At 60.4% G+C, this 59,679-nt stretch overlaps 2 protein-coding genes across 3 annotated transcripts; one reads left to right on the top strand and one right to left on the bottom strand.

The window, feature by feature from the left end:
- Window positions 1–6,231: 6,231 nt before the first annotated feature.
- On the top strand, window positions 6,232–44,246 carry PRRX2 (paired related homeobox 2). 2 transcript variants are annotated; one of them, XM_036329381.1, is made up of 4 exons: window positions 6,232–6,748; window positions 41,649–41,836; window positions 42,465–42,643; window positions 43,811–44,246. In XM_036329381.1, exons 1-4 carry the CDS (start codon window positions 6,496–6,498, stop codon window positions 44,004–44,006), a joined length of 816 nt encoding a protein of 271 aa, XP_036185274.1. In that variant the 5' UTR covers window positions 6,232–6,495; the 3' UTR covers window positions 44,007–44,246. The 2 variants fall into 2 exon arrangements, with proteins under 2 accessions (XP_036185274.1, XP_036185276.1); XM_036329383.1 differs by having other exon boundaries at window positions 6,244–6,748; window positions 43,806–44,246.
- Window positions 44,247–50,419: 6,173 nt separating this feature from the next.
- On the bottom strand, window positions 50,420–59,151 carry PTGES (prostaglandin E synthase). Its single transcript, XM_036329380.1, has 3 exons — window positions 58,955–59,151; window positions 57,063–57,145; window positions 50,420–51,017 (listed from the first exon to the last, which is right to left on the bottom strand). The coding sequence occupies exons 1-3, from the start codon at window positions 59,078–59,080 to the stop codon at window positions 50,768–50,770; spliced, it is 459 nt and encodes a 152-aa protein (XP_036185273.1). The 5' UTR covers window positions 59,081–59,151; the 3' UTR covers window positions 50,420–50,767.
- Between the last annotated feature and the right edge of the window lie 528 nt (window positions 59,152–59,679).

The raw sequence follows: 59,679 nt of genomic DNA, 5'->3' as shown, positions 1-59,679 counted from the left end.
CGCACCCCCCCCCTTTTTTTTTCTTTCCGTTTCTTTCCTTTGGAGCTCTGATCTCTTTGATCGTAAAAATGGTCATATTTCACCCCCAAAATATCAGCCATCAGCGAGCGGAGGAAGTGGGAGCCCAGGGGGAGTTTCGCCGCCGATTAGGACCGCGCCTTAATTACTTAACGCCGGCCTGGGGCGGGCAGGCTGCGAACACACGCTCCTGGCGCGGGTTCAAGAGCGCGTTACAGATAATCGGAACGATTACATCCCCCATTAAGCCGGTGAGCTGAAAGCCTCGCCCCGCCCCTCAGCCCTGCCTGGTCCCCAGCCCGAGGGCCCCCCCATGCTGTGTGCAGGGGGGCCTCGGAGAGCCCGGGCGCCCAGCCCACTCCCTGCGGAAGAACCCGGGAAGATGTTTCAGGCCCTGGGGGGGGGGGGGGTGAGGGCAGCGCCTGGGAGCTCCCCCAGGTCTGACCTCCCCCAGGTCTGACCTGTGCCCTCACCCAGCATCCTTCCTGACTCCCAGGGGAGGCGGAGCGGGAGTGGGGAGGGCAATTCCCCAGGAGAAAATTCTGGAGAGCTGTGGGGTGGGGTGGGGTGGGTCCCAGGCCTGGGCCCCTTTCCCCTGAGCCTCAGTGTCTTCACCTGCAATAGGAGGCCCGGGAGCCCACAGCTCGGAAGATGTCTTTGATGCAGCGAAGTGACCAGCCCTTTAGTCTCTGGGGCTCGGGCCGCCATGGCTGGACGGCAGCGCCTCCTGGAGAATCCTATCAGGGTTATGGTCAGGTGCTCACCCAGGATGGCTCCGTATACAGTAGGTGCTCAGTAAATTGCGTGGAATGAGTTGTTCAGGACCACCTATCTCCCTGTGAATCCTGAAGTCCCCTGGGTCAGCCGGGGTGTGTGTGTGGAGGGGGTGGTCGGGGTGTCACATGTCTAGGCCTGCACACAGTAGGTATTCAACGGGAGCTTGTTGTTTGACCCAGACCTAGGGCCGGCCCTCCAGGTTCTCAGGACCCCAAACTCGCCTTAATGCCACCCTGGCACCGGCCCAGGCCCAGGTCACACTGGCTAGGCGTTTCCTGGCTAAAGGGGGATCTGATCACCAGCCATTCAACCAGCCATCCACTCTCGGAACAACCATGTATGCAGCCCTACTGTGTGCCGGGTCAGGCCCTGCCTCCCCGCTCCTTTCTTCTGTGCAGACTCTGGGACCCAGGAGGGGAAGGACAGAGCGGGCAGCTTTCAGATGGGATGCTGAGGCTCAGAGAGGGAAGCTCGTGGCCCAACGTCACACAGTAGGTCCACAGCCGGGCCAGCCTCAGATCCAGCCAAGTCCTCCCTTTGGGGACGGGTTCTCTGCTCTGGCTTTATCAACGCCTTTTCCACACCCATAGCTGATGTTCATTGAATGTGTCCAACGTTCCGAGCTTGTGCTTGGCTTTTGTTCACACAGGTTACTTCGCTTGATTCTCAAAACAACCCCGCGAGGTGGGTGCCCTTGTTACCTCCCATTTGCCGATGAGGAAACCCAGAGAGGTGAAGCGACCCAGTCGATGTCGTGCTGCGGGAAAGTGTCAAACGCAGAGCCAGCGCATCAAAAGGATTTAAAACAAAAACCGGGAAAACAAAAAGGTCACGTGATAGGAGACGAAAAGAGAAGCTAAGACCAGACTTGCCACCTGGACTGACAGAGTTGCTGTGATTCCGTGCCTTCACGTGAGCGAAGGCTTTCCTGGTGGCCCCGGCAAGAAGGGGAATGCAATGGGTTGCTCAGGTTTCATTATTTCGTTTTTCTTTGTTTTTTCCCCAAGAGAAACAAATGCCTTGCCAGCCCTAAGTTCTCCTGGAACAACTTGGTGTGACGGGTAGGAGCCTGACAAGCTCACCGGGGCACAGAGCTGAAGCTCTCCGAGCCTGGGTCCCCTCCTCGCACGTCACCGGGAGGATGTTGTGAGGTCACGCGGTTCGGGGCGATGCCTGGCTTACGGCAAGGCTCATGAAAGAAGAGTCCCTGCTACTACTAGTAAACATGTTTCAAAGGCGAATAATATTCCACGCCTCCCCAAGGGCTGAGAACCAGTCACTGCAGCGGGAGACCCCCAGGAGGGAAACTGAGGCTGGGAGATGCTTGGGCAGAGAGCTGAGGAGGCAGCCAGCTGTCCCATCCCGTTGAGCTCGTCTCCGCTTCCCACAGGGTGGACCGGGGTCTGGGATGAGCAGGGAGCCCCGCTGTGATCGCAGCCTGACACAATATTTACAGAACCCCGTGCTCTGCCGCGGTCCTGCCTGGTCACGTCTGAGCCCCCTCGGCCTCTGTGCTTAGAACTCCCCAGAACACGATTTGGCCTGTGTGCCTCCGCGTGCTGCTCCCGCTAACCCGTCTCCTTCAGCCGAGGCTCTTGGGTGGTGACCAGGGAGCCAGAGGGACTGCAGGATTCCACACTGGGGTTGGCCTCTGTTTTCCCATCTGTGAAACGGGCCTGGTCGATGAGTGATTGACAGTCAAGTGTCTTGTAGGGGTTGTTGTGGTAAAGAATGACACTAATATAACTCCACAAAAAATAGAGAGAACCCCCTGGCTGAGTGGCTCAGTTGGTTGGAGTGTTGTCCTGTACCCCAGAAGGTTGTGTGTTCGATTCCCAGTCAAGGTACATGGCTAGGTTTTGGGTTTGATCCCTGGTCAGGGTGCATACAGGAGGCAACTGATCAATGTTTCTCTCTCTCTCTCTCTCTCTCTCTCCCCCCCCTTCCTTCCTCTCTCTCTTTAAAAAAAAAAAATCAATAAAAACATATTCTTGGGTGAGGATCAAAAATAAATAAAGAGAACCATTTCAGTAGAAAATGGGTAGTGGATATACATAGGCTATTACAAATAAGAAATGCAAGTGGCTATTAAATACCAAAAAAAACTTTACCTTCAGCCCTGGCCAGTGCTGGTCAGTGGTTAGAAGGGTTGCAGGTTGGATTCCTGGTCAAGGGCATGTACCTGGGGCGCATTCAGGAGGCAACCAATCGATGTGTCTCTCACACCGATGTTTCTTTCTCTCTCTCTCCCCACTTCCTTCTACTCTCTCTAAAAATCAATATCCTCAGGTGAGGATTAACAACAACAACAAGAATCACCTTCAGAAATGATTCCAGGTTTGCAGATTAAAACACGGAAATGCCTTTTGAAATTAAACATCAACTGTTCTGACCGCTCCTCCTGGGCGCTGCCTACGGAGATGCCAGCCCGCTCCTCCTGGCATCGCGCGCCCTCAGGCGCCGTGACCACTCAGGTCATCGCGAAGAGAACCGCGTTCAGAATGGAGCGTAACTGGCAGAAGCTGAGGCACGGACAGCAGGATGCGGCAGATCCAGGCTGTTCGCCCTCCTGACGGCAGTGACGGGAGCAGCAAGAAAACGAACGCATGCTGCCCCGGCTTCCGGGAGCCCCGTGCGCAGTGCCAGGAGCAGGGAGTAGCCACGCCGCGGTGGGCAGCACACCGCGCTCGGGGGCTGTTTCCACGACGCTGCCTCTGAGAGCCGCAAAGCTGTGGCGGGAGGAGCAGCCAGCCAGCAGCGTCGCCTGCCTACCACGCCCAAATACCCTATTTCTAGGTATTTATTATAAAGAAAACAATGATGGGTGTACAGCAATCGCGAGCAATGTGTCGCCAGGCCTTCACTGAGAGCAGGGGGTGGCCCTGGCCCCTGTGGCTGTCACTTGAGCGTCACCCCACGTGCACTGAAAGGCCGCCAGTTCCATTCCCGGCCAGGGCACACGCCCGGGGGGCGGGCTCGATCCCCACTAGGGGGCGTGTGGGAGGCAGCCGATCAGTGATCCTCTCTCGTCATGGATATTTCTCTCTCTCCCTCTCCCTTCCTCGCTCTCTAAAAACCAATTTTAAAATCTAAAAAAACAAACCAAAAGAAAAAAACACCCAAACCAACCAACCGAACAAACAAAACACAGTGGCGGACACGAGTAATGACGCAGTAAGCAATCATTAGAAGCTGGCAGCCCATGGCTCGGCTTCCCTAATCACGTGGCTCTCTCTCCATCCAGCTAGAATATAGATACAAGCTAGAAAGATATACTCTAAAGTTGAAAGGAACAGCCTAAAAGTCCCTTTTCTTGTGTTACTGCTTTTTCTAGGTCTCCAATTCGATACTGAATAAATAAATGATTATCTCCAATCTCTGTCATTAACCAGCTTTAAAAAAATGGGTGGAGCTCTGGCCAGTGTGCTCAGTGGTTAAGGCATGGTCAGCCTGTGCAGGGATGCTTTTCTCTCTCTCCCCCCTCCCTCTTCCTTCTACACTCTCATTGAAAGCCCATGGAAAAACTACCCTCACTCCTAGGGTGAGGATAAAAAATGTATGGAATGCTTATTGCGTGTCAGAGGTCCCTGGGAGTAGGATATATGGGATTTTCATTTTCATAATTTTACTATAGTTTCTAAAATATCCACAATAAGGTCCACTTTTTATTTTATGTTTTAGCACGTGATCGTTTGAGACCGGGGCACATATGCACCTTCACTCCTGGTCCGCCCAGGACCCAGTCTCTCCGGAGCCACCATCAGGGGCCCGCTCTGTTCCCTCGTCCCCCCTCGTCCCCCCTCGTCCCCCCTCGTCCCCCCTCGTCCCCCCGCCTGGCGCAGAGCTTGGTTCAATAAACAACTGTTGGACTGAGAGGTTCCAAACTGGGATCCTATTTTCCCTTCACCCAGACGTGGGGCTAGCATCGCGGGGTTTATCTGGTCACCAAGAACGGCGTGTGTTTTGTAGCCGGCTCCCTTTGGGGCGATGTGTCGTGAGCTCGCTGGGGTGACGGCATTCCCTTGGGTGCATTTCCAGGCAGCGACAGCCTGGCTCTGGCTCAAGGGCTGAGCTTCGGTACAGTAGTCGGGCCTCGTGTCCCCCTCTGCCTTCCCTCTACCACCCCGCCCCCCGCTGGGATTGGTAAGGGTAACAGCAACTCAACCGCAGCAGCAATAATGCCAGATTCACCTGAACCCCTTGGGTCGGTCCCTTTGCTCTCCCCTCGCACAGCTCCAAGGCCTCACGGCTAGTAAACGGCAGTGAACGCATTCAAAGCTGTCTCACCAGCTCCGAAGTCCAAATTTGCCATCACTGCCCTGCACGGCTTCTTGGAAATAGATGTTAAAAAGTAATAATAATTAACACGCATTGAGTGTTAAGTTCCACGGGGCCACATGTAGCAACTTACTTACTCCTCTGCCAGCCCGCTGAGCAGAGGCACCCAGAGAAGCAGCGGCTAAGGCGACTGCTGAGGCCCACAGCCAGGGGGTGCACGGTCTGATCCGACCCCAGGAGGAAAACCAGCTTGTGCAGAACCCGGGCCGCTGCCTGCAGATCGCGGGGTGCGTGCAGAGTGGGCTCTGGGTGCGGGAGCCCAGAGGGGACACTCTGAGGCCTTCTCCCGCGGCCTTGTTCTTGTCGCTGTGACATCATGGCTCTGCCGCGATGGCAGGACAGCAGGGAGGACGGGCTGGCCAGCAATCGCCACCCCCCCACTCCCCCACCCCCCCAGGACCTGTGGCATCGGAGGGCTGAGAGTCCGCCCGCCACCAGCGGCCTCTTTTCTGTGCTTCCCTTTCAAAACAAAAACAGGAGTGGAGACTGGGCCTGCCTCTCTCTCGCCCTGTCACCCATCTGTCAGTCTGGCTGTCGTCTGGCTGTCTATCCGCTAGGAATTCTGGAGGGGACACTCTCGTCCCGGCTTGGTTTCCCTTGGGGAGGGCCTGGAGCGCCTGCAGGTGGGCGCCAGGGGTGTGTGTATGCGCCAGGGGTGTGGGGGGTGCGTGTGTGGAGGTGTGTGGGGTGTGGGGTGTGGGGGTGCATGTGTGTGTGGGGGGGTTGCATACATCCCATAAGCTTGAGACCGTGGGGCTCTCTGGGGAAGACCGCGGGCCAGTGGAACAGACGAGGCGACCTCCGAGTCTCTCTGTCAAGGCTCAGGGGGAGCGAGGGGGGAGCTGGCGGGTCCAGATCTCCCCTGTCAACTGCCTCAGAGTCGCTCCCCCACCCCTGCGGGGAATTGGTAAGCGGAGGGGGGCGGCTGCTAACCCCTCCTCTACCACCTCCCCAGAAACGTGTTGGGGGATTAAAAGGAAAACCACAAAACACTTAAGTTTCCCACTCCCTGTGTGGGTGCGGAGGGCGACACCCTGCTCCTGCCCCCTCTCCCCGCCCCCAGCCGCCAGCCGACCCGCGCGGGACCCCCGCCCTGCCGGCCCGAGGGGCGGGGAGGGGAGGAGGAGAGGCCGGGCGAGGTTTGCATCAAGCAGGGGCGTGTGGCCGGAGCGGCTCGGGTTTTAGCAACCGGGGAGCGAGCGCGGCGCGGAGGGAGGAAAGTTGGTCCCCGACGTCAGCGCCGGGCGGGCCGGCGGCCGCGGAGCCAGAGGCGGTCGGAGCGGGGGGAGCGCGCGGCGGCGGGGCGCGCTGGCTGCGACCCCGCCGGCGACGCGGCCGGGGACCCCGGGGCGGCTCGCGGCCATGGACAGCGCGGCCGCCGCCTTCGCCCTGGACAAGCCGGCGCTGGGCCCGGGCCCGCCGCCGCCCTCCGCGCTGGGGCCCGGCGACTGCGCCCAGGCGCGCAAGAACTTCTCGGTGAGCCACCTCCTGGACCTGGAGGAGGTGGCGGCGGCCGGGCGGCTGGCGGCGCGCCCCGCGGGGGCCGAGGCGCGGGAGGGCGCGGCGCGGGAGCCGTCCGGGGGCAGCAGCGGCAGCGAGGCGGCGCCGCAGGACGGTGAGTGCGGGGCGTGGGAACGGAACGGGGGGTCCGGGCTCGCGCGGGCGGCGGCTGGGGGCTCGCGTGGCCCGAGGAGCGCGCGCGCGGCCGGCAGGGATGCGCCCGGGGCGCTCGGGCTGCGGGTCCGGGACGGGGAGGGGCGGGCGCTGGCGGGGCCGCGGCGCGTGGCCGGACTTCCCTGCCGGGCTGCCCCGCGGCCGCGTGGAGGTGTCTCTGGGGATGGAGCTGGCCGCGGTGACCCCGGGAGGGGCCGTCGGTGGGCCGTCGCCATCTCACGTCGTAGGGGCGCTGGGAGGGGTGCTCCCGGCAGCCGGGAAAGCGGGTGGGATCCTACAGCGGGGAGACTGAGGCTGCCGGGGAGCGCAGCTGCCGAGGCCACCGCTGGGTTTCAAACTCTGCCCCCCTCTCTCCGAGATGCCACCCCAGCTACTGCTACAACTTCTTAAGGCTTGGGTGCTGCCCGGCCGGCGTGGCTCCGTGGTTGAGCCTCGACCCAGGAACCAGGAGGTGGTCAGGGTTCGATTCCCAGTCAGGGCACATGGCTGGGGTTGCGGGGTCCGATCCCCAGTGTCGGGGGTGCAGGAGGCAGCTGACCAATGATTCTCTCTCATCACTGATGTTTCTCTCTCAACCTCTCTCCCTTCAACTCTGAAATGAATAAAAGGATATATAAAAATAAGACTTGGGTGCCTCCGCTGGGGTCCCGGCCGCCACCCCCCGCCCCCCCAGCAGCTTCCTAGCTGGAATGTCCAGCCTCAGAGCCAGCTAAGCCGCTGCTCCTGATAAGGTTAAAGGTCATCAGGAAGGGGCTTTAAAAACAAACAACCCACCCGCCCAAGTGGCTTTTTGAAAAAGGTCACACTGGATGGGAGGCCCTGAGCCCTTGGTAAGAAGTGGGAGGGGCAGCAAGGGCAGAGGAGAAGGAGAAGGCAAAAGTCCAGCCCTGGGCGGTTCCACCAGGGGGTCCCCAAGTCCCCGCCGCTCACCCACACCCTGGAGAGTGGGGTGGTCGGGGACCACTGACTGGTCCTTTCGCTCTGGGGCACAGGCGGGCCTTCTGAAGGCGCTGGCCCCTAGGGTCACCCACCTGATTCTAGCAACCTTCCCACCTGCCCCTGGGGACCCCCACTTTCTGCACCAGCCTCCAGGTCTCAGGGGAGCCCCTGCTGGTGGCACGCTCTGCTTCTGGAGGAGAGGAGGTGCAGGGAAAGTTGGGGGCCTGCAGCCTCATTTGGAGCCTTGTCGGGAGCATGTGTGTATGTGGGGGCCACCTGACACGTGCCTGCAGCTCAGCGAGTGCCCCGCCGGTGCCAGCTGTGTCCCGGGGCTGCTGCTCCCACCCGTCAGCCACAGCGGGCTGAGCTCTCCTCACCCTCCGGCGTAAACGTGAGGCGGGCAGACCCACCCCTGGGAGCTGGGGTGTCCCTGATGGAAAAGTGAAAGGAGGGTGTCTGGTTTGGGCCCGGGGTAAAGTGGGGTGCCCTCGGGTGTGGAAGGGGGAGCCCTGCCATCTTCAGTTTGTTCTGGGATCTCAGGTCTCCTGGGAGGAGCAGCTGGCCTCTGATTTCACCCTGATGACGGGGACCCCAGGGGAGTGGAGAGGAGGAGCAAGTGGAAGGTGAAGCGAAGAAGGAAGGGAGGAGGGGAGGGGAAGGGAGGGGAGGGGGGAGGAGGGGAGAGCGGGACTAGGTGTGTGGACAGGGCCATGGCAGCCCCAGGTACCAGGGTGGGTAACGGGCCTCCCCAGCAGCCCCGGCGGCCGGCCGCTCTCCATAAGAGCCAGGGAGGCTTGGGCCTTTTCCTAAGGGGGGGCTTCGGCACCTGGGAATACCCAGGTGTGGGGGACAGAGGACACACTGGGCGTGGGGTCAGGTGGGAGGGGCCCAGGGCAGCAGGCAGTCTGCTCGCAGAGGGGAGGGTCCGGGGCCGCAGGCAGAGTGGGGCCAGGCTCCACAGGTGCTCACGTTGGCCTCAGGCCCTGTAAGGCCTGCCCCCCTGGGGACTCGGGGTCCCGCTGGGGACTCCTGGACCACAGCGGTTTGCTCAGGCCTCTGCACTTGGAAGCAAACCTGGCCAACATGAGGACTTGTTCAGGAAGCTAAGAATTCCAGTTTAAAGGATGCTCTCGTATTTGGGATCACAGCTTCCCTACGCATTTTGGGGGTTCAAACATGCTTTTTTTATGAAATGGGGATAAAAACTGGAGATTGTTTTTTATTCATGTCTTTCCTTGGCAGAATTAAAAGGAGGTAATTCTATACGCATGCATCAGATTGAAAACAAATCACTAGCCCATGAAACCCAAATGTTTCATGTAGCGTCAAGCACCTCCCGGAGCCAGCTGGCATGTTCCAGGGGTGCCCGCTGCCAGGAGAGAGGGGTGGGGTGGGGTGGGGTGCCCTGTGGCTGCCCCCAGACCCGTGACAGTCCGTGGCTGGCTCTCTGGGGCTGGCAGGTGCACCCCCCCCACCCCACCCCCCCGTGCCTCCCCTCCGGCCCCCCACACACTGCCACTGACTGTGAATTCCCAGGTCCGATGTCTCCAGAGGTGGGGGAGAAGGGACCTCTCATCTCTTCATCCTGATAGCCCAGCCCGCATCCCTGGACCCAAAGCTGGCACCCAACCCCCAGGCACCCGGCGGGGCCCTGGCCCCCAGGCCGCAGGCGTGGGCCCTGGGCTGTGGCTGGGTCCTCCAGGCCTGAAGCCGCAGGGAGTGCTGTGTCTCACTGAGGATTCAGACAGGCTTGCAAGTGGGTTTTCCTGTGGCTTCTGCAGCTGTTTTCTGGTCCAAAGAAAGGGACGGCCACCAAAGAGATGGGGTGCCCCATGAGAAACTAAGGGTTCCTGGGGAAGCTCATGAGTTAGAAACCGTTAGGTTTGCAACCTGCCAGGTTAGCAGGCTCAGCCAGTGTTTACACGTAGCGTTTACTCTTTTGTTTTTACAAAGCCCACCGTAGATACAGCGTCTTCTTGCCAATGGTTTTCCCAGACTCGGCTCCCCCGGAACTGGCTGGAAGGCTGTGGCTTCGCCGGTGACTCAGAGCAAACCGGGGTCTCGGGTTCCTCCCAAGTCAAACGCTGAGGTCTGCGCCGGGGCGCTGAGCTATGCCAAGCACGTTAGGAAAATAAACCCTCCTGCGCTGCCTTTGCAATGACTTACAACAAAAGAAACCACATTAATAACTGAGATTTTCTTGAAAGCATTCCCTCCTGTGGGCAGGGCGGAAACAGAGATGCAGACACACTGTGAAAATAAACAAGGCCTGGCAGCCCGGGGGAGAGGCCCCAGCCGGCAGGAGGAGGCCTGGTACCTGTTCCCGAAAACCTCAGGGCCTCGCAGGGCCGACTCCCGAAGGTCCAGGATGCTGGTGCTGGAGTCTGAGGGCTGAGCAGGGCATGGGGGGAGCCTCAGGCGGATCCCTTTGAGGAATTGCTCCCGGACCCACGTCCTGTTTGGGGTGGAGACCTGCCCCTTCCCCTGGCCAGGGCTGGGTGGCAGGGCCGAGTGTCTGTGAGTGTAGGACCCAGAGGGACCATTGGGTTCCAGAGACTAGGAAACTTGCCTTCCATTTTTTGAGTGGTTATAGTGGTAAAATATAGTTAAATTAAGAGTTATCATTTCTTAAAAAATTCTCACCCGAGGATATTTTTCCATTGATTTTTAGGGAAAGTGGGAGGGAGGGAGGAGAGGGAGAGAGAGAGAAACATCAATGTGAGAGAGACACATCGATTGGATGCCTCCTGCAGGCACCTGGGCCGGGGCCGGGGATTGAGCCTGCAACTGAGGTAGGTGCCCTTGACGGGAATCGAACCTGTGACCCTTCAGTCCTTGGGCCAATGATCTAACCACTGAGCAAACTGGCTAGGGCAAGAGTTATCATTTTTAAGCCTACAGTTCAGTGACCTTAACTAGATTTACATTGTGTTTTTTTAAAAAATATATATATTTTATTGATTTTTTACAGAGAGGAAGGGAGAGGGATAGAGAGTTAGAAACATCGATGAGAGAGAAACATTGATCAGCTGCCTCCTGCACACCCCCTACTGGGGATATGCCTGCAACCAAGGCACATGCCCTTGACCTGAATCGAACCTTCAGTCCGCAGGCCGACGCTCTAACCACTGAGCCAAACCGGTTAGGGCTAGATTCCCATTGTTGTGCTACCATCACCACCATCCATCTGCAGAAATTTTTCATTTTCCCAAATTGAGACTCTGTCCCATTAAACACAAAACCTCCTCCCCCGGCCCCTGGCACCCACCAGCTTCTTTCCGCCTGCGTGAATGTTACAACCCTAGGGACCTCCCAGAGGAGGAATCGCACACTATTGCTCTTCTGGCTTATTTCACGCGGCCTCATGTCCCCCCGGTTCATCGCAGGTGGGTGCAGCAGGTGTCAGAACGCCCTTCCTCACGGAGACTGAATAATACCCCGTTGTGTGGATGGACCACATTCTGTGTAGCCACCATCCGCCCAGAGACACGTGGGTCGTTTCCACCTCTGACTGTTGTGAATGATGGTGCTGTGAACACGGGTGCACAGATATCGGTTCAATCCCCGCGGCCAATGCTTTCGGGCGCACACACACCCAGAGGGGGAATTGCTGGGCCATCGGGTCCTTCTGTGTAGTTGTTTAAGGACCCGCCATACTGTTTTCCATGATGGACTCCCCATTTAACTGGCCTCCCTCTAACTGGCTCTGAAAGGTGCCGGGGATGGAGTGGGGGGCCAGGGGCTGTGGAGCAGGGGGACGGGAGGAAGCCAGCAGGCCTGATAGGAGGAGGGCTGGGAGGGGGTGGGGAGAGACCAAAGGGTTTGTCCAGAACCGAGCCTTTGAACGACAAGCCTGCTTTCCTTCCCTCCACCTCCTTCCTCCTTCCTTCCCCTCCATCCGTTTCCTGGTGGGGGCGGGGGCAGAGCCCTCTGCGGGAAGGGACACTGGGTGGGGTGGGGGGGTCAGGGCACCAGGGTCGGGTCCTGGCTGTTGCTGTCATCTCCCTGCGTGACCTTGGGCGAATCACATCTCTCCTCCGTTTCCCGCCTGCACGGGGCAAGGCAGTGCGCGGTGCTCGAGAGGCCCCTCCGGTCCCCATCGTCATTTGATCCAGGCTGAGAAAAGGCCCGGGAGGGGTCCCCAGGGACACGGGCCCTTGGACAGGAGAGGGTGTCCCTCAACACGTGCCCAGTGGCTGGAGAGAGGGAGGGTGAGCGAGGGGCCAGGAGAGGGCCTGGAAGCTAAGAGCCCGGGGGTTCAGGTGGGGAGCCTGGGTCTCCCAGGGGCTGGGAGGGGCAGCGGTCTGTGTCTCTGGTTCTTGGTTCGTGGTTCCAGGGGGATCGTGCCCCTCTGCCTAATAGATCCCTTGTGGGGAGCTTAGGAGCCTGGACCTGCTACACCCCCAACCAGGGCCCTTCCCTGGGGGCCCAGCTCCACAGGGCCGGAGTGTCACTGTCCCCTCCAGAGGCTCTGAGCCGTAATTCTGGGGCAGGAGTAGTCATGTCAGCTTGCACAGCACCCCGAGACCTGGGAGCACCCTGAGCTCTGTGCTGCTCCCCGTGGAAGGGTATGATGGGCAGTGAAATCTGCGGGAGTGTGGTGAGCCTTGAGTGGGCGTGGGAGACTGTGCCTAGCACACAGTAGGTGTTCAGTAAAGGGTCTCCATGACGGCTCATGAGGCGTGCACGGCAGCCCTGTGAACCGGCCAGGGTTAGAGACGGGCACCTCTATTCTTTGGAGGCCCAGAGAAGCAAGGCAACTGGCCCAAGGCCCCCAGCTGGGAAGGAGGGGTAGGATTTGCTTCTGGATCCCAAGCCCTGGCCTCTCTCTCCCGCACAGCTCAGTGTTTAGGCTCCGTGGGGCACGGGGGAGGGGAAGCCGCACCAGGCTGTGGGGTCAGGGTTTGTCGGGGGAAGGAAGGGAGGCAGGGTGACAGCCACCGTAGCGCTTACTGTGAGCCAGCTGGCCGGCTCCCCAGGCCTCACCCCTCACTGTCCGCCCACTAACCATGGAAGCCAGTGCTTCTGTTATCCCCAGTTTACGCAGAGGGAAACTGAGGCTCAGAGTTGAGCCACTAGTCAAGGTCACACGTCCCCATGAATAGGCGATTCCAGCCCAGGCCTGCTCTGTTCCGCAGCCCCGTACTCCCGCCCTGTCCTGGGCCACCCCTGGCGCCCCATGAATGCTGGGTGGCCCAGCCAGGGGTACCCACACCAGGCGCTGTGGGCTGCATTCGGCCCCGTGAGGCAGTCGGGGGCGGGGGGGGGGGTCTCCTTGAGGTCTGAGCAGCCTGGCCTGGGTCACGGGCCTGCTGGAGGGGGGCAGGCCTGGCAGCGTGGGGACTGCCCGGCTCTGGGAAGTTGGAAGGTCTGAGTTCAAACACGCCTCCCACCCAGAAACATCCGATGGCCTCCCTCACCCTCTGCAGGCTGCTCATGGGAGAACGTGGAGGGTCCCTGACTCCAAAGAACATCGCCAGGACAGGCCCCCCTTTCCCAGTCCACCTCCAGCCCCACACCCATCCGTCCGTCCGTCCGTCCGTCCATCCAACAATCATTGTTTGAGCGACTACGTGTCCGGCCTTGAGCTCCTACGACCTACCCAGCCTTGCCCATGTCCAGCCCGGGTGGGACTCCCAGGCCCGTAGAGGAACTGGCAGTGAGCGGGCAGCTCTCCCAGCTGCCAAGGACAGCATCCACTCACAGCTGCCCTCGTGGTGCCCATCTGTTTATCCGAGAGAGAACCTTTCCCCGTCTCATCTCAGTCGAGAATGGGCTCAGCACGGACTTCATCCGGCTCAGCAAACAGCTCTCACCTCGCCCCACGCTCTCGTCCTGCGGTGGGTCCGGGAGGACCTGGGTCACAGGCTGGCATTTGGGGACCACATGGTGGACCGACTTTCCCAGATTCACAGATATACACCCCCCCACACACACATCTCACACACATACACATCCCACACATACTCCCACACACTTGCACACACACACACACACTCACACACACACACACACTCACACACACACACACTCACACACACTCACACACACACACACACTCACACACACTCACACACACACTCACACACACACTCACACACACACTCACACACACACACACACACACTCACACACACACTCACACACACACACACACACACTCACACACACACACACACTCACACACACACACACTCACACACACACACACACTCACACACACTCACACACACACACTCACACACACACACACACACTCACACACACACACACTCACACACACACTCACACACACACACACACACTCACACACACACACTCACACACACACACACTCACACACACACACACACTCACACACACACTCACACACACACACGCACACTCACACACACACTCACACACACACACGCACACTCACACACACACTCACACACACACTCACACACACACACACGCACACTCACACACACACACTCACACACACCCCCACACACACATCTCACACACATACACATCCCACACATACTCCCACACACTTGCACACACACACACACACTCACACACACACACACACTCACACACACTCACACACACACACTCACACACACACACTCACACACACACACACTCACACACACACTCACACACACACACACACTCACACACACACACTCACACACACACACACTCACACACACACACACACTCACACACACACTCACACACACACACGCACACTCACACACACACTCACACACACACTCACACACACACACACGCACACTCACACACACACACTCACACACACCCCCACACACACATCTCACACACATACACATCCCACACATACTCCCACACACTTGCACACACACACACACACTCACACACACACTCACACACACACACACACACACACACACTCACACACACACACTCACACACACACACTCACACACACACACACACGCACACTCACACACACACACTCACACACACACACACACTCACACACATACATCCTAGGGCTCCCGCCCGGCCCAGAAATCCAGGCCAGGCTTTGGCCACAGGGTGGCCGCAGGCAGCTGGTGCGAGGGGAGAGCCACAGCCAGGGGCCGGGCCAGGGGTTAAGTGCCTTTGCGAGGTGGTGAGCAGGAGGGCACCGTGGGAGCTTCCTGTTTAGACAGGGGGAGCTGGGAGAGTGGTCGCAGCGGCGCCCGTGCTGAGCGGAGGCAGGAGCCAGTGCCGGGGCTGCGGCTCAGAAGCTGGGGGACACCCCCGGGCTGGGGCCTGTGCAGGGTGCTCCCTGCCGGCCCCTGCCGGGGAGCAGGGAGAGAGGGGCTGCCAGGAGAGGCGGGACCGCCGCAGAGCTGCAGGGCAGAGCCTGCCGGACCAGCCCGATGGCATCTCAATGTGCTGGGCAGGGAGGTCGTTAAAGACCCAGATGCTCTGGGGCCCTGCCCCGCGCTCCCCCCACATCTGGGAGGCTCTTGTTCCCCGCCTGGCTCCGAGGGCCCCTGATGACAGGACACGCTCCACATGGGCCTTCGCGGCTGATGGCGCCTCTTCCTGCACCTACGAATGCAGGGCTCTGGAGGCACGGCTCAGGGCCTCTTTGTGGCCGCCCTGTTTTCCTGGGCGTGGGATGGGCAGCTGGGACCTTCCGGTTGGGGGGGCAGTGGGAGGGGTTGGGCGGGAGTGGGGGCAACGAGTTAAGAGAAGCCAAGGAGCTGGGACCCCGAGGCCGGAGAGGTGGGCGGGTGGCAGATGGCCTCTTCGCAGAAGGTTCTGGGTCGGGGGCAGTGAAAGAGCAGGAGGCCTGGGGGGCAGAGACCTGGAAGCTTCCACAGGCTGAGCAAGCGCCTTCATTGCTTGAAAACTGACGACTTGAGAGAATGTCGCCTCCAGTGACGTTGCCGCCTAGAAGGCCGCGGGGGGCGGGATGGGGGGGGGGAGTCGGGAAACTGGACCTGCCCTGCCCTGGGCCCCAGTCACTGAGCCCTGTGTCCCCGTGCGAGGGGCTGGACCGTCTGCTTGTCAGCCTGTGGCCCAGGAATCAACGCACCAGCGTCACCCGGGGAGCTGGTCAAAATGCATGTGCAGCCCCGGACGGTTCGCTCATGGTGAGAGTGTAGGCCCTCAGACCGAACGAAGGGTCTTGGGTTCAATTTCCGGTCAAAGGCACAGACCTCAGTTTCGGGTTCAATCCCCAACCCCTTGGGGGCACGACGGGGTGTGTCTCTCTTGCATTGATGTTTCTTTCTCTCTCCCCCCCTATCTCCTCCCTCCCTATCACTGTCTGAAAATCAATGGAAAAAAATCCTTGGGTGAGGATTAACCCTTGGAGTGCCAACCAATATCCTAGGGACGATGCTAAAATTGCCAAGGCATTTTTGCTGATTTTACAGCAGTTTAGGGAAAAAATTATGAATCGCAAGTAAATGAAGTTACATATTCAAAAACTTAAGGAAACTTTGACTACATTGACATATTTAGCAATATCATCGTCACTAATAAAAACAGACTTAGAACTGGACGCCGTTTCGAAGCTTTGCTAGTGCTCCCGGCACTTTTGGCGAAAGACAGGAGGAGTGCGATCGCGCTCCCCGTCACTCATGAAGACATATAATAAATAAAATAAAATGCATGTTCATAGGCCACACCCAGCCCAGGGGCTCTCCAGGGCCCGGCCTGGGCCTCTGCATTTAGTCGTTAGAGGGTGAGAGTCCTGACTCCCAAGGGCTCCGCGCACTCCCTCCTCCTCCTCAGTTGGGGAGTGGACAGCCACATGGAGCTGCCTGGAGGGGCCCAGGACACAGTTGGGGGGAGTGGGGGCACTGCCCCGAGGCCGAGCCCCGCGTTCCCAGAGGCCTGACTTTGCAGGAAGCTGCGCTGCTGGGCCTGGGAGAGAGCAGTCACCAGCATCATTGAGCGCCTACTGAGTACCCGCCCCGGGCAGCCCAGAGCTGGCCTGCAGAGGGTACTGCATTGGGGGGGGGGGTTCCCTTGGTCTCCTGACACCTCTAGCTGCCGGCATGGGGGGGGGGGGGCAGAAGCCTCCTGCTGTGCGGGGGGCCTCGGCCACTTCTGTCCCTGGAAGAGCCCCTCCTGGCGCCCCGCTTGCTCCCCCCCCCCCCCCCCCCCCGCGCAGCGCTCCCTGGGCTGGGGCGTCCCCTGCCCCAGTTGCCCACCGCCACCCCCGCCCCCTCTCTGCCCCCCCCCAGCCCCCGCTGGCCTCCCCGCTTGCCATGGGCGCCGAGGTTTATGGCGTTATTAAAAATGACATTTAACCAGAACTGGAATTACCACGCGGATGGCTGCAAACCCCGGAATCAAAGCCGAGCCGCCGGGCGCGCCCGGCAGGGGCCGGGGCCTCCTCTGGCCGCCAGAGCCCCGAGCGGCCTCCCATATAAAAGCCCGCAGAGCGCCCAGGTCTTGAAAGCGAGCGCACCTCCTTTCATTAGACTAACAAATAGCACGTAACAGAAAACAGCTGTTAGCAGCAGCCCCTAATGCGCTCAAGATGGGCCTGGGCAGCTGGTCCAGCCCGCGGGCAGCCGGGCGTGCAGGGCTTGGGTCTCCTGCCCCCACCCAGGGGGGTGCAGGGTCCTCGGGGCGCCTGCACCCCCCTCCTCCCCTGGGCCTGCCCCTGCGCCCTGTGGACCTGGGGTATCCTCCTCCCCCTGATCACTCAGCCTCTCTCCTCGCAGATGGGACCCGGGCGTCGAGGTGAGTCTGTACAGGGACCGTGCCCCTGGGTGGCGGCACCCTGGCCTCCCCTTGACCCGCTGGGGGACTTGACCCGGTTCTCCTGCGCTCTGCGGGTGTTTGTCACCTGAGAGGACTTGCGCCTGCTTGAGGGTGGTTGTAAGGACTTTCAGGAGTGAGGAAAGTAGGTAGCTGAGCACGTGAGAACGGCTCGCAAAGGTTCCTGCTGTTACGGTTAAAGTTGGGGAAACTGAGGCTCAGAGAGGGTAAGTGACTTGCCCAAGGGGACACAGCAGGTGGAGGAGCCCCTTCCTGGCCTTCCAAAGGGCAGTGGAGCCCGGCCGGCGTGGCTCGGTGGTTGAGCGTGGACCTATGAGCCGGGAGGTCACGGTTGGATTCCCGCTCAGGGCCCATGCCCAGGTTGCGGGCTCGATCCCCAGCAGAGGGTGTGCAGGAGGCAGCTGATCAACGATTCTCTCTCATTGATGATGTTTCTCTCTCTCCCTCTCCCCTCCTCTCTGAAATCAATAAAATACACATTTTAAAAACAACAAGGAGCAGTGGACACAGAGGTGGGCCTGACAGGGCCCTGCCCTGAGCCTGTGGCAGGGGGTGAGCTCACCCTTGAGAGAGAGAGGGCTGCCCCTGCCCCTCACTGGGGCCATGAGTCCCCTCGAAGCCCCCACCACCACTCCCTGGACTTGGAGGCCAGGGGCCTCTGAATGTGCTGTCTCCCGAAGGTGGGAGAAAGGACACAGCGGCCCTTCGCTCCCTGCTTCCCTCCGAGGATGAAGCTACAGAAAACAGGCCTTTTGTCTCCCCAGAGGGACGCTGTGTTAGACTCTGTGCCTGCCCCTCCCCCTCCCCCTCCCAGATAGGCCTTGCTCTTTGGTCCCAAAGAAACCGGATGGGATTCATGAATTCGGCCACTCACGCCTTCATTGAGAGGTGTGGTCAGGTGAGCCCTGGCCCCTACCAGGGAGGGGAGCAGGACGGCAGTGTCCCTCCCCACGGGCCGCCCGTCCTCATAAGGGAAGCGAAGCAGTACCCCCATCTTACAGATGAGAAAACTGAGGCTCAGAAAGGCAAAATGACTTAGCCAAGGCTAGCCGCGGAATATACAGTGACTCCCCAGAGCCCAGGTTCAACACCGGCCTGCCCGTGCAGGGCCCCCACCTGGTCAGGGAGCTGCAGCAGCCTCCTGTCTCCCCACTTCTCACCTAGAAAGCGCTTCGGTTCCCTGAGGAAGGAGCCACTCTTCCAGGGACCCCCTTTGCAAAGCCCGACCCGGGGCAATGGGGCAGGAGGCTTTGGGCTGGGTTGTGACGGAGGGGCTGGGGCTGGGGCTGGGGCCTGGGACGACCTGGCCATTGGGAATCCCATGTTTCAGAGAGAGACAGTGTGTGTTGAAGGGAAGGCCAGCATCTCCGGGGAGCGGGCTGCCCTGCAGCCACACCGGGGCGGGCGAGGAGAGTGTCAGGGCTCCAGCGGGAAATTGCTGGAGACAAGAAGTACAAACGGCTGCTCTGGTGTCACTGGGAAGGAAGCAAGAGAAGGCGAAGATCTAACGCGGCCGAAAGCGGAGCCGAGTCCTTGTTTAAGAAACTGTTGCTGTGGCAGAGAATTCAAACCTGGGGCCAAGCAGAGCTGGGCCGGGGGCTGCCTTCTCCAGGCCTGGCTGCTCTCTCAAGGCAGGGAAAAAGGGGGGCCTCCCCCAGCCCTTTCCTCCACCCTCCCACAAATACTCAGGGCCAGGCTGCCTGCTGAATGCTGGGGTCGCACAGGGAGCAAGGGAGGTGTGGTCCCAGCTAAGAAGGTGTCCTGGGTGCTAGGAGTACATGGGCCTCCCTACCTGGTCTGGGGTTCAGGGAAGGCTTCCCGGAGGAAGTGGACTTTTAGGAGGGGCCGGAAGGATGCATGGAGTGAGCCAGAGGAAGAGGTGGGAAGGGTGCTGTGGGTGGAGGGAACAGCAGCGGCGGGGCCTCTGAGGTGAGAACGAACGTGGCTGTTCAGAGAACAGAGGGCTGGGCGGGAGCACGCAGGAGGCCAGTGAGCAAGGCCTGGTTCAGGAGTCGCAGGTTTTGTACCGAGAGCAATGGGGATGCTCTCGGTGCGTCTGTGGGTGTCTGGGGTGTCCGGGGCACCCAGGCCCCCCTCCCCAGCAGCTCTCTTGGTTAGAAGTGTCCCCTGTCGTGGGAAGTGGATGGCTAACCTGGGGACAGCAGTGGTGTCCGGCTGCTCAGAGCCTCCTGGGTCCCTTCCTCTCCGAAGGAGACCCGGCCCAGGCATGCTGAGGTCTAAGATGCCAAGTCGGGGAGGGGAGGCTCCCAGGGCCTCAGACCAGAGGCAGGGCTGGTTCCGTGCCCAGCGTTGGGGTCGCCCGTCCACCTGCAGAACGGCGGTGCCAAAGGCACAGACCCAACACCAGGGCTCAGAGCCATAGCACAGCAGCCTGAGATGGCAGGTCCATAGCAGACCCGGCGCACGATGAGGAAGGTGGATGAGGAAGGTGGGATCGGGCCGCTGGCTGTGCAGCCTGCATCCCTGGTTGGATGGAGGGATGCTTTGGGGTGGGCGTGGCCGGGTCAGGGCCCTGGAGCTGGGTGACGGGTGGGAGTGGCTTTCGAGTGTGTTCATCTTCATCACGGTCATCGCACTGTCTGGGCCATTTGTTGTGCACTCGCTACGTGCTAACCCTCCCTGCGCATCATCTCGGGAATTCCTCCCTGATTCCCTAGGCCAGTGGTCGGCAAACTGCAGCTCACAAGCCACATGCGGCTCTTTGGCCCCTTGAGTGTGGCTCTTCCACAAAATACCACGTGCGGGCGCGCACGTACAGTGCGACTGGAACTTCGTGGCCCATGGGCGGAAGTCGGTATTTTGTGGAAGAGCTACATGTGGCTCGCGAGCCGCAGTTTGCCGACCACTGTCCTAGGAGGTCGGCAGTCTCGTGGCCCCATTTGCCAGACGAGGGTCTGAGGCTCAGAGAGATGGGCTGCGCATTGCGGGCACCGGGACCAGGCCTCAGGCCCTTACCTTCGGTGTGTGCCTCACCCGCTGGCCTGGAGCCCCCAATGTGCTCCCTCTGGCCTCCCCCGCCTCTAGGTGTGCTCAGGAAGGGCGGGTAAGACAGGATAACGCCGGCGAGAGTGGCAGACCGGACGGAAACCAGAGCCGCCCCTCCAGCCACGCAGGAGGCCAGCGTCCCGGGACAGGGACAGCCCCTGCCCCCCAGGCAGCTCGATGGTGGCACCGGCTTAGAAACAGAGTTGGCCCCAGATTGTTCAGGGGACCCCTGCCTTCTCGCGGGAGGTCATGCGGCTGGTAGGGGCCTGGCTTAGCTGTGGGCTCCTGGTCCCACCCTCACCCCCACTTAATGGATGATCTTGGGCAAGTGTCTCACTTCTCTGAACCTCAGTTTCCCCATCTGCAAAATGGGCACAGGGAGAGGCCCTGGGTCTTGGGTTGTTCAGAGGAGCTGATGGCATCACGCAGGTAAGGGCTCAGCTCTCTGCCTCCCTGGCCCAGTTGGTGCTCGATCAACACCGTTTGTCCTCGCGTTCATTCCCCCTGACACTGGGGAGGAGGAGGAGATGCGCAGGTTAGGACTGCCAAGCCCCCTTCACAGGCGGAAAAACCGAGGCAGGAGAGTTCCCCAAGGCCCACGGGAGGCGGAGCTGAGAGTGGGAACAGGTTCCGGGAGCTGACCCCAGGGCCTTTGCTGATACCTTTGCTTTCCAAAAAGGAGACAGTTATCCAGCCCTGGTGCCCCCAGCACACACCCGGGATCCAGGCGCCAGTGTTCCTGCCCAGCCCTGCCGGTGACCGGGCCCCTCTGGGAGGGCGGCGTTGGCTCTGGCCCCGGCTGCGGGCGCTGACTGCCCCTCCCGGGCGGGCAGCGTGAGCATCTGCCTCGTTTCCCAGGACACACAGAGCCAGGCCTCATTTCATGACAAACGCTGCCTGTACAACAGCACGATTATTTTTATGCAGTGGTATTTGAGGTTAAAAATTCCAATGAGAGGTTAATTGCAGCTTCTAGAAGGTCTGTGGATAAGAGGGTGAGGAGGAAGGCTGAGAGGCTCAGATAGGCTCCCTCAGGTTACAGATGGGTTCTCGCCACCTGTCGACAACAGCACACATGTGCACACACAACGCACAGGTACACACACGTGCACACATGCACACACAGACATGCACACACTCGCACTGCGGATCCCTGGGCTGCAGCACAGCTGGCTCAGGCGTGGTGTTTGCACGCGTGGGATCGCTGATCCGAAGGTGCTTTCCCGCCCCTTCCCTCGCTGGCTTCTTTCTCTGCCAGGACCCCGTGTCCAAGTGGCCCCCGGAAGCAGGTTCCGGGAGGACCGGGCAGCCAGGGTGGGGGGAGGCAGGTTCAGGGAGGTGCACGGAGCTTGGGGCCAAGGAGACAGTGAGCATATGGGGGTGACCTCCCCGGCCCGGCTCTCAGCTCCTCCCACACCCTCCGCCCGGAGCCAGACCGGATGGAAAGGAGTGAAGAGTGGGTGGCGGGCCGTGTGGGATGAAGCCCAGGCAGGGAGGAGGCAGGGGAGCCATGGCCCAGTCCAGAGAGGCCCAAGGTGGGTGCGCCCCTCTAGCACCTGGGCTCAGAGCCCTGCAGAGCCCCGGGCTCCGGGGAGCTCCGTGCAGCTTCCTGGGCTCTGTGGGGGTCAGGGCAGACATTCGCTGCTTCCTGGAAACGGAGCAGCAGCAGAGGCTGGGAGAGTGGGGCTGCCCTGGCACCGCGGGCGCATGTGGCCAGTCCTGGTCAGGAGGGCAGCAGCCCCGGGGGTGGGAGGGCGCCCAAGGGCTGGAGCCTCCCATGTGCCAGAGAGACCCCAGGGAGAGGAGGTCCAGAGCTGGGCTGGCGAGGTAGCCTGGCCCCGTTCGCTCCCTGGGGCAAGGGGCTTCCCGAGTCTGAGCCTCAGTTTCTCCATCTGTAAAGTGGGGATAATGACAGTGGGCTGTGAGGAAGCACCTCCTAGTCCTGGCACCTGGCCGCTGTAGCAGTTGGTATTATTACTGCTGTTGCTATTATTAGCCATGCACAGGCAGGTCCCTGAGAGGGCGGGCAGAGGACCCCGCCACACCCCTGGCAGCTGCTGGCCCCCAGGGTCCCTCCTCTCTGCAGCATGGGGATGGGGAGTGTCTCACCCAAACTAGCTTCATGTGAAGGCAAGTCTCCCTCCACCCCGGCCCCACCCGTCTTCTTTATTCCCATTGTCTCTGGCACACTCTGGGTGAGATGGAGGGGAGGGATGAAGGCAGTGTCTCCGCCTCCCTCAGCAGGGACTGTGTCCATCTGTCCTTCCGTCCATCCGTCCTTCCGTCCATCCGTCCATCCCCGGGGACAGTGCTCCTCAGCCTTGGGCAGGGCAGGGCGGGGCTCTGGCTCCCAGCTCCACTGTGGAGACCTCAGACTGTGGCCCCATCTTCCCCTCCACCCGCCGTGCCAGTGCTGCCAGGCCACCATTAAAGTCACCTCTTCGGGTGAAGTTACTGTCCACAGGGAGCCCCTGCTGGGACCCCCTTCATCACAGTAACAAATAGTCCCCCCTGGAGAGCTAAACTGTGTGCTCCCCCCTCACCTTCACGGAAAGCTCTCACAGTTCCCATTGTACAGGTGAGAAACAGGGGCCCCTCCACTCAACACATACTTCTGAGCCCCTACTATGCACAGGCACTGGGCAGACACCCACCAGTTGGCCCTTAGGAGCGTCCCGCTTACGGGAGACAGGCAGTGAGCTGGCAATGAACGGGTATCTAATTGCCTGCCAATGGGTTCCACCAGGTTGAGAAGCACAGGGGCCTCTGGGGCTCAGAGACGGGGTGTCGCCACCCCAAGGCTGCACAGCCAGCGCCCGCCCGGCAGAGCTGGGATCAGACCCCAGAGCCCTCCCAACAGGCTGCAAAGATCCACATCTCAGATTAGCTGGGGGAGAGCCCACAGCCAGCCCAGGCGCAGGGGCGGGGCTGGGAGCGAGGACTCCAGAGGCGGGTCCACAGCCCCCCTGGCGCTGTGCTCACCCAGATGGTGGGGGTGGGAGGGGGGTCCAAGAGTGGAGGGCACATTCCTCTAGTGCTGCTGGGCAAGGCCAGGTGCGGGGACAGGTGGGCCTCGGCAGTGTCTAGTTAGGACTGTCTCCTCCGAGGGACAGAAAACTGGCCCCAGGTAGCGTAAACGAAATTAAGGTCATATTCATACTAGTAGCTGGAAAGTCCAGGGTGGGACTTCAGGCTCCACTGGATCCAGGGCTTACACAATGGAGGGGCCAGAGCCTCTCGCAGGGCCAGGATTGGGGCCCTGCCTCTGAGCCAATCACAGTGGCCGCAGAGGAGCCGTGTGCTGATTGGCCGAGGGCTGGGCCACGTGGTGGGCTTCACCTGACCCCTTGGACCCAGAGGGGCGGAGGCTGCTCTCCAAAGGGTAGCTCCTGGATCTGTAAGGGAGCTCCCATTTGTAAGGAAGAGTTCCCTGAGCAACGCGGGGCCCTGTATTCTCTCGCCTCATCCTCACCGAGGAGCCTTTACTACACCCCCTGTATCGATGAGGCAGCCAAGGCTCAGAGAGGCCAAGCAACTTTCCCCAGGTCACCCAGCTCGGGGTGGAGGAGCAGGAACTCACTCTGGGCCTCTGTCTCAACCAGCCCATCCAGGCGGCCTGGGCAGCAGGCACTGCGGCCACCCTTTGCCATCTTGTCCATCATTCTTGGCAGCCACTTCTCTTTTTCACGGTCCTGGGGGTTGTGGCTAAGGCCTCTGGACAGTGGAGATACTGTGTACTGGTGCGCTTCCCATCTCTTCCCAAGTCTGCCTTCGCCGAGGTCACATGGTAGCTAGACGTTGGCCTCGGTGGGAACGTTTACACCCCACACATTGGCAAACGTTATCAGTGACGGGTCCCTCCTCCCAGAGAACTGGTGGTTCAACGTTTATCAGCACAACACAGGTTATGATTTAATCTTTGTTTTCTCTTTTAAATAGACCCCTTTTTTTTAGAGAAGTCTCAGGTTCATAGCAAAACCGGGCAAGAATCACAGAGTTCCCACACTCCCCTTCCCCGCAGACACGCACAGCCTTCCTGTCGAGCCATCTGGTCGCTACGATCCACGAACCAAAATGGACACATCAGTGTCACCCAAAGTCAGCCAAAGTCCACAGCTCTCCACCGTGATGGCATCATACGGAGCAGTTTCGCTGCCCAGAGGCTCCTCTGTGCCCCGCCTCTCCGTCCCTCCCCTGCCCCCCACCCCTGGCAGCCACTTATCTTTTGACTGTCTGCATAGTTTTGCCTTTTCCAGAACGTCACGTGTTGAATCACACAGCATGCAGCCTCTTCAGACTGGCTTCGTGCGCTTAGCAATGTGCATTTAAAGCTCCTCCGTGTCTTTTCGTGGCTTTGTCGTTGATCTCTTATTGTTGGGTAACATTCCATCGTCTGGAGGTACCACTGTTCACCCATCCACCGACCGGAGGACAGCCTGGTTGCGTCCAAGTTTGGGCAATTGTGCATGACGCTGCCATGAACATGTGTGTGCAGCTTTTCTGGGTGGACGCGCGTTTTCAGCTCCCTGGGGTACATACCAAGAAGTATGACTGCAGATGAGCTGGCTTATTTTTGTGGGAAATCTCCAAACTGTCTTCCAGAGCGGTGTCCCCGTTTGCGTTCCCACCGGCAACAAATGAGAAGGAGTCGCGTTGCCCCACGTCCGCGCCAGCCCTTGGTGCTGTCCGTGTTGTGGGTTCCGGCTGCTCTCATAGGTGAGCCGCGGTATCTCCCTGCTGCTCTCACGTGCATTTTCCTTATGACTACGATGTGGAGGGTCTTTCCATGGCTTAGTTACCTTCTGGGAGTCTTCTCTGGTGAGATGTCTGTGAGGGTCCGTGGCCCGTTTTAAAAATCGGGTTGTTTATCATTAAATTTCATTTAAAAAGTTTTCTCACGGTAGATAGTCTAAAAAACAGTTGTTCTCTCGGGGCCAAACTAGCCTTGCCAACATGACTTAGCCATGTGGTATTTCTGTGCCGGAAGTGGAATATCGTCCTATGTGAAATACGGAGGTTGGATCATTTCTCCCACCACCACCGGGGCCCTGGACAAGGGTTTGCGCTCTGGCCACGCCAGGTGGCTGCTCATGTGTTTGCTGAAAGGAGCCAGAACTGAACAGGGCTTTCTTCAAATGCACTTCCATGACCTCGGAGGAACTTGCCAGTCCTTCGCCTCATAGGCTGTGGGACTTTAGAGAAGTTCCTAGACCTCCCAGGTCCCCTCCCCTCATCTGCATGACAATGACCTCTGCTTCCAAGGGTTGCAGGGGTGCGGATTCCGTGTGTCAAGTGCCTGGCACATTGGGAGCTCCCTGGAGGGCAGCTGGGGGAACGCCTTTGAGAATCATGATCAGCACTACGGTGTCTGCACATGGTCCTGGTGGCCAAGCAAAGGCCTCCTGGCTGGGTCAGGCCTCTGGCCTGGGAGGTTCAGTCCCCATCCCTTCATGAGCGAACCCCCGCTGCAGCCAGGGCTGTTCTGGCTGGTCTAGGACCCTGTCCCCCACCCGGGCCCTAGAGTGTGGACAGGGTGCAGCCCTCAGCACCTTCCAGAGCTTTCTGGCTCAGGCAGTGAGGGGAGGCCACCAGTGGAAGGAAAGGCAGGGGAACCAGGAGCCGCCACGGGCTCTCTCTAGTCCCAGGAGAAACTGCCTTCGTGGCGACCGGAGGCAGAAGTGGCAGGCGCCTCGTAGGACAAGTTTCCCTCCAAATTCATACTCACTCGCTCCATGACCGCGTGCTAGGAGGTTAAGACGCTTGGAGCCAGTGTTGCTTAGTCCCGGTCAGTGGCCTGGCCCTCCCTCCTCCGAGCCCGCTGGGGAAGGGGAGAGCGAAGTCAGGAGCCCCCAGTTTGCTGGGTCTCCCCTTCCTGCCCCATGCTGCTCTTCCCCCAGGGCCACGTGCCTGGGGAGTGGGGGCGGGGGGCAGGGTCCCCACCGCCCGGAGCCTTTCATGTGGGACTCAAAAAAGGCAGAAAGACTGCCTGGCCCTTCCTGGGCACGTTCGCCAGGCCATTACGGAGCTCATTACCTCCAGGCTGGGAACCTTTTAAAAGTGTGGTTTTGTTCTAAACCCGGCATTTCTGACAGCCAGAGTTAACAAGCCCCCCAAGTGAATTCAGGGGGTATTAACGGGAAAGTTCTAAACAGAATTCCTTCTCCATCGTGTAAGCAGCTCGGTAAAAAGGCTCTTCGCCCAGCGGAGGGTGAGCATGGCACTTTGATGTGGGCCGCTTCCTTATAAAGTCCCCTGGAGGCGGGGGCAGTGAAAACCTAGCCTGGAGCCAACAAATTACTTGCAGTTTGCAAGCACACACTCAGCCCATAGGGCTAAAGGCCGGAACAGAAATCAACAAACATAAATAAATGGGGGGGGGGGGGCAGCCAGGGAGGGAGAGGCCCAGGGAGGGACGGATGGCGGGAGGAAGAAGGACAACAGCGACCCACTGTAGCCCACTCAGGCCATGAGCCTTCATTCTCGCGTGGGCGATTCCGGAGGCCCCGCTGCGGATCACTGCACATGGCCTTGGCTAATGAAGGCAGCCTCCACGCAGAGCGGGCTGGGAGCAGGAGTGGGCCCCGCACACCCTCTCGGGGCTCAGGGTTTGGTATGGGGAGCAGTTGTGCATAAGCCCCGTGTTGGAACCTTGCCAAGGGCAAGGACGCCCTCACGTTCCTGGAGCCTCCCCACGGAGCCTCACTGCCCCCAGGTGCTTGGGCGGGAGGAGCGCAGCCAGGGAGTCAGGGTGCAGCTGAGCGGAGGGTGTCTGAAAAGGGGAGGGAGGGGCGCCCCAGGGAAAGGCCCTAGTTAGGGCCAGCTTTGGGTGACCTTGGGTCCCAGGTGTGCGCCTTAGGAGTTAGGAGGGGGCGCATCTGGGCGGGGGCGGGGCTGGAGTCCAACAGCCCGGCCGCGTGGCCTTCTGGCTGTGTGACCGTGGGCCAGTGACCTCTGCAGCCTCGGTTTTCCCGACCATGAAATGGGGATGCGAGTGTACCTGACTCCTAGGGTGATTATGGGCGGAGGAGCGCGTGCGGCGCGCCCAGCCCAGCCCCTGGCCCGCGGCCGGGCACGTGGGAACCGCGTGTTGGATTTCCGTGAACTTGGTTTTCCAGGAAGAGACGGGGGAGCCCCCGTTGCCACCCGGGACCTAGTGGAGACTGGGGAGAGGGGGAGGGAGGGACGTGTCCGAGCCGGAGGGCGGACAGGCGGCAGGAAGAGGAGGGGGAGGGGGGCTGCGCCTCGCGCCCCCTCCTCCGCACGCGCCCCGCCCTGCGCGCCTGTCCCACCCGCACTCTCCCGGGGCGGCGGGGCGGCGGGCGCGGGCCGCGCGGGGCTGGGCGCGCCGATCTATTAACGTCTGTGTGTCTGGGCCGCGGGTCTGCGGCGAGGCAGGCGCCAGGGGCTCGCCTGGAACCAGATGTGCCGCGGCGCCGCTCTGGCCGCCACCGGCGCGGCGCGCTCGCACGCACGGGCTGGCGCGCACATGGCCGGGCGGGGCGGCGGCGGTTGGCGCGCCGGGCCGGGCACCCCCTGGGTTTCGGGGTCGACCCCAGACCTGCTCGTGCGTAAAAGAAACCCCCACCCCCACCCGACAGCCGCGCGCTAGCAGAGTCCTGCCCAGACCGGGAAGTGATACCACCCGCGCCCCCCCCCCCCCCCCCCCCCCGCGCACGCCGGGCTCCTGGGTGGGTTGCCCCGCCCGCAGACCCCGTCTCCGAAAGCCTGGCCTCCGGACACCCCTTACAAGGGCCAGGGACTCTTCCCGCCCCCGCCCCCCAAGTTTGTTTTCTTAAGTTTGTGTGTAAGATTTTTAAAGTTCTGAGTCAGAGCTTCCCTAAGATGAAGTTTGGGCCGCGCTGAGCAATGCCGGGCGGAGGAGGGGAGCGGGGGGTGGGGGGGGACAGGGCGAAGGAAGGTGGGGGCTGGCGGCGTTGGGACCCTGGGTTCGGAGGGAGCGTTTCACCCCCCGGGGAAGAAAGGGTTACATTGAGGACCGACCCAGCTCGGCACCAAAACTGCTGCAGCCTCAGGGTGGCCCCCAGCCCGGCTCGGGCAGCAGCGGGCCCCACGCCCACCCCAGGGCCGCCTTGGGGTGCTCCACTCCTGAGGACCCGCTGCTTCCCTCTCTGGACCTCCTCAGGGTCCTGTAAAGTGAGGGGGGCTGGGCCCCCGAAACTCCCAGGCCTCGCTGTGTGGGCTCTGGTGTCCGGGCAGGACCACTCCCAGCAGAGGAGGCTGGGGAAGGAGACACTGGGTCCCCCTATGGAAGTGGCAGGAAGGCAGAGAGCCGGGGGGAGGGCAAAGGGCAGGGCTGCGCTGAGGCTGCCCCTTGGTCCGCAGCCCTCCCCCCTCCCCCCATGCTTCCTTTGAAGATATGTGGAAAGAGTGGATTTTCCCTGCCTTGCAGCCTTCCCTGTCCTGGAAATGGGGGGCTGGGATGCTGAGTGGGGGCCGGGGGTGTAGCTGCATACTCATCAGCACTGGAAGGTGAGGCCTCTCTCAGGGGCACGGGGGGTAGGGGGGCTGGCACCCCCTCCAGGGCTGGGCAGCAGGAGGGCTGAGACCCGGCTGGAGCTTTGGCCTGTGTCAGCGCCGTGGTGGCTGCGCCCTCGCATCACTGTCATCCTGTGGGAACCACAGGCCGGCTTCGCGGTCGCGGACACGGAGGCCCAGCGAGGAGCAGGGACAGGCTGGAGGCCACAGCCTGGAGGAGGCGGGACTCCAGCCCCGACCTGGAGACCAACCGTGGGCTGGGGCTCTAACCCCCTTATGGTTGGAGGCTGGCAGAGCAGGGCTGTGGGCTCCAAACCTTCCGGAGGCAGAGGCAGGGTCCGGCTGAGAGGCATCAGGATGGCCAGCTGCCTGGTCCCCAGCCCCGTCTGCCCTCCCTGCCCTCCCGGGGGCCTCGGCTGACCCGTCCAGGGCTCCTCCACTCCCCCCTTCCCCGCGGGAAGAATGATGTCCCCTTCCTCTGACCTTGAGCACCGGCCATGCCAAGCGGAAGCCTTTCCCTGGCTCATGCCCTGGCGCCTAATCTTTATTTTATTTTAATTTATTGATTTGAGAGAGAGAAGGAGCGGTAGGGAGGGGAGGGGAGGAGGAAGGGGTGGGGAATCGATTTGTTGTTCCATTTATTTATGCATTCATTGGCTGACCCCTGTGTGTGCCCTGGTCGGAGATCGAACCCACAACCTTGGCATATAGGAACAACACGCTAACCAACTGAGCTACTTGGCCAGGGCTAACAATTTTTAAAAACCAATCTAGAAATTTGTTTCACAGATGGGAGGGTCAGAAGAAGTGGCAGCTTTTAACGGTTTCCACCAACCGAGGACGCCTAAGAGCCACCTGTCTGGATAGGCAGAGACGTGGGAAGCCTCCCCATCGGGACCCAAATCCCGTTCACCCGCTCAGCTATTTATTCATTCCGTGTCTACTGAGCACCTACTGTGTGCAGACTCTGTGCCAGGCGCTGAGAACAGAGGCCCGTTCAGACTGTGACGGTGGCAGGGCTGCTCCAGAAGCATCTGTGAGGGACCCCCCCACCCCCGGACACATGCATGGCATTAAGCGTCTCTTTTAACCAGGCTTCCCAGGACTTGCAGAGGAAATTGTCAGCGACATCCCTTCCAGAACTCGGGGAGACCTGCCGTCAGCCCCTCCCACGGGGCCCCAGGGTGGCAAGGGGGCAGGGCAGGCTCCCAGGGTCCCAGCTGAAGAGACTGCCTTCAGTTGTTAGCGAGGTGGCCCTGGGAAGAGTCCCCGTGTGCGGCCCCCCAATGTGTAAACCCAGGACAACTGGGACACCCCCAGGGGAGGATCATGGCTCACTGGAACGGAGTTTTCTAGGGTTAGGGTTGGCTGGGAACCCGCCGGGGATGCTGCAGGTGGCTCGGTGCCCAGGCCCTGAGTGTGCACCCCACTGGGGAGCTGGGACACAGACAGCCCCCACACACACCACCACGGACACAGAACAGGGGGCCTGCCGACTTGAGGGCACTAGGACCCGTGAGCCTGGCATGTGGGTGTGGGCAGAGCTCTCAGACTTAGGTGGAGAGGAGTGGTCAGCTAGGCTGCACGAATGGCGGGTGGTCCCTGCGCCCAGATGCCAGCACTCACCTGCCTCCAGCAGGTGTTGGCTGCGGGCTTCCGGCTTCTGAAATGGGAGAGTAAGCCCCACCCTGGGTCCTTAACTGCAACATCACCCTGGTCTGGACATTGTTAACAAGGGTCTCATTCCTCCAGATGTCAGCCACGTGGGGGACAGACAGACGGGACGTAAACCCATCCCTGCCCGGCTGTGTGCCCTGGGTCAGTTACTGCACCTCTCTGAGCCTCACTGTCCCCAGCTGAGAACAAAGCTTAATCACAGTGCCTTCTGCATTTTGGAAGGCAGGGCTCTGTAACCCAGTGCCAGGCTCATAATAAACGTTCAGTAAACTGAAGCCAAAAAAGGGGGTGGGGAAGGAGGGGCCCTCCTCTCCTCACCACAGGCCTGAGCGCTGGCCCGGAGGGAGGTGGGAGGCAGAAACACTCAAAGCGGCCGGGGCGTCGCGGGGCGAGCCTCAGACTCACAGTTTCCAGCAGCCCGGAGCCACAGATGGGTCAGAGCCTCCCGCGGCGCTCTAAAGGCCAGCCTCCCCCCGTCCGGAGCCAGGAGCCAGGGTCACGGGAGGCCCTGCCAACCAGGAGAGGGGCCAGTGGGCCCTGCCTTTGGCTTGGATGCTTTCCTCATCCTCAGAGGCTGGGAGGGGCAGGCATTTGCGCTCTGGGTGGACAGCTGGTTGCCCCCAACCCCGTATCCCTGGGTCAGGAACACCCCCTGTCCCCGAACCCACCGCAACTGGGAACCCAGGAACAGGGAGGGAGCAGGAAGGAGGAAAATGTGTGTTCTCAGGGCTCGGATCTCAGCGGACCTAACTGGGGGGCCCATTGCCTTGCTGAGCCCTTGGCCCAGCCCCTGTCCCCCACCAAGCCTCAGTTTCCCCATCTGCAGAAATGAGGGCACCCAGCCGGTGTGGCTCAGTGGTTGAGCCTGTGAACCGGGAGGTCACAGTTCGATTCCAGGTCGGGCCACATGCCCGGGTTGTGGGCTCGGTCCCCAGTGTGGGGTGTGCAGGAGGCAGCCGATCAATGATTCTCTCATCACTGATGTTTCTGAAGTCAATAAAAATATATTTTAAAAATGAGGGGCTTTGACAGAGGCCCTGTGAGATCCCTGCAGGTCTGAGTCCCGGAGATGAGGACAGTGAGCTGGAGACCCAGAGCTGTCGGCAGCTTTGTTTCAGATCCGAGCCGCAAGGAGGCTGGGACAGAGACGACCCGTTTCCTTGTGGCCGTCTCTGTCCCAGCCTCCAGCCCCCCGGGGCTGGCCGTGGGCTGAGAGAGGCCGCAGTTCTTCCCCGGGGAGGGGGGGGCAGGGGGCCCTGAGCCCCAGCAGCCGCTCACCCCGGTCTGGAAATGGTTAACGAGGGCAGCTTTCCTCCAGATCCCAGCCGCTTATTAAAATGTAGGTTTTACAATAAATTTGGCATTTGGCCACCAACCTCAGATTAAAACCAGACGCTAACCCCCTTCTCAGACCAAATTTTCAGCAGAGAGCTGCTGTCATCCTCCTCAATGCCTCCGACCCCCACCCACCATGCACCCCCACTCCTTCAGGTGCCCCCACTTTCCGGAGCATGGATTTGGGGTCTCAGGAGCAGGCAAAGCTGGGCTCACATGACCAGCTGTGACCAGAGGTGACCGGAGGCCTGGGAACTTGAACCCTGGCTCCTGGAGTTCTGAGCGGACAGCAGTCAGCCCTGCAGGCTGGGAGCTTCCAGAGACCCCAGACTTCAGGATGGCCCGTTGTACCTTGGCCTTTGACTTCCTGGCCCTTGTCTGTGCCCGAGAGTAGGACACATGCTCCCTGATCAGTAGCTTCGTCCCTGCCCACACCCCCTTGGGCCCAATGACCCCACTTTTCAAAGGCTCCTGGGCCTCAGAAGTTTTTGCCTCATCCTTGCCCCCAACCCCGCTTCCCGCAGTGGGCCTGCCGTGCCCCACGCCGCCTCCTGGCTGCTCTCCCCCTGAGGGTTCCCCAAACACCCCACCCAGAGCCGCTTTGGGGCCCCAGCAGCACTGAGCCACCGTCTGGCCCTCAGCCTCTCGTCCCCCACTCCGTCCTCCCCTCCCTGTGTCCCCTCAAGCACTCAGCGGTCTCCTTGTCTCCATTCTCTGCCAACCCCTGTGTCTCTCTCGGACTTCTCCCCCTTTTTCTGTGTGTGTGTGGTTTTTTTAAAAAACATATTTTTATTGATTTCAGAGAGGAAGGGAGAGGGAGAAACATCGATGATGAGAGAGAATCATTGATTGGCTGCCTCCTGCACACCCCCTACTGGGGATCGAGCCTGCCACCCGGGCATGTGCCCTTGACCTGGAATCGAGCCATGACCTCCTGGTTCATAGGTCGATGCTCAACCACTGAGCTACACCAGCCGGGCTGTGTGTGTTTTTTATAACAACTTTTTGAACTATAATTCACATACCATACAATTCGTTCACTTCAAGTGTACATCTCGGTAATTTTTAGTATATTCGGTTGTACAGCCATCACCACAACCCATCTGAGCACATTTTCCCCAAAAGAAACCACACACCCTTTAGTCCACCAGTCATCACCTCGAATCCCTCCCGTGCCCCGCCCGCCCCGCCCCAGCCCCTGGCAACCGCTAACCGCCTGTTCCTATAGATGCGCCTGTTCTCAGTCTCCCTATAAGTGGGATCACACGGAAGGTGGCCTTTTGTGAGAGGCACCGTCTCCTTTCACGGAGCACGCTGTGTCCCAGGTGCTCCCCGTTGCGCCGCGATCCGCGTTTCATTCCTTTTCACAGCTGGACAAGGTTCCGTTGTATGAGATGCTACACTTCCCATATCCACTCATCAGCTGGCTGTTGGGAATAACGCTGCTATGCATGTTCGTGTACAGGTTTTGTGTGGACGGATGCTTTCCTTCCTCTCGGGTGTGTACCTAGGAGCGGAATTGCTGGGCCACATGGCGACTCTGTGCAACGTTTGAGGAACCGCCAGGCTGTTTTCCAAAGAGACTCCACCACGGCACACCCCACCAGCGGCGGAGGAGGTCCGACTTCTCACATTCTTGCCGACTTGGTCGTTACCTGACTCTTGACTCCGGCCGTCCTGGTGGCTGTGACGGGGTTCCTCGTGGGGTTTTGACCTGCGTCTCCCTGGGCCCCCCCTCACGTGCTTGCTGGTCATTCGGATCCTGTCTTTGGAGAAATGTCTCTTTAGATCCTTTGCTCATTTTCAAGTTGCGTTATTTGACTTTTCATGGGGGAGTTCTAGGAGTTCTCTGCTTTCTGTATGCACGTACCCTGTCCAACATGTGATCTGTAAATATTTTTACCTTCCTGTGGGTTATCCTTTCACGTTCTTGGCGGTGTTCATTAAAGTGCCTGGTTTCAGGGGTGTCTGAGTTACCCTTTCTCTTTAGTTGCTTGGGCTTGGGGTGTCACGTCTAAACCGTTGTCTGGCCCTTCTGAGGGGAAAGTGGGGACTCCACCTCTTTTTCTGGAACGAGGCCTGCCTTCATGTATCTAGTCATTCGTGCCGAAGGATTTCTGAAACCAAACCTCTGGTTCAGGCCTGGGATGCAGCCGTGACAAGGCCAACCCGGTGCCCGCCTCCCTAGAGTTTAGGCTCGGCTGGAAGAGACCGGCACGAAGCAGAAAACCGAAACAGAGGAGCGACTGAATCACAGACACGCAGGCCGGGGCCGGGGCCCAGGAGCCTATGACAAGGAGACCCGCCCTGGACTGAGGTCTGGAAAGACCTCTCCGGGCAGAACATTCAGGCTCAGAGTAAAGGCTGGGTAAGCATTCACCAGGCAAAAGGGGTGCAGAGCGCCAGGCAGAGGGGATGGCATGTGCAAAGGCCCTGAGGCAGGTAGGAGCGCGTGCTGTCTAGCAAGGCAGATCCCCTTGGCCCACTGGCCCCTGTGCTGGGGAGTGAGGTGGCCCCATGGAAGCGCAGGCTGCATGCCATGTCCTTTGGACGGCAGAGGCTCCAGACCCCAAAGAGATCCAGATGCATTGCCGCTGCCTCCAGGGCCTTGCGAGGTTCCAGGGGCCACACGGGAGCCTCCCCAGCCTCCTCTGGACTCGGGGTCCACTCAAGCCTGCAGGGACCTTCCAGCAGCCACACTGGCCTCAGGGTTGGGAGGGGTGGGGGCAGCAGTTCCAGGCTGGGGTGGCTCACAGAGGCCTGGGAGGCCAGGGAGCATGGATGGGGCCCCTGGAACCTCGCTGACTCCTCAGGCCCCCGTGCATCGTCCCTCCTCACCTTCCTTCCCGAGGCGTTTGCTCCTTCTCCAGACTGGTAGCTATAAAAGCGCGTCAGCACCTTGGGTTTTGTTCGAAATTAATGAGGTGACACATCCTTGGAAGGAGGAGGGGACAGTGGCTGCAGTGGCTGACTCCCCACACCCCTTCCTCCTGCCCCGTGGTCACGATCTCAGGGGTTGGCACTGGCTGCCTTTATGGCCCTGTCAGGAGGACCTGGGCCCCGGAGACAGCCCAGGACACAGGGCAGGCCTGTAGTCTCTCCACACCCCGCCAGTGCCTCCTTGTTTGTTCATTCATTTGTTCGTTCATTCACTCAACGCTCGGAAAATATTGGTGAAGAGTTGACCTTGGGCCAGGCTCTGTGATGGGTCCCAGAGAGAAAAAGAACAGTAAGTTCCAGGTCCTGCCTGACAAAGGACCCCACACTTACCCGACAATGACAGCGTGTGTGTGTGTGTGTGTGTGTGTGTGTGTGTGTGTGTGTGTAATCCGAGAAGGCTTCCCGGAGGAAGCGATGTATCAGCTGAGACCTGAAGGTAAGCTGGGGAGGGAGAGAATTTGCAAGCCCCAGAGAGGTTTCAGCACTGATTTCAGAGAGGCCGTGGACCCTGACAGCAGCTCTGAGATGGCCCAAAGCCCGCACCCAGGGTGACCTGGGTGGCACCCTCCAGTGGGTAGAGCCAGAAAAGCCCTCAAGAGAAGGGCTCTGATCACCAACGATTTTTCCAGGGCAGGGCTGCAGCCAGGGTACCTCCTCCCTCCTCACCCCTGGCAGGTGGCTACCAGGCAGGTGGCGAGGAAGGAGAGGGCCTAGGGTTTGCTGGCAAAGGCTCTCAGTCACTGTGTGAGGCTGGGTAGGTCCTGGCCCCTCTCTGAGCCTCCCTCCGGCCTCTGTAAGGCGGAGATGGCGCTGCCTGCTCCTCTGAGGTTGTGGGGCCTCCTGGGAGGTGAGGCTGGGAAGTCTGCCTGTACGAGCTCAGCAGAGGCACGGAGCCAGCCCTCCTCTGCGCCTGGTCCCTGGTCCCCGAGTGTCTGGGCCTGAGGTCAGCTTGGCCAGAGATGAAACCAGCTCTTGAGCCCCTTGCGTGGGATTCTGGCGGGGTGGCCCGGCCTCCTGGGAGCCTGGAGCCCAGGCTCCGTGCTCTAGAGGCCTCTAGGGACCGTGTTTCTTCTCCTCCCTCCTCCTTCCTTTCTTTCAAAATGCTGACCCGACTCCGTTGCAGGCCTGCCCTCGGTCCTGCCCTCGCAGGTCTCACAGGGTGGGCAGCCCTCACACCTCCCCCTCCCGGGAGCCCCCCTGGCCTGCATGCCTGGGAACGCTGGCACATACCCCAGCTCCAGAAACGCTTCTGTGGCCGTCAGCAGCCCTCCTCTTGGTTCCCTACACCCCAAGACCTCGCAGAGGCGCCCGGAAGTTCATGCACGAGGACCAGGTGGGGTGGGCTTAGGGCCGGCTGCCCGCGCCACAGTCGGTAAGACCTGGGAGCAGTGCTGCTCTGCGAATTCACATCCCAGCTCGGCCTTTCCTGGCCATGTGGCTTCGCCTCCATGCCTCAGTTTCCCGCTCTGTGAAATGGGGCTAAGAGTCCCCCATGAGGGTCAAATGTTACTGTCTTCTTCTAATGAGATTCCTGAGGCTGGCGGGGTTAAAGGGTCCTCTCACCGCCTCTCTGCCTAACCCGGGCCCTCCTGCACCCCCAGCCACTGTGAGGGGAGGGAGGGGGCCCCCCTCACGTCTCCCCGAGTAGTGCTTGGGTCCTTAGAGATGCTTGGGCAGCGGTTGAGGATGCGGTTTGCAGAATTCCTGTCTGAGCCCTGCTCCCCGGGGCCCTTCAGAGGAGCCCAAACCTCTCCCAGGAGCCCTGGGGAGTGGGGGGAGGGGGGCGAAGCCCTTGCTGGCTCCCTGGCCCCCCTCCGCTTCCTTCCTCAGACCTTCCTGCCTGCACGTTCCGCAGCTCCGAAGCTCCTGCGCCCCCCGCTTCCCCCCGCCGGTGTTAATGTGTTAAATCCACATCAAGGTCCGGGGGACCCGCTGTTTATTTTTGTGAGCGCGTTGGCAGAGATCGCACTGGGGGGAGGGGAGGCGGCTGATTTGGTCAGAATAAATGCTAATTAATAAAAGTTATTTATTTGGGTTGGAGCTCGCCCTGGCCCCGGGGTCAGGCGCAAACTGACTATTTGAAGCAAAAGCAAATAGAGAGGGTCCCTCGGCAGCTTGAGAAAGGCCTCGCGGAGAGGCGGGTTTATTTGTCTTGGGAAGAATTTGCCGTTAATTCCCTCCAGACTATTTAGGCCCTTAAATTACACGGAATAAGAAAAACCATGGGTGCGGGGGAGAGGAGCCAGGAACACTTGATCATCTGGCCGAGAGCAGAGATTTTAAATGCCTTTGGCCCGCAGTCAGCCAGATAACTGGTATGTGTGAAATAATGTGATGGCAGCGCACTGCGTCCAGTCACTTTTTTCCACTGTAATACAATCGGCCGGAGCCATGGGGCTTTAAGGGAGAGAGCGCGGCAGCCTCCCCAGCCCCGGACGTTTCTCTCCGCCCGATCCCGCCGCTCACGCCAGCATCTGGACGCGGTTTCGGGCTTCGTTTTTAATCCCAGAGAAAAGCAGAACTTTTATTGAGCGCAAGGGAACTTTGGGCACAGCCCGGCTTGGCCGGAGCAGGCCTGGGTGCTCGCTAGCCCGAGGCTCAGAGAGTATTTGTTTATTTTCCAAATGCTCTGAGCCCACCACCGTGCATTTCTCAGGAGCTGATCGCTGGGAAGCAGAGGCTGCCCGGGAGCCCTGGCTGAGTCCGGAGCTCTGGGTTCGAGTCCTGGGTCGCCTCCAAGATGCTGCTGGACCGTCCTCAGCCTGGCCTGCCTCTCCTCCGCCCGCCGCGGGGACTCACACCCCCTTTCCACGGTGGGCTCGGGAGACGCAGGGGGGCCTTGCCTCCACGCCCCATGCAGCTGGCACACGAACGTGTGGTGCAAAGGGCAGCGAGCATGTCCTGGGCGCTTGCTATGCTCTGGACACTGAGTTAAACTCAGCTCCTGGCAGGGACCGGGTGTGACCTCGGGCTCCTGCGGTGAGGTCTTCCTTTAGAACGAAGGGCCCCGCCCTGGCCGGCAGCTCAGCTGGTCAGAGCATCGTCGGGATACACCCACATGGCAGGTTCAATCCCCGGTCAGAAACCAGCCAGTGAAGGCATAAGCAATAGAACAACAAAACCCACGTTCCTCTCTCTCTTTCTCTCCCCACCCCTTCCACTCTCTCTAAAATCAATCAATCACAATTTTAAAAAGCAAAATAATGTTATTTTTTTTAAAAAGTGCCCGGTGCGCCCTTCCCGTGGCTGGGATGGGGACTCGGGTGCTTGCGCACCAGCCAAGACCCCTCCCCGGCCCACAGGCCACCTTCCTTAGAAGTGAGGCGATGAGGGGAGCCCCCATGGACAGGGCTGAAGCCTCCCAGGACAAGAATTCCTACCCCAGCCGCATGGCCTTGGGCACGCCCTCAGCCTCAGTCTCCCCGCATGTGAAATGGGTGGTTGGGGGGATTCAGTGGGTGGATCCTGCCCAAACCAATTGTTCTGGGGCGCATCCCATCCGAGCTGCCTCGGCAGGAACCCGGCAGGGGGGGGGGGAGCGGGGGGGGGGGAGGGGGGTGGTCCACCGCCAGGGAGGCCAGCTGGCCCTGTGGGCGCGTCTGGGGCGGGGAGGGGGGCAGTACATGCTTTGGGGTGAGAGTTTCCGCCCCACGTCATCGCACAGTTTGGTGAAAGAGGGGGGCTGCTTCTTCCGGCGCCCACTTGGCGGGGCGCGCGCTACAAAATGGTTTTCATTTACACACCCTCGTCTTGAATTGCTCTGAAACTTCCCGAAAAAAGTCTCCTTTTTTGGCTGAAATGCCGCCTGCGTTGGGCGTGTGCCCAAGCCTGAAGGGGGGCGGAGGTGGACTCGGCAACGGCTGGTGTTCCAGAAGCTTCCGTCCCGCGTGGCCTATGGATCATCACCCAGTTTTCAGCACATGGGCCCTTGTTGTTTCGGTTTAAGGTTTCTTCCCGCTGGAGGGGCCGGGGCGGGGCGGGACGTTCCGTCCATCCGTCCGTCCGTCCGCGCCTTTTCTTGGAGGAAAGGGGTGAGGAGTGAAGCCTGAGCCAGTCCGGGAGGGGGGGCGCTCGCCGGGCCCCTCCGTGCGGCCCCCACGCCGGCCCCTCCCACGCGTGTCCTGTGTGTCCTGCGTGTCTGCCAGCAGGCGCTTCCCTCGAGAAAAGCTCTGACCCAAACTCCTGCCCCTGCGTCCTCGCCAGCTTCGCGCTCAGCCCTGCGGACAGTGACGGCCGACGCTGCCATGTGGGGCCCGTGTCCCGGGTGCAGACCGGGCTGTAGGGGTGTCCCAGCCCGAGCCCGGTCCGCCCCGGCCTGACCGTCCAAACGTCTCCGGACGCTGCCAGGTGTCCCCGGAGGCCAGACCGGCTGAGAACCACCGGCCCAGACCCAGCTGTGGGCCGGTTCCTGCCTGGCACCCCCAGAGGTCCCCCCACAGGCACTACAGCCTCATGGAACAGTCAGCCTCAGCTTGAACCACCGGCAAACCCGGCGAACCTCGGAGCTTGTTTGGAAACAGGGATCGAGTGGTGTCCATTGCAGGGCCTGGAATGTTCTAGATCAGCGGTTCTCAAGCTTCCTAATGCTGCAACCCTTTAATACAGCTCCTCATGTTGTGGTGACCCCCAATTTCATGGTTACAAATTGAACATCATTAAAGCACAGTGATTGATCACAGAAACAGTATGTAATTATATATGTGTTTTCCGATGGTCTTAGGCGACCCCTGTGGAAGGGTTGTTGGACCCCCAAAGGGTCGCGACCCACAGGTTGGGAACCGCTGCTCTAGATGCTCAGCTGAACACAGGTTTGTAATCTTGTAAAGTGCAGGGAGTGGAGCGGGGAGAGGGAAGCATTCGGTTTTATTTTATTCCCTCCTGTGTTGTTTGAGTCGGTTACTGTGACAGGCGGCGACGTTACTTTGTTATTGAAATATGTATATTCTTTAGTCCTCACCGAAGGGTATTTCTCCACCGATTTTTAGAGAGAGTAGAAGGGAGGGGGAGAGACAGAGAGAGAAACATCGATGTGAGAGAGTCACAGCGATTAGTTGCCTCCTGCACATGCTCGGACCAAGGCCAGGGGTCAAGCCTGCAACTGAGGTACATGCCCTTGACCGGAATCAAACCCGGGACCTTTCAGCCCGCAGGCCGATGCTCTATCCACTGAGCTCAAACTGGCCGGGGCTAAAATACACACGCTTAATGGGAAAGTCATATACACAAGGAAGTGCTGAACTGGGCATGTTGGTTCTAAGTGCCGGGGGAGCTCGATGGAGTGGGGGGGGAGGGTTTCCATGTGGACTCAGGTGGTCAGGGAGGGCTCCCTGGAGGAGTCGGCAGTGAGCTGGCCCTGGGGGAGGAAGGGCCAGCATTTCTCCCCTGGATAAGAGGTAAATGTGGGAGCAGTCGCCGAGCATCCTCCTTCCTTCCCTCTGTCGGGTGGGTGATGGGGATAAGGCACCTGGACACAGGATCCCTCTGAGCACCAATGACCTGTGACGCTGAAGAGCCTGTGTGCAGCGCACCCTGTGACCTGGGACGCTTGCTGCTCTTATTACGTGTTATTATAATTAAACAACAAAATCCACGGAGGGCTCGCCACGCCTGGAGCCTGGCCGGGGCTGAGGACACGCACGTGTCTCCTGGCCCCTCCCTGCCAGGCCAGTGGTCCCTCATGGCAGCAGGTGCCTGTCCCCTGGCTCCACGGGATGGGGGAGGGGATGGGGCCGGTTGCCTTTTTTCACCACGACACCCCTGGGCCCTAGCGCTGAGCCTGCACATAGTAGGCGCCTAGTGAATATGTGTTGAATGGACGAATGGACGCATGAACGAAGGAGTGAAGTAAAGGCAGGTGCCCCTGCTCTTGGGCCTGGACCATCCGTCCCTAGAGGGAGACCCAAGTAAAGAGCTCAGTGCAGCCCTAGCTGGTTTGCCGCAGTGGATAGAGCATCTCGGTTTCTATCTCACTCCTTCCCCCTTCCTCTCTGAAGTAAATATATAGATATATTTAAAAAAAAATAATAAATATATATATATATATATACATATATTATTTCAGAGAGGAAAGGAGAGGAGAGAGAGAGAGAAACATAAATGATGAGAGATCATTGATTGGCTGCCTCCTGCATGTCCCCTACTGGGGATCAAGCCTACAACCCGGGCATGTGCCCTTGACCAGAATCGAACAAGGGAACCCTTCAGTCCGCAGGCTGGTGCTCTACCCACTGAGCCAAACCAGCTAGGGAGTGTAAAAATATATTTAAAAAACAAAAGCAAAAAAAGCCTGGCTGGCATGGCTCAGTGGTTGAGCATGGACCTATGGACCTATGAACCAGGAGGTCATGGTTCGATTCCCGATCAGGGCACATGCGGGTTTGTGTGCTTGATCCCCAGTGTAGGTCGTGCAGGAGGCAGCTGATCAATGATTCCCTCTCATCATGGATGCTACAATCTCTCTCTCCCTCTCCCTTCCTCTCTGACATCAATAACAATATTTATATAATTTTTTTAAAAAAAAACACACAAAAAACTCAATGCAAACTGCTGAGCAGGTGCCGAGTGACTGTCCAAGCTTCACGGTGCAGGGGCGGCCTGGCCGGTCTGGGGGGCTTCGGGCGCCCACTGCCCCGTCCTCTGCCCTGCTGACCTGCTGACCTGCTGGCCCTGTCCTCCCGCAGGTGAGTGTCCCAGCCCCGGGCGCGGCGGCGCCCCCAAGCGGAAGAAGAAGCAGCGCCGGAACCGCACCACGTTCAACAGCAGCCAGCTGCAGGCGCTGGAGCGCGTGTTCGAGCGCACGCACTACCCCGACGCCTTCGTGCGCGAGGAGCTGGCCCGGCGCGTCAACCTCAGCGAGGCGCGCGTCCAGGTGAGCGCCGCCATCCGGGGCCACCCGGGGGCCGCCCAGCCCCCACCCACTCAGGGGTAGGGCGCTGCCGAGGTGAGATGTTTAAGAGCAGAAACATCTGAGGCCAGGAGGGCTGAGGTTCAAATCCGAGCCCTGCCACTCACTAGCTGTGTGACCTAGAGCAAGTTGCTCAACCTCTCTGTGCCTTAGGTGCCTCCCTGTAAAACGCGGATCGTGTGGGTGTATTTTATAGGGTTCTCCTGAGAATGAAAGGGGTTACTACATTTGTAAAGTGGTTTGAGCAGTACCTGCCACACAGGGGTTTGATAAAGTCGTTTTAACGTGTTAAGTGTTCACTCTGTGCCAGTTTGGAGCTGAGTGCTCAGCCTGCACCTCTCATGATAACTTCACGACAGCCACGTGCTCATTTATTCATCCTTCAATCATTCGCCTGCCCATTCTCCAACACACACTTAGCCAGCAGCAGGGATCACCCCGCACCCCCACTTTACAGATGAGAAAACTGAGGCTCGGAGAGGGGAAGCTGCCAGTCCAAGGCTGGTAGCAGAGCAGGCCCATGCTGGGTCCAAAAGGACCTGATCCCCTTCACAGCCGCCGCACCCTGCTCCCCTCTCTCTCCTACTCCCAGGTCTGGTTTCAGAACCGCCGGGCCAAGTTCCGCCGGAATGAGCGGGCCATGCTCGCCAACCGCTCCGCCTCGCTGCTCAAGTCCTACAGCCAGGAGGCCGCCATCGAGCAGCCCGTGGCTCCCCGGCCCACCGCCCTGAACCCAGACTATCTCTCCTGGACAGCCTCCTCCCCCTACAGGTGAGGGCCAGCCCCCTTCCGGTCAGGAGGGGCGTGGCCAGGGGTCCCCAGGGTGTGTTAGGGCCCAGGCTCCTTCCAGCATCCCTTGGCACCGGGATCCACCAAGTGGTCGGTGGGCAAGTGTGTGACGTGTGCTCTCGAGTGTGCACGTGTGGGTGTTGTAGGAGTACACGTGCGTTGCATGAGTGTGAGCATGTATGCACATGAGTGTGTGCGTTTCCACATCAGTGTGTGTGCATGGCTGGGAGTACACAGGAGTGTGCATGTGCATGCATGTGCACACGGATGTGCGGAAGGGAGAGACGACGAGGCCTGTCTGGAGGGGAAGGAAGAACCCGCGTCGCTCTCAGGCAGCTGGAACCCCACGGGATTTCGAGGTGCGAGAGCCCCACACCCTGTACCCACCCTCCCGGCCAGAAACGGAGGCTGGAGGGCTGGGACAATGGCCTCCCTGTCCTGAGGGCCTGGCTGGAGTCCAGGGCCAAGTTCTGGGGCAGTTCTCCCCTGTCACAGCTAGAGAAAGGCTCTGAGGTGGCAGAGTGAGATGGAAGAGGGAGGGGGGCTGGGGAGCTGGGTTTGTTCCCCACAACTCAGGGGGCGCCATCCGCCCCTTAGTCTGTGAGCAGCTCTGCTGGAGCCTTGGTCTCATTGAAGGTGAGACCCAGCAGGTCAGCTTGTGGCGTCGCAGTCCTAGTGGTGCGTAGTGAGGTGCTAGCGATGCCGGGCCTGTCTCCCGGCTGCCTCCCTGCCCGTCCTTACTCACTGAGAGGCCTCCTAAACCCAGGCGCGTGCTCACTCACCCCCGTCCTCTGCGCACAGGCCCCGTGCACACACCCGGCCCCGTGCACGCACCCGGCCCCATGCACGCACCAGGTCCCGTGCATGCACCCAGCCCCGTGCACGCACCCGGCCCCGTGCACGTGCCAGGATGGACGGGACCCAGGCCTTGCTCTCAGGAAGCCCCTGGTCCAGCGAGAAATTCCCCACAAATCCCCACGGTGGCTCCGTGCCCCAGGGCTGGCCGTGGGCGCTTCTGCCGCCCGTCACCCCACCCCCAGGGGAGGGCTTCCCAGGAGAGCAAGGAGGGGAGGCAGGAGGGCCAGGGCTGGGGCCAGGGCTGACAGCCACACCACATCCGTCCTGTGTCTTCTGTCGCCCCCAGCGCAGTGCCGCCCTACAGCCCCGGAGGCTCGAGCCCCGCCGCCCCAGGGGTCAGCATGGCCAGCAGCATCGCCAGCCTCCGCCTCAAGGCCAAGGAGTTCAGCCTGCACCACAGCCAGGTGCCCACCGTGAACTGAGCCCTGCCCCCCGGGCCGCTGCCTCCTGGTCGGCAGCCGAGGAGCGGGCAGATGCAGGACAATGACCTCCTCCTGTCCCGTCCCCGGCCCGGCCCGGCCAGCGGGCTCTCCTGGCCCTTCCCTCCAGCCCGGAGCCCCGCGCAGCCCCTCGTCCACGGCCGGAGACTTCGGCTGCGACCCTGGCAGGGGTTGGGCCGGAAGGTGAACAGGAGCTCACCAAGGACCTCACTTACTTTGTGTATTAAAACCAAATAGCTTTTGTCTTTAAGAAATAAAAAAAATTGTTTAAGCCCCAAAGGGTTGCGGGAGGGCAGATACGGGCAGCAAACAGAAGGGGGCCAGCCCGAGGGGCCTGCCCCGTCTGCCGCTCCTGGAAGAAGTCTCCTTCGCCGGCAGAGCCCAGGGGTGGGGAGTGGGACAGCAGGGCGAGACCCCGGGGTTTGTGCAGCTGTGAGCAAGACCCCTCCCCTCTCTGGTCAGGGCGCAGCCCCTCTGCCCTGGGGCTGGGGGCGGGGTGGATGAGACAGATGCTGACATGGACGTCCTTGCTCTCAGGCAGACTAAAAGCGTGGGACCCCAAGCATTTGACTGGGGAGGGGCCTGGACAAATGGTGGGGTGCAGCGTGGAGGTCCCAGGGCCCACAGGACAGAGGAGGGGTCCTGACAGCCAAGGCCACCAGAAGGCCTTCTCCCCAGGCCCCGGACCCACCCTTTTGCAGATGGTAACTGGGGTGACAGAGGACACACGTGCCACCAGCAATGACACCATGAAGAGGAGCCGCAGAAAGCTGCGGGGTGAGGGGGGTGTCTGAAGCGGCCCCTCCCCTGGCCCCACGCCTCCCCTTCGGAGGGGCGCACCCGGCAGGGAAGGTCAAGGTCGGTTCCATAACCTCGCCGGCCCCAGGAAGGACAGCACGGCCTGACCCCACAGGGTGCAGAGTGGTCAGCCCCGCTGGGCGGGTGGCCCTCACAGTGACATTGTGGTCACGCCCCGAGGGGTCGATATCCTATCTGCCAGCCGCACGTCTCAGAGTGTCCCCCAAGGGCATCGTTCCCACCCACAGGCTGCATCTAGATGACCTCAGGCAGGTCAGAGCCGCACAACGTGCCTGCGTGAGGGATGGTCCCCATTCCTGTCTAGAAGGAATGGTGACGATAGCCATGAGCGAGGTGGGGACCCCCCCCTCCTCCCCGAATTCACCCCTGAAGGTTCCTTGTAGTCCCCCACGAATCCGCCATGAAAACAGTCCTGGTGGCAGAGCTCGCCCTTCCGCTGTGCGGACACGTGGGGACCTCGCTGCGTGACGTCCTGTGGCTGGGTGGTTGGGACTCTGGTGGGCAGGGAGCGTGGGGCACCCGTGGGGTCAGGGCCGGGGCTGGGGGAGACCTGGGCCTGGCCGGGCGGCGGCTGCCATCAGAGCTGTGCTTTCTCGCTCAGTTTGGCCTCTGCCTCAGGTAAGTGCTCTCTGGGCCTTCATTTGCCATTTATCACGGAGCAAACGTTATGAAACCCCTGCTGTGTGCAGGCCCTGCCCCAGGCCCCGAGGAGAGAGCGGAGATCTGACAGAGGGTCCCTGGCTGCAGGGGCCACACCTACCACAGGGGGCCCCGAACTTCTCGCCGCGGTTCTCAACCTGTGGGTCGTGAACAATGAAAATACATCCTGCGTATCAGGTATTTACATGACGATTCATAACAGAAGCAAAATTACAGTTATGAAGTAGCAACGAAAATAATGTTATGGTTGGGGGTCGCCACAACATGAGGAGCTGTATTAAAGGGTCGTGGCATTAGGAAGGTTGAGAACCACTGGCTAAGGCATCCGGGCAGGCTTCCCGGAGGAGGTGTCCAGGTGAAGGATGAGGAGTTCGTTAAACAAAGAGAAGAGGGAGAACAGTGTTTCTGGCTAAGGAGACGCGAACGTGAAGGCCCTGGGCAAGCCAGACGCTGCCTCTGCGGGCAGGTTGCAGGGCTGGGTCTCCGGGTGTGGCGTGAAGGAGAGACACAGGAGGTGCCTCAGTGGGGCTTGTGTGGGCGGATCTAAAAGTCTGGATGTCACCCTGGCCTTGGGGCGCCACGGAGGGGGTTCGTTTGGGGAGGAGGCTGTGTGTGCGGAGGCCGGGGCAGATGTCCAGGCAGGAGGAGCAGCAGCCCGAATCAGGTGGGGGCAGAAGGGGCAGATCTGGGTGGCGTCCTGGACACACGGGGGACACGCGCTGATGCCTAGAGGATGGGCTGACGGAGCAGGCGGAGGCCAGAGGGCCAGGGTCTGGCTTCGGCACACGGGAGGAAGTCACCTGGGAGATGAGACCTGCCCGGTAGAAGTCTCTGGAAGATGCTAGCCTGCCCTCCCACCCAGATAAGACCTGGGGCCATCCTGGTCTGAGCAGGGTCCTCCCTCACAAGGAGCTCACCGCCACCGCCCCCGGCTCTACCCAGGGGGTTTTCACAGCGAAGGGCTGGCACACGGGCCCAGCCAAGGAGCGTGTCTGAGCACTGAACCGGGAGCACGAGTGGACAGGCCCACCCAGGCGCTGCCAGAGGAAGGAGAGACTCGGGGCTCAGAGGGCGGCACACCCCCTCTTTCTATGTACGGCCCAAAGGGAGGGTGCCATGAAGCACGGCCAGGTTGGGGCTGCCTGCTGCAGGGATGGGTCCCACCAGGGGCAGGGGGGGGGAAGGGGGGCGACCTCCAGCTGAGGCCTGGAAGGCAGGTCCTGAGAATGCCAGCTTCGGAAAGAGCCGGGGGCGGGTTCCCACAGAGGCGCTGCCCTGCCGTGGGGTGCTAGGATGGCAATGTCATTTCCTCCCAAGCGCTCTAGAAAAAACAAACCCGCTTAATTGTTTACACATGTTGCTCGGGGCGCTGAGGGAGGGGGCCAGGGGCCCTCCCTGCAAGAGAAAATATATGCAAACATCGCTGTCGCATTGCAGCCTCATTACAGGCTGTGTGGGAGCTCCCGGGCACCAGGCCCGGATATCATTTTCCATGAGGAGAAGGTACCCAAGGCCCGTCCCGGGCTGGGAGGACCCGGAAGCCTCCCTCTGCCGCCCTTTGTCTGGGAGTGTGGGAGAGGGTGCTGTGTGTATCTGCTTCTACTTTTTGCTCGAAATAAAGGAACTCGAGAGAGAGAAATGGAAAGATAGGCAGCCTGGCTCTTGGGAAACCCACAGCCTGAGAAATGAAGACCAGCGTTTCCCTGGGGCCGGGCGCCTCCCTGGACCCGGTCTCCTGCTCCGCAAATGGAGACAATCACCTAAGCCACTGCCCAGGGCTGCTGGCACGTCCCCCTCCATAAAGGGGGCCCTTGGTGTTTATGGAGGGAGAGCACACTCAAGGGTGGAGTCTGAGGAAGTCAAGACACTCGCTGTCCTGGGGGAACCTCGCACTTTCCCTGCCCAGGGTCCCCGGCACCCGTGGCTCAGGGGCTCAACAGAATGTGGTAAAGGTGAAGGGAGTGAGCGGATGTCATTAAGGTCCCTAATCAGTTGACTTCGACTTAATCAAAAGGGCGGCTATGCTGGTGGACCTGACCTAACCAGGTGAGACCTTAACAGAAGGGCCAGGTGTTTCCTGGAAGAAGAGACACAAAGCAGAGGGGTGCTCTCCTGCCGGTCTGAAGGTCAAACAGCCGTGCTGTGGGCGGGTGGCCGCTGCCCGCTGAGCCCTCAGTCTTACACCACAAGGACCTGAATCCTGCCCACAATCTGAATGGGCTTGGAAGGGGACGCTGAGCTCCAAGGAGACCTCAGCCTTGTGAGGCCCCGAGCAGAGGACCTACAGAAACCGTAAGGTCATAAACGGTGCTGCTTTCAGCCGCTGTGTTTGTGGCGACTATGACACGGCACAGAAAACGAACCCGGTGGGCATGGAGCTTGGGGGTCCCACCGTGGGCCTGGCCCTGTTCCGCCCATGAACCCCAGACCCTCTACAGAAGCGACAAAGCCTCTGCTCCAATTACCTGCCAGACCAGAGTCACAGCCTCTGTCTTCACTCCTTCCGGGCCTTTCTGCACAAGCCGACAGATTACCTGCCCTAAAACCCAGCCTTGTCCGGTCTCTCCTCTGTCTAAAGTCTCCTCTGGCTCCTAGGGCCCTCCCAGGAGAGTTCCATCACCACCCAGGTGTGCGAGGCTCCACCCTCTCTCCCTGTCCATCCTTAACCCCCCTGTCCCCTACCCCGATTCTTCACTGTCCCTCCCTCCGCTGTCCCTGCAGCAGCATCCTCCCGCTCACCCTCCTCCCCGCCAGCGAAGATGCATTCCAAGGAGGGTTACACTATAGTGCCAATCTCTTAAAAACCCGGTCAAGTTCTGGCCGGTCGGCAGACACAGCAGAGGTTGGGGAGATGTGGGCCGTTGAAAAGACCAATTCAATGTTACAACTTTATATTGGAACACGGAAGGGAAAACTATTACTTTCATAATCAGACTTGAAAAAGTGAAGCTACTCAAGGTCTTGGTTGGCACAGCGACCAAGAGGAGCAACCTTTGTGGCCCAGGTGGCCATGGGGCAGGGCCCCCAGGGAGCAGCATGGGCCGATGTGACCTCCCTCAGCCTCTCTGTAGGACATACATAGACATGCCAATGCATACGTGTCTATCGTATAAACAGTATAAGTATCTACGTCTTATGCACACATACAAATATAGCATGCACATTGCATATGATATGCACATATGTAAATATAGCATGCACAATGCATATAACATATATATATATATATATATATATATATATATATATATATATATATATATTTACTATGCATAGTGGAAGAATCTGGAAAGTTATAGGTCCTAGCGTGAACAGTGATTTTTCTCAGGGACCTGCGGCTATGGGTGGTCTCAGCCCAGGAGAAGCTGCACCGGACATCAGGCCCCACCAGGGCAGCGCCCGCCTCCCAGGCCTGGGCTCAGCCCCAAAGTCCTTGTCTTCATTCAGCTCAGGGCTGCAGCCCAGCGGCCCCCAGGCTGCTGCCCAGCATCCTCCCTCCACCTCGTACCACCTCTGACCGCGGTCGGGAGGGAGGAGGCCGCCCCAGAGGGTCGGCTCACGTCTGGGTGGAGCGTGGGATGCAGATGAAGGGATGAAGCCAGAACTCACTGGTGCCCAAGGTCAGCAGACATGACCTCAGGGTCCCCTCTCAGATGTCTTGGAGGAGCAGCTGGCTGCTAGGGTAGCAGGGCCCAAGGTGGCCTCGGAGGGTGGCCGAGTGTCGCTGCCTCCAGGCGTCTCACCTGCTGTGCTCTCTGCTGCCGGGAGACAGGCCGTCTCCTGGGTCCCGTGAGGAGACGCAGGCACAGCTGCTTCCCAGAGGCCACTGCCAGCCCTGTCCCATCCTGCAGGGCGGCGTCTGCCCCGGATGTGACAGGGAAAACTCACTCAGCTCCTGCCACCTGCCCCTCCCTGCCTCTCCCCGGCCCTCCAGTCCCCGGGAGGGCAGTCAGGGCAAACAGCAGGCACTCAATACGTGATCCTGCCCTTCCCGTTTCCGAATGTGCAGCTGCGGGCCTGATGGAGGCTCATGTCACCACCAGGGGGCAGTGTTACCCGCTCCCAGCTCTGCGAGGTAAGGGCTAACGAGGATTTCCAATGAGGCCTGGAGCCCCCTGAGCCTCCAGTGTGCCCCCAGGAGGCACCCCCACTCCATCAGTCCCCGGGGGGAAGTTCAGAGGCTGCAGAGTAGTGGGAGGCGGACATGCCCAGGGGCAGAGGGAGGCTTCCCAGGTGCTGGCGTCAAGGGCAGGGCTGGGACGGGGTTAGGGAAAGTGAGGCCGTGGGGTGCAGTGGTTAGAACAGGGCCACCCATGTCCCAGGACAAGAGCCTGGGAGAGACCCATAATTCCCCGGGGGGGGGGGGGGCACATTTGCAATGTTCAAATCTTGCAGAGATGGAAGAACCCAGGAATTTCCTTTAAGAGGTTGGTCAAAGCCCATCGTCCTTGACTGACAGCCCTTCGGAGCAGCCACAGCCTCACCCCTCCCACCGGCACCTGCTCCGAGGGGAGGAGGGTCCAGCAAAGGAATGTGGGGAGCACAGGGCACGAAGGAGCGGAACCCCCACACACAACTCTCCAAGCTCCCACTTTGAGAGAAATGGCAGCCACACCCCGGCTGGCCCTGGGCTCTGGAAGGAACTGCATGGCTCCCAGGCCTGACCAAGGCTGGGGCTCGGGGGGTAGCTCCCAAAAATGCAGGTGCACAGGTTCCCCTCTAGGCGGGCCAAACCAGAACCGCTGGGGAGGGTCTGAGACGTCGGTGTTACCACAGCTCTGCATCCAGAGGGCCTGAGGGTTAGGAGCCTGAGCTGTCTCCTCCTGGCCTGAGGGAGGGAGAGAGGCCGGCTGTCTTCTGAGCTGGTATTTGAATGGAGGGATTGACTGTCTATCAATCTTTTTTTAAAAAATATATTTTTATTGATTGCAGAGAGGAAGGGAGAGGGAGAGAGATAGAAAACCAATGATGAGAGAGAATCATTGATCGGCTGCCTCCTGCACGCCCCCCACTGGGGATCGAACCAGCAACCCGGGCATGTGCCCTGACCGGGAATCGAACCGTGACCTCCTGGTTCAGAGACTGATGCTCAACCACTGAGCCACTGTCTATCAATCTTGACAGCCATCTCCAAACGGTTCCAACTGGCCACTTCACCCAGGAATCCAAGGGACACACACACGGGCCACCGGTCCAGGAGCCCACGCTCAGCAGGCTGCCGGAAGCCAGGTCCCGGGGCCCATCCCCATCTCGAAGGGACGCCCGGTTCCCCAAGTCCGGGCCCCGGCGGCAGGCGGCCAGCGGCTGGCGCGGAGGTGTCCGCTGCCGGTCACAGGTGGCGGGCTGCCTCCCAGACGATCTGCAGGGCCATGGAGGCGCAGGGCAGCTGGGCCAGCGTGTAGGCCAGGGAGCGGATGGGCGCGCGCAGCTTGCCCAGGTAGGCCACGGTGTGCACCATGCGACCCAGGAAGACGAGCAGGAAGTGCACGTGGGCCACGAAGGGGTTGGGCTGCAGGAAGGAGTAGACCAGGCCCAGGAACAGGAACGGGTAGATGGTCTCCATGTCGTTCCGGTGGGCTCTGGGGAGGCAAGGGGGTGCGGTGAGCCGGGCGGCAGCTTGGGGAACGCCGCCGACGCTGGGCCCTCTGCCTGCGAGGCCCGGGCCATGGACGGTCATCTCCAGGGCGCCAGGCTCAAGTCCACTGGTGGCCAGAGCAAGAGCTGCCCCAGACGTGAGCGGCGACTCCCAAGCTGGCGCCTGCGGGAGCAGCCCCGTGAACAGGCTGAGCCATGGCGGGCTTCTTCCCCGGCCTGGGGCTCCCCAGGACCCCGTCCCTGCCAGTCTCCCCCATCTTGCCCACTGGCCTTGGACCCCAGGCGGGAAAACTGGGGTTCCAAGGGGTTGGGGGAGAGCTGGGTCTGACTCAGGCCCGTGCCCTGCACCACCAAGGCCAGGCTTCTCCGCGGCTGACCTCTGTCCACGTGCGGGGCCCTGGGCCCTCCTGGCGGGATGGGCGAGAGCCAGGGGCGGGCATCTGAGAGCCACGCCTGCTCCTTGCCCTAAACCTAAGCAAGTCCCCTCCACGCAGGGATAGCAGCAACACAGCCTCCGTGGCTGGAGCCAGCCCACTGCCGACCCTGGCGGCTCCGTGTCATTGTGCAGTCCCGCCTCTTTGTTTAAATAACCGCGTGGGTGCGTGGGTGAGTGGGTGAGTGGGAGGGGGCGGGGCCTGTGTAAAACCTGCTGTAAATAAATGACCGCGGAAGGGAGCGCGGCTCACATTTTCCAGGCCTCCTGCTAGTGGAGGTGGGGAGGCTGAGGCCTGTGCACTGGGGACTGAGCAAGTGACTGAAGCCCAGAGTGCATGCTGGGAGCTCACATAACGGGAGCCCGGCCCTGACCTCTCCTACCCCCTCCCCCCCCAGGAGCAGGACAGACCTGATCCGCCGCAGGGCAGGACGGGCACAGGGACTCAGGAGCAGGAGCCCCTCCCCAGGCAGAGCCCATGCGCCCAGCCCAGCCCCCAGGCAGCAGCGCCCTGTCCTCCCTCCCATCCTCCCATCGCTGGGAGCCTTAGTGGAGGGCTGGCCTGACGAAGGGACTGGGCTGGCAGGGCAGGGAGGGGACCTGCGCTCTGGGCCACCCAGCGCTGTCGGGGCCTCTGCGGGGCGGGTGTGGTCGGAGAGGCGGGGTCTGCACCAATGCCTGAAGGATGAGGGCCCTTGGGGGGTCAGGGGAGCACTCTCCAGGGGCGGGTCTGGCAGAGCAGAGGCTCCGAGGTGGGAGTGAGCAGCATATTCAAGGCACAGACGGGTGAGCAGCGTGGCTGGAGTGTGGTGCGTGGGAGAAGGCGAGCAGGACGAGTGGGGAGGGGCCTGGGACTCAACCTCGTGTACACAAGCTCCTGTAAGCCCAGCGGGGCCGGGGCCTTTCTGCGGTCAGACGGCCTTCTCCTCTTCCCTGGAACCTGGAGCTGGGACCAGCCACAGGGAAGCAGCCTCCAGCTGGCATGTCTCCCCCGCGGGGCGGGGACCGGCCTCCTGTGCCAGAGAGGAGGCCTGGCGGGATCCTGGCCGCAGGGAGGAGGGGGAGAGGGAACCAGGACCCGGGCGCTCCGTCCCTGACCCTGCTGTGAGTTACAGGCAGGGGGCTGAGTGCACTTCTGTCCCCCTCTGGGGACAGAGCTGTGATGCCGACACCCCCAGACGCTGGTAGAGGCACACCTTGGGAAAACCCATGTTAGATGACGTCAGTGTGTCTGTCCCAGCATGTGGTCTGTCTGCCCACACGATGATGCCACCTGCACGAGTATTGCTGACACGTGTGCTACGTGCATTGAGTCAGCTCGGCTCCTGTGACCCTGTGAGTGCTGCCCAGTGCCCTGACCCACGGCCCCACTCGGCGCCTGCAGACCCGCAGGGGCCTCTGTTCGGAGTCAGTCCTCCCACGCTTGGTCTGCTCCTCCCCCGCCGCCTCCTCTTTCCCCGGCAGCATCGTCCTCTCTCGAGAGCCTGCCCTCTCGGATGAGCCCGCAGGCCAGCGTCAGGGCCACTCCGCGGCCGGCCGGCCGCCCGTGCGCCAGGCCTCGCCGGCTCTGGGACACATCCTCTAAGGAAGGGTAACCACACGAGTGGGTCTCTTTGCTGGGGACGCTGTTCCGAACCCCTTGATAAATATATACTTTTGTCTAGTCGTGTATTTTTATCTAAAAGCTACAGGAGAACCATCACTAGCACCTGAAACCCATTCACTCACTTTCCCTTAAGTCTGTATTTATAGTTACGAGTGAGTCTTTGTAGAAAGCGGTGAAGAGAAGAGCTGGCCAAACCCCCAGGGCAGGTGAGGGGACGATAAGGGAGGGAGCCGGTCACGGAGGCGTGGGCCCTGCTCTGCCCCATGGGACCGGGGAGAGGCAGGGGGAGGGGGAGGGAGAGGGGCCGGAAGCCATGCCGTGGGTGCTCACCCCCACTCCTGGCGCCAGCAATGGGACTGGAAGACAAGGCCACCGGTGAGGAAGGAGAGGGGGCTGGGAGCTGAGAAAAGCCTGAGGCTCGGCCCTGGGCCCTCGGCCCTTGGGTGGCCTGCTCCTCCCTCCTCCCTCCTCCCTCCTCCCTCCTCCCTCCTCCCTCCGGTTTGTCTCAAACCACAGTGGTGCCAAAGATGGGAGACACGGGGAAATTAGGGATGATGCAAGAAAACCCATTCCCTTCCTCCCAGCCTGGGATCTGAACCGAGACACGGACGGAGTCACGTACCAGAGACGCTTGGGCAAAACCTGTCATCCCAAGAATCACCGCTATTTTAAGGTAGAAGCCATCCAAGGCCCGTTCCCGCAAGACTGAACTTGCAGGGAAGGTCCTGCGGCAGCACCAGGCCCGCCCGCCCGCCCGCCCGGGAGCAGCCTGCAGCACAGGCTGCATCTGACAGCATCAGGTGACCGTGATGGGTGGGGAGAGGGAGACCTGGGTACCCCCAAGGACAACACTGGCGGCCACGGCAGGTCCCCCCTCCCCTTGCCCTGCCCTCCATACACGCTGGCCATTTCCCTGAATTCCGGTTTGAGGCAACAGAAGGGCTGGGTAGGGGTAAAGGCGGGTATAGGGCCGAGTCCAGCGCCTCCGTGCGGAGGGAAGGCCTAGAGGAGCAGAGCCGTGCCAGCCGGGCGCCATGTGGGCGGCGTGAGCTCCGTGGCCTCGCAAACCCCTTCTTCCTCTCTAGGTGGCGGCTCCCTCCTGGAAGGTGCCCGAGGGCCGAGCGGCTGGAGCCTGTGAAGCGCTTGTCACTGAGCAGGAGCCGCTAAGTCAGCTGCCTCCTCTGCCATCGCCACCACCGCCAGTGCTGTCTGGGACACGCGGACACACGTGTTAAAGCTAATTTCTCCCTCTTCGGGTTTCGCCGGACTTCTGACCGCCCTCAGCCACCTTGGCCGAATGAATTAACATTTGCCGGTGCCGTTTGCCGGTGCCGTGGACGGGGGGGGGGGGGGGGGGGGGGGGGGGGGGGCTAGGCTAGGAGCTCCCGCCTTCTCCGGGCCTCGGTCACCACCCCCGAAAGCAATGCGGCGGGTGAGATTTGGGGCCAATCTCCTGGCAAAGCAGTTCACTGATTAGGTCTGCACATGCCAAAGTCAGAACAGCTCAAAGCTGGTCAAGCGTCTGTCTTCCTTCTCTGGGGCCCCTCAGACACCCCCCCCCCCCTGCCGCCTCCCACACACTCCGAATTTCCCAAAATGCACATTGCCGGAGACGGGGGTGGACTGGCTGGAAAGGGGGCTGCATGTGACGGCTGGCTCCCCGCGGCCCAGGGCTGGCTCACGCTGGGCCCCAGCACGCGCGTCTGCGAGGGGCGTGTGTCCTCCAAGCGGACCCGAGGGCCTTCCTGTTGTGCAGGGGGGTGACGGGGCGCCCGCGTAAAGGCCGGTCTAATGTTTAACCACCTTTTACCTCCGGGGCATCTTCCTTCCTGGAGCCTGGTTCCAGCCGGTTCCCCAGCAGGGGACCACGGATGCGCGATTCTGAGCTCTGTTATTTATGTGAAGTGATGAGGACGAGGAGGGGCTCAGGGGACCAGGACCCCAGCGCGGGCACAGCAGGTCCCCAATAAATACTCGCCAAATGGATATAGACCATCGCGACCTAAGAGGTGCTCAAAACGTGCCGGAGGGACTCTCACCCACACGGTGGGAATCTTGACCAGGAGAAGAAACTGAACTGGGCGGGTGGAACTGCCTCTCGCTGGCACGGGCATGGCCAGTGAGCATCACCAACCGCTTGGGAGCCGATGGAATCTCCTGTGCCACAAGTGGGCTTGGCTACTTAGAACGCCGAGCCCTGGGAGAAGCAAACATCTCCTGGCGGCCGCTGTGAGCTGGCTCGGGCGACCCCACCGTGGCAGCTGCTGCCTCGACAGCTCATGTCCCCCCCTGCCAAGGGGGTCAAACCAACCCTGGGTGAGGGTGGAATAAGGGTCCCAGGATGGGTAAGGCTTCTGTTCACTGAAGCACAACTACGTCTCAGCCAAGTGTCCTGCACATAGTAGGCTCATTAAGGGTTGACTGGGTGACAGACAGATCTGAAGGACCACATACTGTAGTTGCATTAGAAAAGGCAAAATAGCAGAGAATCCCACTTCTTACATTACACATTACTGTCATTTTAAGCCACAAGTATGTATACTATTATCAAGGGCCAAGAAAATCAAAAGAAAATAAAAAACAGATCTTCTGTTAAGAAAATACTCTCTGTTAACCCTACAATGTCCCACCCATTTCTGTCTGTGATGCAGAAACCCTATGCGAGGGTTTGTCCCCATCCTGCCCACTTCTCCAAGGAACTCCTGGGACCCCCATCCCCGGGAGGGCCACCCCTCACTCTCCAGTTCCCCGTGTAAAACAGCAGAGAGGAAACTGCTCAGAAGTCCAACGTTGAGACTGGTGACATGAAATTAACCCTTCACCCTTTGTCTCTGATGGAATTTTTACACAGTCATTTTTTTTAAAGAATCATTTCTGAGTAATATCTACTGACATGGGAAATGCTCATGAAATAATGTTCACTGGAAAAAAGCAGAACCCCCCCCAATTAGGTGTACGATGCCTAATTTTATGAAAAACATTTAGACCTAGAAGACAAAGAAGAGATGGAAGAAAATGTTAACAGTGACTGGAATCATGGGTGGTTTTCCCGCCCCCCCCCCCCCCCCCCGGCATTGTCAACATTACCCACACTGTCGGCAATGAGTAGCTCTGATTTTTATAAGAAAAACTGTTTTTGAGTGACTGGGGGTACCAAGCATAAGAAAAGATGTTCAACTTCACTCGGAATAAGAGAACCGCAAAATAAAACCAAGATGTGGCATAAATTTTCACCTAGTGCTTGGCAGTGTGTTTGTCTCTATATATGTATTTGTAATATATTTTGCTGATTTCAAAGAGGAAGGGAGAGGGAGACAGAAACATCAGTGATGAGAGAGAATCATTGATCGGCTGCCTCCTGCACACCCGCTACTGGGGATCGAGCCTGCAACCCGGGCAGGTGCCCTGACCTGGAATCGAGCCATAACCTCCTGGTTCCTAGGTCGATGCTCAACCACCGAGCCACGCTGGCCGGGCAGCATTTCTCACCATTTGATTTCACCCTTAGTTTTGCTCACATGTACAAAGGCAAATGAGGGGTCTGTTCCCAAGAGAAAGAGTGAGAACAGCCTATCTGCCCATCGCAGGGAAGTAGCGGGGCAGTTCAGGGTCCTCCCCTCAGCAGAGCGATGACAGATTTGGACGGGCCCTCGACGAGCCGATGTGCAACAGCCGCTGCGGTTGTGACAACAGGCGCTGCACAGACGGCGGGCACAGGGCGGTCCTCTGGGGGTGAGCCGGGCGAAGCTCAGCGCATGCGATCGTAAGCAGAACTGGGCGGGGCCCGGAGACTGGCTGTTCACAGAGCATCCTCCTCTAACCTTGTGATCCTGAGCCGTCACATGTGTTACTTTTCCCACAATTAGACATCAAATCAACGAGTAAAGTAGAACAGGCCTAGGGGGTCAGGAAGGCAGGGGCCTCCGCCCCCGAATGCCCGCCCCCTCCCGTGTGCAGAGGAGGGCCGGGCTCAGGCCCAGCAGTACTTGCCTGAGGCAGCGGTCCACGTCCTGGTCATCCCGGCAAAACTGGGGGCCTCCGTGCCTCAGGGCATCCTCGGGGTTGGCGAAAGCCTGAAATACACCAGCTGAGAATTACTGTTCGCTCGACGGCCGGCCGGTCGCCTGGGCCTTCGGCTGCCCCGTCACGTACATGTCCATTCCCCGGCATCCATGAACTCCTACTATGTGCTAAGTGCTGGGGACTCCCCGGGAACAAGGTCGCCATGGCCTGAACGTCTGTGTCCCTGGACATTCAAATGTGGAAACGTAACCCCCAAGGTGACGGTGTTTGGAGGTGGGGCCCTCCTGCCATGTGAGGACACAGAGCAGGACGGCCACCAAGGGTCCAGAAAGCAGGCCCTTGCCGGACTCAGACCTGCCAGCGCCTGGCCCTTGGGCCTCCAGCCTCCGGAACGGCGGGAAACCCAGTTCCGTTGTCTATACGCTGCCTGGCCGATAGCAGCTTATGATAAACTATGGCAAAGGCTCTGCTTTCCCTGTTCTTGAGAAGCTCACAGTCAGAGAAACCAGGAAGGACGAGGTGGTGTGTGCTAAGAAAGAGAAGACAAGGTTGGCCTGGAGAATGTTCACAGGAGATGCGAGTCTGAGAATCCAAGAAGTCAAGGTGTCCACAGGCCGATTCCTCCTGGGAGCCCTGGGAAGCCTCGGTTTCCCAGTCCCTCAGCTGCCGGAGGAGCCTGCATGCCCTGGGCCCCTGCCTCCTCTGTGGCTGGAGGTCTGCCCCCTCTCTGGCCTCCCCTCCTTTCTTTCCTCCCTCTAATGTGTCTCCACAGGACATCCAAACCTGTAGAGAGTTTTTGTAGGTTTATTTGAGCCAAACTGTTGACACCTGCCAGGGAACAAGATCGCCAGTGCTCTCGGGAGAGTAACAGTTCTGCAGCCTCTTAGATGCATTTGAAATTAAGCAGAAACGTAAGGAAGGTGAAATGAAGGCGGGAGAGAGCCAGGTGGGGATCCGATCAGAGGAGAGTTAACCAGAGTCTGTGTTCCCTGAGGTGGTTACTGCTTATCTCTAAGGTGTGGACAGGGCTTGCTTGAGGCAAAAGAAATGTTTTACTAAAAGGTTACAGGCCTGAGGTGTGACCTGCCCCGTTGGGGAGTTAGGATCAGATCACCCTGTGAGGTTTCTTTCCATAGAACACCCCCCCTTTTTTTTTTGTTTGCAAATTCTACTGCTGCTCTAGTAAGAGGACGAAGGGGTGGGGGGTGGACACACTTCCCAGGAAGACGCCTTCACTGAGGCCCGGGGAGGGTGAGCAGCAGGTGCCCCAGCCTCTCCGTCTAACAGGGCGGCTGGGCCAGCGGCAGGGCAGTCCGGTGTGAGCAGCGACCCGCTCGCCGGCCCGTGCCTTCCTGTCTGGCTCAGGACAGGACGGGAGGAGGAATTCCTCCCGAAAACTCCGAGGGAGCCCGGCTGAGCGCCCGCCTGGCCTCCGTCCCCGTGGCAGTTTGTAAGCGACCTGGCCGGCGAGCTGGGAATTTCCACGGAAAGCTCCCCGGCTCCTATTTCGCCGGTTCCCACCCCACCCCAATCTCAGATCTGCCCGGGGGAGCACGGGCGCCCCCCCACCCCCCCCCCACCCCCCCCCCCCACCCCCCCCCGCCGGCGTCCTGACAGCCCAGCGCACTCCGGGCGCCTCAAGTCTCATCGTGCCTGGAACTCACCTGGTGGCACAGCGAGTGAGTAACCCTGAAAACTGACGCCAGGAAGGTGCGGCCCTGCTCAAACCCGGGGCCACAGAGAGCCCTGCCGGGAGAGGCGCCGCCCGCCGGCTCCGCGCACACACGCGCTCCGGGCCCGGAGGGGAAGCCGCGCGGCCGGCGGGGTCCCGGGACAGGGTCCCGGGAGGGGGCACGTACCTTCTTCCGCAGCCGCACTTGGCCGGTGATGACGGCCACCACGTACATCTTGATGACCAGCAGGGTGCTGCAGAGCAGGAAGGCGGGGAGCACCTGGCCGCTCAGCGCCAGGGCCGGGGCGGGCATCGCGGCGGCGGGCGCTGGGCTCTGCGGAGAGAGGCGCGGCGGCTGCGGGCGCGGCTGCGTCCAGAGCCGGGAGGAGGCGGGCGGGGCGAGGGGACCAGTCGGCACGCAGCACCGCCCACTCCAGGGCAGAACTTCTGACCACAGGTGCGGGGAGCGCGGGGAGCCTGGGGGGGTGTCCACGCCCCCTGGCAAATCTTCACCCACTTTCAAATCTGTTTCCTGTTTAAAAAAAAAAAAGAAAGTAAAAGAAAAGAAAAGAAAATCAACCGAATAAGCTTGGAGATCTAGTTGGCTTTATGGAGGGACTCCTGAATCGGGCAGCCTCCCGCCGAGCAGGGGGAAGGGGCTGTACAAAACCCAGGGTGTTTATATGAGGAAGGGGGGCGCGGGGGGCGGGCAAGGGAGCGAAGTGTGAAAGAAATGAAAGGATTGCTTTGAGAGGGACATCCCTTCTTTGGGGGAAGCGAAGGGGAAGGCTTTTGTCAGGCAGACTTGCCTCTTTGTTCCATGGGGGTGAGGAGGGTAGAGAGGGCCCCGGGACAGATGGCTCTACTGGGGCGTGACCAGCAGCCTCCAGCCTGGTCAGAAGGTGGCGTCCT

The sequence above is a fragment of the Myotis myotis genome, unplaced genomic scaffold (assembly GCF_014108235.1).
Source record: "Myotis myotis isolate mMyoMyo1 unplaced genomic scaffold, mMyoMyo1.p scaffold_m19_p_12, whole genome shotgun sequence".
In the NCBI taxonomy this organism is placed as follows: Eukaryota; Metazoa; Chordata; class Mammalia; order Chiroptera; family Vespertilionidae; genus Myotis; species Myotis myotis.
This window is presented reverse-complemented; position numbering and strand designations above follow the sequence as displayed.

Excerpts from the sequence above, each read along its gene's own strand:
- PRRX2 (XM_036329381.1), top strand. The coding sequence starts at position 6,496 with ATGGACAGCGCGGCCGCCGCCTTCGCCCTGGACAAGCCGGCGCTGGGC. Across the intron at positions 6,749-41,648 it reads CGAGGCGGCGCCGCAGGACG|GTGAGTGTCCCAGCCCCGGG; the intron begins GTGAGTGCGGGG and ends GTCCTCCCGCAG. Across the intron at positions 41,837-42,464 it reads TCAGCGAGGCGCGCGTCCAG|GTCTGGTTTCAGAACCGCCG; the intron begins GTGAGCGCCGCC and ends TCCTACTCCCAG.
- PTGES (XM_036329380.1), bottom strand. The coding sequence starts at position 59,080 with ATGCCCGCCCCGGCCCTGGCGCTGAGCGGCCAGGTGCTCCCCGCCTTC. Across the intron at positions 57,146-58,954 it reads AAGTGCGGCTGCGGAAGAAG|GCTTTCGCCAACCCCGAGGA; the intron begins GTACGTGCCCCC and ends GGTGTATTTCAG. Across the intron at positions 51,018-57,062 it reads GACGTGGACCGCTGCCTCAG|AGCCCACCGGAACGACATGG; the intron begins GCAAGTACTGCT and ends TTGCCTCCCCAG.